The 70,701-nt window shown below is 39.7% G+C and overlaps 4 protein-coding genes and 2 non-coding genes across 7 annotated transcripts in view; 4 read left to right on the forward strand and 2 right to left on the reverse strand.

Moving 5' to 3' along the window:
* Positions 1–11,976: 11,976 nt before the first annotated feature.
* NDUFS1 (NADH:ubiquinone oxidoreductase core subunit S1) lies at positions 11,977–27,535 on the reverse strand. Its single transcript, XM_059820199.1, has 19 exons — positions 27,353–27,535; positions 26,522–26,589; positions 26,194–26,285; positions 24,643–24,750; positions 23,390–23,466; positions 23,216–23,297; positions 22,983–23,113; positions 22,059–22,244; positions 21,457–21,591; positions 20,936–21,050; positions 19,806–19,951; positions 19,060–19,188; positions 17,117–17,246; positions 16,727–16,887; positions 15,007–15,161; positions 14,242–14,417; positions 13,355–13,489; positions 13,080–13,152; positions 11,977–12,763 (listed from the first exon to the last, which is right to left on the reverse strand). The coding sequence occupies exons 2-19, from the start codon at positions 26,583–26,585 to the stop codon at positions 12,672–12,674; spliced, it is 2,187 nt and encodes a 728-aa protein (XP_059676182.1). The 5' UTR covers positions 26,586–26,589; positions 27,353–27,535; the 3' UTR covers positions 11,977–12,671.
* Positions 27,536–28,005: 470 nt separating this feature from the next.
* Positions 28,006–32,036, forward strand: EEF1B2 (eukaryotic translation elongation factor 1 beta 2). The gene is made up of 6 exons (XM_059820473.1): positions 28,006–28,133; positions 28,528–28,650; positions 30,028–30,151; positions 30,534–30,600; positions 31,205–31,330; positions 31,844–32,036. Exons 1-6 carry the CDS (start codon positions 28,054–28,056, stop codon positions 31,996–31,998), a joined length of 675 nt encoding a protein of 224 aa, XP_059676456.1. The 5' UTR covers positions 28,006–28,053; the 3' UTR covers positions 31,999–32,036.
* LOC132317450 (small nucleolar RNA SNORD51) lies at positions 30,382–30,461 on the forward strand. Its single transcript, XR_009484084.1, has one exon. It is a non-coding gene; the product is annotated as a small nucleolar RNA SNORD51 (small nucleolar RNA).
* On the forward strand, positions 30,890–31,023 carry LOC132317453 (small nucleolar RNA SNORA41). The gene has a single exon (XR_009484087.1). It is a non-coding gene; the product is annotated as a small nucleolar RNA SNORA41 (small nucleolar RNA).
* A 5,255-nt stretch (positions 32,037–37,291) lies between the features above and the next one.
* On the reverse strand, positions 37,292–49,700 carry CMKLR2 (chemerin chemokine-like receptor 2). Of its 2 annotated transcripts, none has more exons than XM_059820378.1 (2): positions 49,540–49,700; positions 37,292–38,429 (listed from the first exon to the last, which is right to left on the reverse strand). In XM_059820378.1, the coding sequence occupies exon 2, from the start codon at positions 38,411–38,413 to the stop codon at positions 37,361–37,363; it is 1,053 nt and encodes a 350-aa protein (XP_059676361.1). In that variant the 5' UTR covers positions 38,414–38,429; positions 49,540–49,700; the 3' UTR covers positions 37,292–37,360. The 2 variants fall into 2 exon arrangements, with proteins under 2 accessions (XP_059676361.1, XP_059676360.1); XM_059820377.1 differs by lacking the exon at positions 49,540–49,700 and adding an exon at positions 44,848–44,975.
* A 15,976-nt stretch (positions 49,701–65,676) lies between these two features.
* The window catches only part of ZDBF2 (zinc finger DBF-type containing 2), a 12,535-nt gene continuing 7,510 nt past the window's right edge, over positions 65,677–70,701 (forward strand). The window contains exons 1-5 of the mRNA XM_059820571.1: positions 65,677–65,761; positions 66,400–66,448; positions 66,982–67,033; positions 67,622–67,727; positions 68,666–68,793. Of these exons, the coding sequence (XP_059676554.1) occupies positions 65,738–65,761; positions 66,400–66,448; positions 66,982–67,033; positions 67,622–67,727; positions 68,666–68,793 (359 nt within the window). The 5' untranslated portion in view covers positions 65,677–65,737. The remainder of the gene's footprint in view (positions 65,762–66,399; positions 66,449–66,981; positions 67,034–67,621; positions 67,728–68,665; positions 68,794–70,701) is intronic.

Raw genomic sequence — 70,701 nt, forward strand, 5'->3', positions numbered from 1 at the left:
ATGAGGTTAAACAAAATACCTTAGTCTTATTTTTAGTCTCAATGCTGCAAAGACAAACAAGCTTATTTTCACACAATACAGTAATAGCATTCTTGCTTCAGTGGGGATACTCAATAAATAAAATAAAGCAGTAGAGCTCCTCACAGAGCAGCCTTTTAGCAGTTATAAGCTATCAAAGTTTCAATATGGTATTACAATAAATTTGTACCTCCTGAGGATTTACCGTACTGTGAGAACATAGTACATGCAACTCCGTAGGACCAGGCCCTATGTACAAATTCATTCACTCATCATAAAAATATTGAAATATCAAAATAACTCCCACTAAGTAAATTTCAGGTTGCTTTCTGTAGATAATTTAGCTTTACAATTAATAAAACTTGTCCGATGTACGTATATATTACAAACAAATCACATAAACGGCTGAAGATGGCTGCGAAAATGTCACCAGGTTGTAAGTGACGGCTTCGTACAAAACACAAGCGCTCCGGTTCATCAATCAGCAGTGGTACCTGGTGGCTACGGCCTTAGCATGAAACACTGCCGCTACAGGGGTGCCCATAAGAGAGGGCTCTCAACTACAGGGGAACGACACGTTGCCCTGAATTTGCCAATTTTCTTTTTAAGTCTACCAATCCTCAAAAATTGAGAACAGCCTTAAAATAAACCTTCATCGTATGTTGTTAAGTAACAAAGTTAGAACTAACTATAGATCTACGTATTTTAATCAGATGGCATAATATAAGGCTTTAAGGTAAGCATTAAAGTCATTTCCAAAATTCATTTGAGGTTACCTGTAGAAAGCCATTAGCATTTTGAGCTAAAAGACATATTAAGGAACATTTGACCAAACTAGACACCTCCCGCATTAGAAACCAGAGCTATTTCACCTGTGCGGGGTGAAGCACGTTGGTGGGTTTTCCACTGGACTCACTTCACAACTACCAGACGTTCTTTTCCCTGAAAAAAAGGATCCTTTCACTTTCAGTCCTGGGGGATAGCGGCACCTCTCAGGCACCCCCCGCCCCAAGACCCCGGCCCGCAGGGACAGCGAGGGCCCCCCGGCAGGAACACGACAGGGGGGCCAGGGCCTAACTCCAGACAGGGCCCTGGCTGCGTGGGGGCCGCTGAGGAGATGCCTGCCCCCGGCTGCGGGCCCAGCTGGCTGGTGCCCCTGTCCCGCTCATGCCAACTGGTCCTGGGACAGCGGGGGTGCCTGGGGGACCCCAGCCCGGACCCTGGTGGGGTGGGGGTGAGGTGGCTGCCAGCCCCAGCACACGGCGGGGCGCGAAGGCGAGGCAGTCCCTCGCTCCTGTCCCTCGCTCCCAGCTTTGGGGGCCGGTCCGGGGCCCCCATGTGCCGGCAGCTTACGGGGCAGGGGGCACTCTCACGGCCTCCCCACACGCCCAAAACCGCCCCCCCCACTCCCAAAAAGTTGTGAGGCGAATCACCCCGCCGCCGGCCCCGTGGAGGGGGGACGCGGGCGGGGAGGAAGCGGGGGACGGAACGGGTTGGGGGGGCCGCGGCCGCGTTTCGGGGCGCCCCCGCCCTGCCAGCCCCGTCCCCACGTCCGCGAGCGCGGGGCGGGCGGCGGTGGCGAAGGGGGGAAAGCACCCTAAAAACGCCGCGAAACTTTCCAGGCCGCGGCCGGCGCGGCCCCGTACGCCCCGCGGGACCGGCACCGCCTCCGCCGCGGCGGCCCCGGACCGGGCTGGGGGAGGGGGCGCCCCCCCCCCCCCGGCCGCCTCCACCGCGTCTCATTAAAAGTCATTTCGGCAAATTAATGCCGCCCCCAGCCCCCCGTCCTGTGGCCCCCCTCGCCCCGCAGCCCTACGGGGGGGGGGATGGGGGGGTGGGGAGCGGCCCCGGCCGAGGCGCCCCCGCCGCCTCCCCCGAGCCGCTAAGCTCCGGCGGCGGCGGGGCTCGGCCCGCTTTGGGCCCGGGGCCCGGCGCGGGGGGCCCGGCGGGGCGGGGAGCGGAGCTGCCGGGCCGCGCCGCGCTGAGGCCTAGCGCCCCCCCGCCCCCGTTCTTCCTCGCCGCCCTTCACCTCCCGGGCAAAGGCGCCGCGGCGCCGCGCCCCGACCCTCCCGCTGGGCCCTGGCCACCGTCTCACCCCCCTTCGGCACTCCTCTCGGCGCCCGAAAGCCTCAAAACCCACCTCGGGTCCCCTCACCCCCCGCTGCGGCCTACACCGCCCCGGCCGATCCCCGGCCTCACGTAGCCCGCCTCCCCGCCCGCCCTGCACCCTCCGCACCGCCTGCCGCGCTACGCGAGCCCGGGGATGCAGGCCGGGCCTGGCTTACCTTTCCAGCTGCTTTTTTTTTCTCCTCTCTCTCCTCTCCCCCCTTTCCCTCTGTTGGGCTGACAGATCAGAGTTTCCTCCCCAGCAGAGGGACTGGGAATGGGCTCGGGCTCTGTGCTGAGGAGCTGCTGCCCCCCTGGCTCTGAGAAGATCCTGCTTTTTGTGGGGAGGAAGCTTTGGGGGCTCTTTATTATTTTAAAACTACAAAGTGCTCAGAGGGTAGGTGATTATTAAGGGGAATCCCTGAATATATTCTCCAGCAAAGAAGGCAGGGCTGCTGGGGCTGCTCAAGAAGAGAGCCAGCAGCCTCCTACAGCACCACTACAGGCACTGAGAGGACATAACATCAGAGAGCAGCTCCTCTGCCCTCCAAAACAACAACTTTCCTACCATCTTGGAGGTAGTAGAGAGGGAGAGAGGGAGGGGGGAAAAAGTACAGAAGGTTTTTATAAAGTGTCAATTTGGGGGAGGGAGCCAAATGGCCAAAACCAAATTTTTTATCATATTTGTGACTTTTTATTTTAAATAAAAATAAAATACAAAGGCATGTGGCTGAAGAAATAATTTTTTTTATAACCTGTTAAGATCAGCTTTCTGGAAAAAAAATTAAAAGGAGGTACAGTAAAAAATATATTTTTAGTATCTTTGTTTTTCTTTAAAAATTAAAAATTAGTATTTTTTTTTCCTGTAATTTGTAAAGTTGATAACTTTTGTCGTTGTGTGATAGTTCTAAAAATTAATGTGTGATTGTGAAAGTTAGTGTAACTTTTTTTTGGTACTTGTACTCTCAGTAGAACAGCTGAGATTGGTGTGGGATAGTTTGGCAAAGCTGTATCATTACATCTTTCTCTCTCTCAAGGCATTGTAAATAAAACTGAATGTACAGGTAGGAAAAAACAGAATTTTTTTTTTTTTTTTTTTTTTTCTTCCCTAGAGTAGGCCACGTAAAGAAGCTCTGGGGGATTTAATACAAGTGCATGGAACCTGTGATATATATCTGAGAAATTTTGCTAATCTTGTCATAAATTTAGCATTGTCTGCCCTTCAGGATGGGATACGAGAAAATAAAGCTCATAGCAAGAAATTTGGAGGCAATAGTTGAGTTTTGTTATTAATGTTTTCAAAGCACTTTGCAGCCTTCTAAAATCTGGTTTGGTTCTTTTGAGTTACTGTTTTGATTTGGGGGCTTTGTTCCTGACATTTATGAACACTGTTATTCCTGACTTCTTCTTTACAGAGTTGAGAAATACTATTAACTTATACTACAATATCTTGTAATATAAAATTGTCATTTTTTTTCTTTGTTGCAGATGTTTTTATTAGATTGTAAAAATTATATTAAATGCTGTCAAAACAATGTGCGATGCTACTGTGTATCTATAGGTGAAGACACTGATCACTGTATTCAACAGACCTCTGATAATGTTTCTTGCAATAGGATTATGCACAGCCCTGTTCAGAGATGAGCTGCAAAGATGCCTTTTTATTTGTCCTGAAGGAAGAGGAAATAATTAGGAAACTAATGAACTATACATAAAAAAATGTATTTAATTTTTTTCCATTGTAAAAATTATTCAGGTGGTATAGGCTAATTGAACTGCAGTCAGACTAAGGTTGTATGAATGAAGGTATTGAATTACTTAGTATGTTATCAACCTTTCCCTCTCCTCTGTCAAATCTGAAATACGTTGTTTTAGCTCAGTTACTGTAATCTTTAAAAAAAAATATATTCCTGAATTTAGATACATTCCCTTTTCAAAACATACCTTGTGAGTTTGCCTAGCTAGTGTAGTGAGCATAGTTTGTGTGTTTATAGTGGGGTTTTCATTTAGATAAATTAGTTTGAATTAAAGTATAATTAAAAGTCAGCTGGTCTTTGTGTCAAACTGTGTATTTTTTGTTCAGTGGGAATTTTTTTAAATTATGCTTAGTCTACCTAGCATATTTTAATAATCCAGAGTGTTGCATTCTATGGAGTTATTGCATAGGAGGTGTTTTTCTGTATCAGATTATTAATCCATTAAATGCATTATTCTGCTCTGATACTAGAAAAACAAAAAAATAATCAAGTATGTTGCTCCTATGTTGTATTTTAAAAGACTTTGTGTAGAAGTAATGCGATAATAAGGGTACTTCATAATCTTACCAGTCATTATTGTGTGCTTTGGAGCATGAAGTATAATGATTCTTTTTGTAAGATATTTAAACAAAAAATACTTTCATATTCTATATCTGGCATTCATTACAGGGATGACAGGGATTACAAATGTTGGTCATATATGGGATGATTAAAAAAACACCCTTTGAAATATTACAAGTAAGTTATCTCAATGGATTCAGAAATTCAACAAATGCAGCGTAAACTAATATTTCCTTTTCTTTTATTCTGAATAAATAAAGGACCATATTCTCAGACCCCAGTTTTGCAAGTGCTTGCAGGCCTGATAAATAATTCAGAAGTGTTTGAAGAATCACTTAATACTTAACTTGCATAAAACTCTTACCAAGTCAGTAGGGTTTTGCTAGAGTACCAAATTCAAGCTTACGCACAAAGTGATTTCTTGTATCTAGCATTATGTTAAACAAGAGAATTGCTACTTTTAACTGTAATTCAGTAGTTCAGTATAATTCAACTATAATTCAAGTTAGTTCTCTTTATTGCACTATTAAGACATTTTTAGTGTGTTAGGAAGAGAGGCATACGGTGAATAAGTGGTGTATACTCAGTCTTTCTGTGGTGCTCTTGAGAATATCTGTACAGCGCACTGAGGGTTATCTTAGTATTTTTTTTAAATGGGATGCAGATGATACCACATGTTAGAGAAATGGCTATGAAAGTACTTGAGAACCTAAACACAGAAACAATATTAAACCCTTTCTTTGGCTTATGTGCTTGACTTCGTAGATACTGACTTTAATCGGATTACTTGCATGCCTAAATTTAAACATGCATCATAGTAGCATTACACATTTTGGTGTCACCCTGAGATCTATTTGATGTGTGTTAATTGCAAAGCCAGAAGCTTAATGCTCAGGGAAAGGAGAAACGTTTTGAATCAAGTTTGGAATAGGAAAAACTGAAATGGGATATTTTTAGTGTCTTGTATAAAAAAAAAAATTGAATCTTTTTAAGGAGGACAAAGTAAAGAGGAAAAATTTGCTAGATCTTAGTTCAATGGATTATCGTGTAATCATTCAACAGAGAAGTTAAAATCTGTACGTTATGGATGGAGGAATTTATTTAACAAAACTTTCGTTTATTTTCCTGAGAGGACTAAAAGGATTTGCTTTTCAGTAACTTACTTAAAATAAAATTTGCAATTTTTAGTGTTTTGCTCACAATAGAATGTTACACAGTAACACCGTAAAAGAGCAAAGTCTGCTAGCTTTAGTAATGCGGAGTTAAAAGAAGATTTTAAAAAAGATTTATTTATCTTTATGGACAAGACTGTTCTCTTAAGTTGGGAGATGCATCATTTTGATAGAGTAGAGCAGTGCTCTGAAATTATGTTGGAGAACAAATCGGACTCTGACGCTCCAGTGCAAGAATGGTGTGTAAACCCAAGGCAAGAAACATCCCCTGTACAACATGAAGAATTGTATTCTGGAAATTCCATTTCTTCATTGCAGAATAGGTCAGTCTGCTTTGACTTTAAAGTGGCTGCATCTCTGGACCAACCGCTCCAGCCAGTAAACTTATTGTATGCTTGAGCACAGAGTGGTCAAAGAACATTAATGTTCTCTAAATCACTAGTTTCTGGCTAATGAGGCATACTTTGCTGATGTGTCTCACTGGTATTAATAGTGAGACAGAGGGCAGTGACATAGTGAATAAGCTTTGTGAGTCTAATAAAAGTAATGGAATAGATGCTTTAGGTTGTATACCAGTTACTGGAGGAGGCTGCATCAAGAAATGAACCTTGACTCTCTCCCAAGGTCATACGCACACCCAGCGCAGACCTCAGGAATTTCTGGAGCGTGACTTAGACTCTGTGCCTGTGGTGAAGAGTCTGGGGTTTTCAGCAAATACTGTTACGATGTCAGCATCTTGGTATTATTCCTTTCAAGACACACACATTCTGAGGCGACAGTTCCAACATCTTCAAATGCTTGTGAAAGGGATCAGCTATTTATTTAAAATGCAGGTGAATATTCTAAAGGAGAGGAACAACTCTAAGTGTGTAGGTGTTCATTAGAGACTTTCATATATAGAGCCACATTTGTATAGAAGATCTTGTCTTTAGGCATTTAAACACGGAAAATGGTGACAAATTAAATAAACCCAAAATTATGATTAGACACATTCTTCTAAGGAATGTCTTGAGCAGCAGTTCTATGTGGTATTGGTTTATTTAATTGTTGTAAGCTCTGGGGTCAAGCTATCCATTAAAGCCCAGCATAATAGTATTACTGAAAAATGCTTATTCTTATTTTTCAGTAATTCTTTAACATGGAAGTTTCATTGCAGGGGTGGTCTCTGGCATATCTGAATTTCAGTTATCCTGTCTGCTGCAGTAGTATGTATTTGATAACCGGCATGCTTTTTGCCACTTTTCCAAACATTGAAGGAGGAGTCCCTACACTAAAAACATTGTCTACAGTCTAAGGATTTTTCTCAGGCAAATACACCCAAGTTACAGCATAAATTCAGTTTCTTCATTCGGTTGCTAAACCTCTTCAAACCCATGTTTTAGTGCACTCCCACATGGCAGATAGCACAGCTGAAAGTACAGGAGAAGCCATATGTAGAACAGAGTAACTCTGCTTTACTTCATTTGAAGTCATAAATGCTAGCAAAGCAACACGAAGTACAGATGACTGGCCTTGTTTTCCTGAGTCTTAGGGGCTTCATTAAAGCTTATTGGAGCAATGGGAATTTTGCTGTGGATTTCAGTAGGAGTATAGTTGCAGAAGTATTTAACCAATTGGGAGCAGACGTATGCTAGCTATTGCATGATAATATAATTAATTGATAGTGAACTGTACTGAAAATAGTAATTAACTAAGTCTTAACTAATCTGTTCTTTATTATCAATGTGTATTTTAATCTGCATTAAATAAATGGTATTGTCTTCCTAAAGCTCAGCAAAGACAAAATAGTAAGACTATTAATTGTGGGAAGGCTGTCCAGAGTACCTGATGGGCATCTGTGGAGACTTCTTTAAGTAGAAGACAAATGAATGGAATAAACTGTCCCAGTAGAATGCTCTAATACAGTCCCATTTTACGGGGAAGCCCACTGTTAGTTCAAAGTATACTACTGTATTTCTACTACCTGCTTCTGTCTATTGATATTTCATTAACTGTAATTGTAGCAGTTAAGAAGCAACACACTTTATCATCAGCCCTTCTTTCTGCTGTTAGTTCAGTTATTCATTTACATTCCGGTTAGAGTGGGTCTTGGTCATCACTGCAAATTGGAAAGATGAGAATTCCCACTCTGGACCAAATCAGCGATCTCTTAGTCTTCTGAGAGTAGCCAGAATAAGATGCTTCAAACAAAGGTGGGGAATATCCTGTGATGGGTAATTCAGAAATGAAAAGCATGCAGGACAGGATTTTTCAAAAATAGTTGGGAGTTGAGGTAACATCAAAGCATGGGGCTTAATTAGTGTCTAGGGTCATGAGATCCCAGCAGATTTTGAAAGTTATTTGTTACACATGAAGCTTTTTGCTCTGTGTTTCTTTTTGATGCATGGTTCTCATCTCTGATCCGTTTCAAACATAGACAAGTGTACAGAAGGTGACAAGATGAAATAAAATTTTTTCTTTGAAATATTAGTTAAGTATATTCAAAATTCAGTATTAGCATCAGCATGAGGAGATGTCTCTACCAGCTATTATGTCTCACTGTGCAAAGAGGCCTCTCAATCTCAGTAGGCTTCTCAGCATTAGGCACTGTGAATGGATGCTTGCATGTAGCCAGAGGAAAACATCTATTAGCAGTGCTTAGTGTGGCAGACTTTGCTGATTATGGAGTCACTCACAGAGAGTTTGAATTGCAAGGTTTTATATACGTCGTTTATGACTGTGCCATTCCTCTGTTGTGCTCAGCTGTGGAGAGTTGGGGATACTCAGGTGCCTTGGGACACATTGCTGACATCACTCCATCAGCTAATATGTGTTACTGTAAAGTGTCTTTTGGATAAAACCTTACACAACAGAGAGGAACATGACTTGTATAAGCCCCCCCCCCACAGTAAAGGATTCAGTGTCTGTTTCTGAACAAAGTTTTCCTTGTGACTTTCTGTAAACTTCAGTGTTTCATTCCCAAAGGTACCTGCGCCCATTTGACATTTTATGAATAATAAAAAAATAATTTGTTAATATCTATTAATAAATTAATAGGGTTGTTTGGGGTTTTTTTTACATAGGAATTTAAAAACTGGTTCTTGAGCAAGGCAACTTCTCAGGTAACTCAGGGAAAACGTACCCCATAAAATGTGTTCTTCTACTCCTGATAAAAAGGTTACTTCAGTTGTCAGTGAAGTCCCTAACTTTTAGGTGCTCTCCATAATTCCCTGCTTACTTATTGCTAATTTTTTTCCATTATGGTAGTCACAATTAAGTCCTCTTCTATCCATTTGCTTGTTAGCACTTCTTCTGTTCATGTCCTGTCAATGCCTTGAAAGAGTCAGTCTTTCAACTCTTAATCACTGAAGGTGATTTCATCTAATTGCATATTTGAAGGACAACAAAACAAGTCATTATTAAGAGACTGTCTTGTTTTGGGAAAGGATGTTTTGGCTTAGCCATTGTTTGGAGTATTTTATGAGGAGCAGGTGTGTGGGGACAGGGACAGAGATGGAGTTTTGTTACCTTTTCTCTTTAGATTAAGGCTGATGCCAGGCTGCCACTCTGCTTTTTCTTTAGCTGCTTTTCTGTCGGCTTCAACAGTAATATATAGCACATTCCCCTACCAAGCAGATTAGCAGCCACTGTCTTGCTCGCATCTAGCAGCCTCAGAAGAGGCATTGATCCCAAATCTTTTACTTCCTGGGGAAATGCTACAAACACTTTCTTTTCTGTCTTGAGCTACGCTTCAAAATGCATTAGAGTCAGTTACAACTATTTTTATGAATGGCCTAGTTTTGTTGGCTGTTTCAGTGTCTTGCTGAGAACATACCTCAGTTTGACTTGACTTTTCATTTGGGACCACATTGTCTGATTTCTTTTTATTGAAGAAGCTCACTAAATTGCCCAGGATTTAAAGCAGTCTCCCTCTGAAACTGTGGGGATGTACCCATGGGATGCTGGTGCTTCCAGGAAGGTGGCTATTGAACAGGGCTTTAAAAAATTGTTTTAAAATCACAGCTTTAGACTTAGATGCTTAAATCTGCCTGCAGTATTTTGACAAAGTTTGTTTCTCTTTAATCTGACTGCTGGTGTTAACCTGGCCTAAACTTGCCTGAAAATGTAAGTGCTTAGTAGGGTTTTACCTTGAATTAACACACCTTTTTCCTTCTCCACACCCCACAACCTTCTGCTGAAGACAAGACTATATTAAACCTTGCCTTCATCTAAGCCATGTTTAGGGTTAATTGCTTGCATGTAAGAGCTATGTCTACATAGTGCTGTATTGAGAGAAGAGGATACTTAATGACTAAACCCATTCATCTCTCTCACAGACACATAGCTGTTTTTTCTTGTGCCATCTGTGCAGGCAGGAGTGTACAGAAAGAAATGAGATGGTTACTGGACCATAACTGCAATGCAACCAGTGAGAAATTCTGCCAGTTGGCCACCAGGTGGTAGGGCTGCATTTGGGGAATTAAATCTCCTTCGGTTCTGGTCTTAGCTTTAAAATAAAGTACAGTAAACTCCCTGCACATCCCAACGTAGTCTGGATAAATGCACTCACTAACATTGCATTTGGAGGTTAGCTGCATTAGCAGAACTGACCATTCAGGCAATGTATCACCTAGCTACTAAGCCCTTACTTTATTTAACAGTCAAGAACAGTACTTTGAGCAGGTTCATCTCCCATCATCCCAGCTCTTCATTGCCACCTTCTTGTAATGCTCTGCTTTAATCTGAGGCTGCAGCTTCGGAACCAGCAAGTAGTAGCACGAACTATTAACTTTTTTTTTTAAATAAACAGAACTAAGTTGCATGAATAGCCCTGTTTCTGTAGATTTCTGTTCCAATACTTTGCCCCGGCTACGTGACCTCCATTCCTTTGCACACTCCTACTACCCTTTTATCGCTAGCTGGGTGAAAGTCCACCTGTGCACTGACTGTCCAGCCACCAGAACAAACAGAAGAGATAAGGGAAGGGCTACACTGTTAACTCAGTTGATAAGAATGCTAATTTAGATTTCTCTTTACTATCTAGTTTGCAACAGTCAAATTTGTAGAGACCCTTGTTGCTATTATCAAGTTTGGCTGAAATGTTCTATGCTCAGTGACTAGTTAGGTGGGGAAGCAGTTAGAAGCAGGACAGACAGCACCACATGTACTTCTTACCCTTTTTGACCTTCAAGATAAGGGCAGGACAGTTTTTGAATAGAAATAAGGATCTTCTGTACACACTAACTGAAGGATGCAGAGTTTTCAAAAAAACAAAAAGTAACGTGTGCCACAGCTCCCAGAGTTAAATAATGCTATAACATTTCAGGAAAAAAAAAAATTGGCTAAAGTTTTTGAACCTTTATAAATTCTGAAGTGCAGAAGTGATAACCGACTTGTTGCACAGCTGAAATTATTCCTCTGTCTTTGTACAACATGGATTTTCAGGAAAAAAACCCAAGGCTTTCATCCTAGAAACCTGAGAACCAAATGTTTTGGTGAATATAGGATTTCAGCTACACACTTTCTTCTTAAACCTACCATCTGTGAGAAGAGCCAACTGCCTTGCTTTTAGCATATGTTCTCACACACATTCTTTTGCTATGTCCCTGCTATAAACCCCTCTTCCTCCTAAAGAAGTAATGTTCCACAAGGACAACATGAAGGTTTTATGCTGTACTTGGTCACACATGTGGACATACACACTATGGGGTCCTGTGAACTGCCACATTAAAAATAGACTACAGTATTTCTAGATGTCTCATTAACGTGCATAGCAGTATCTTTGAATAAAGTGAATAGTTGTCTTTATTTTGTACCACCAAGAGAACTGACTCTGTTAGTAACTGGCAGATGGCAGGCTGAGTCAAACCATGTCCAACATTTAAGACTCAGTCAGCTAGTGTAAGGACACTGGGCTAATCCAGGATAACCAGGAAGTTTTCTTCCTGGGCAGAAGGAAAACAATTTTTAAAAAATTACTTGCTTGTTACTGAAAAAATTTCAAGCATGGAAGAAAAAAGGAACTTTATAAAGCTAAGGCTTCTACAAGCAGCACTCTCATGCACTCAGTATTATTCTACGCTGAAAAACATAGCTTTTCCTCATGCAAAATTAACAGGTTTGGGTTTTTTAAAGTAAGATTGGAAGTGATGCCTTTATGATACTGTTCCCATTTGCACGATTCCTGGAAGCATTACTCTAAACCTTATTACCCTAGTAGCCTGTTGAAGAGGAACCTATCCTTCTTCCAAACTTACATTAACCAACGTAATAAAGAGAGTCACTGTTGTGAAGTCATTCTAAAGCTTGAAAAAACACCAACCAAAAAACACAACACACAACCCGTTTCCCCAGTTTGCTATAAAAAGATCAGTGCACAGAGGAACTGAGATCTTTTCTATATTTTAACTGGTGTAGCTATAGGCCTTTATCTTTTTGCTAAGTTTTTAAAGCAGTTCAGTATGAGGAAACTGTGTAAAAATTACTTTTCTTTTTCACGACATCAAAATTATTTTTATTTCCTCCATGAGTAGCTTCTCAACTGAAACTAAATGGAGAAACATACAAATATCTAGAGCAGTGGCAGGTCTGAACACTGACATAAACCAGGTATGTTTGACTCAAAAGAGGGACAACTTGCTCTGAAAGTGCATTACAAAAATAGCATGTTCACACTCTCACCAGTGCTTAAACTTAAGATACCTTGATACTCTGGAAGAAGGTTACAATCTAGCCGTGAATACTTGTTCCTAGCAAATCAAGACTTACTGAGTCTGACTTGCTTACTGAGTTCTTTTCATGCAAGAAGCGTGAGCTATATGAATTACATAGGTAATGGATTGTTTGGTGTTATAATTTATTTGTATACAGTCATCATGTGCTCTGCCTCCGGGTACAGTAAGTTGAGTGCTGCATGTTCTCTCAGACACAACAACAGTCCTATAATATTATGGGACTATTTGAACTGCTGGAAAGAAAAATACAACCACCTAGCAAGTAGATTTTGAAAAAAAATATCAGCCACAGTGGTTAACTGCAACAAATACTTGGATGGAGGTGGTAGGAGTCTGATTAGTCTTTAGCAGCTGGCTGGCTCTTCTACTGCATGAGCACCTTCAACAACAGCTTTCACACATTTGGCCATTGTCTGGGATGCTCTACTGATTGAATCTGAAAAGAAAAAATCCAAACACATCAGTGTGGTCAAACTGTTCATTTTCAAAATTATACACAGACACAATATAAAAGAGATTTAGTACAGGACTGCATACAAAGGAGATAAAGAAAATTGCTTAGTAGAAAATATAGTCCAATAGTTTATGCTTTATGCAAATTCCAAGTCATTTTACTGGAAATTTTGTTTCTTCAAAAGACTCAAATCCTATATATTTTAGTGGAAAACTTTAAATGCCTCATAAGAATCCTACTGTAAAGCTAAGTAAAATGTTTTGCTGATTTCAGAATGGAAAGGCCATACTATACATACCTGTCATATAAAAGTCTTTTATTGTAAGCTGAGGTGGAACAAGAGGATCGGCAAGAAGCTGTTGCTTCACTAACTGTGGCAGGAAAAAAAAAAAAAAAAAAAATCTCAGCCTTACGATAGGAACTCGTTACCAAAGCATTTGTTTAGTGAATTCTGCATTCGGTGAAGGTCAAAGAATGTTTGTAGTACTACATATGAAGCAGGCCCATTTCTTTAAAAGGCATCAAGCTATGTAACAGCACTAAATCATGCCCAGATGCTTCAGTTTTGGTTACCTTTGACAATTCATTTGCCTGGTTGAAGTAGTTAGCTTCTTCCACATCATCATATCGAACCAGATTAGGAGATACTTCTTCTAAACGCTTCCGTATTTGATCAAGGTTCTCGTAAGGCAAGGTCATACCAGCCAACTAAGAGATTCACAGAAATAAATGCCATCACGTCTAGGGATTTAATACACAGTGGTTTACATTACCAATCCATTAACATACCTAAAGTAAAATCAGGAAAAATCTACACTCCTGAAAACACAGGCAGTTATAATGTACAAACTGAAGCAAAGTCACAGTATTCTCTTGGACTTCTGATGCCTACAGTTAAGACTTCCCCATGTTAAAGAACTAGGCTGTCTCATTTGCTATACAAAGGAAAAAAAGAAAAGACAAGAAGTACTTTTCTCCTTCCATACAGATGTCACTTGTACTTTCCCTAGCTTACCACCAAATGTGATAAAAGTTGATGCAATTATCAATGCATCTTGTTCCCAGTGATAGTAAGCACATATTTGACCTTATCTAATGATACCAGATCCTGTCCTCAGAGTTCATGCTGTTTTCTGTCTAAAAAGCAAGAAACTGCATCCTCCCACCAGTTTCCTCTAAAGCACTTCATGAAGATCAGCAGAATTTGCAGACAAAGCTTCACCCATTATGCATTCCAATAGCGTACAGCAGCTACAGTATCAGTGTTATCCTCAAAAGGGAAACAATATGATTTAACTCCCAGAATTAACAAAGGATTCGATACAAAACATTACTTCTTAAGACTACAGTCATGTATTTCCCTGAAAATTTACCTCTTTTTTAGAAACGCTTTTCAATATAAAAGGAATGTAACCTCTCAGTATACTTCTATCAGAAGCAATTTGTAACAGCAACAGTACCTCAGAGACAGCTCTAATAATTCTCCAGTCTTCCCTTGCCATCCCAGGAGGTGTTACTGCTACTCTTGTCTGCTGGGCCCTACCCTCAGTATTCACGTATGTGGCTGCCTTCTCTGTATAGGCTGCTCCTGGGAGAATAACATCAGCCATGGGAGCTCCCACATCCCCGTGATGTCCTAAATACATGGAAAGAGGAAACAGTATACAACCACATAAGACGTTTTAAAGTCAAAATAAAAAGAAATGCTTTACTAACACAATACAGAATTTCTGTGTTCTCAGAAAAAAAGGTTTCTAGGGTTTGCTTAACCAGTAATATAAAGCCTATTAGGCTGATTGCTCTGAGGTCTTACTTGCCTAATACTTTGGGGAGAATGAAAGGACTACAAGCAGTAGTAAATGGTAGTTCAGTCTCTATAGTGACTCAGCTTTGAGGGGTTCCTGGAACAAGGATGCTTAGTGATAAGACCACGTTTTGGTATGACAGAACAGCTGGGAACTGATGCTGTTTTGTCTGCCAGGTTTGAAGCGATGCTCCAGAACACCTAACTGGTTTATATTCCCTTATTACTCATCAACAGTTTCTCATTTTTACCTAATAAATACGTAACCAGTATCTCAGTTATGTGTTGGAAGTTCTATTTCTTAACAGAAAATAAAGGCTAGAATTTATCAAAGAGTCAGATATGTTTGTAAGAATATGCCACTGTTTAGGCTTTCTCTCCAGCTATTAGCAACATTTCTTAATTTACATCTACTAATTACCTTGATAGATGATAAAACAGTCCTTTGGCAAATCCTGACGTGTTATACAACCCGAATCTGCTCCTAAGAGATACAATACTTTGGGAGGATTTTTCCTAATGGCCTCCACGCCCGGTTTGAAACCCAGATCCAAAGCAGCTACCTGGCTTGCAACCCTGGAGGAACAAACATATAACTTTAAGCTATTTCAGAATTCTCCCTCTCCCAGCAAAACAGACCTAACTTCTTTTTTTTTGACTAAATATTTAGGAGGGACATAAGAGGTCTCTAACAGTAATAGGACAAAAATGAAGCATAAAGGCAGCTGAAAATTTTGACAGAGTATTTGACAGAACATCACGTTGGTTTTGCATTTTGACAAACTAATGCCATTTGAAGTTTTCATGGGGAATTTCACCTTATCTAAGGTGGGATAGCAAAATAAAGGCAGATATTGCAGGTCAGGGCCTAGTGGCAGGCAGCTCACTTGTCATCTGGAACATCAAGGTTCACATTTCAGCTATGAATTGAACTCAACAGGCCTTTAATTTAGGGCACTCACATGGGAGATGAAAGACTAGCTACTGGACCTTCTCTACTCTGAAGCATCTAAGACTTAAGAGCACTATTTCATCACCATTCATTTATTTACACATAAAAATACTTTGATTAATTCATTATTTTAATTCTCATTTTCTGGCACTCTTTCTTTTCCAAAGAAAGAGTTTTGCATAATCACATGCCAGACTTACAATTATATTTAAAATAAAAAAGATTCTCTCTGTACAGATCTTTCAATGTTACTCATGTTTGTCTGAGACATATAGGTTCCAATAAGTTGCTTTTCACACTTAAGGTAGAGAGGATGGTGCACCAAAAGCATGAAAGTCAATAATATGAAAGATTGCCAAACCACATGTAAAAAAGGTATCAAGAGTGTTCTTTAACTCATCAGTGTTTTGGTATTAAATGTTTCAGTTTCAACAGCAGGATTTTATATTCAAGTTCCCCTCAGAAGACCAAGCCCTGCTCTTGCTACACTAGTTTTACATCAATGAAGCTGCTTTTGGCAGAAGGACTTTGTTGAGTCTCTGAATCTGAGCGCCACTGCATTTGCTGAAATAATTTTTCCTTTACAGAGGCTGTCAATTTCACAGATGGAGTTTTAGAAAGAGAGTGGGGAAGGACTGTCCCAAGAGAAGCTTGCCTATTTAAAGAAATAATATCCCAGTAAACTGAATAACTAAGATCAAAAGCCCTAAAATGTAAAGCTTTGAAGCTTTTCTATTAACTATTCAGTTAAAAAACTGCATAGTAAAAGGAGTATTATAAGAAACCATATTATTTAAATACTCTGGCCATTTTGTTTGTTTTTCTCCCCCTAGATAAAAAGCAATCATTTAGCAAGTAACACTAGTCTGCTATGCATTCCACTGAGCGCTGTGGTATGTTATGAAGCTCTCTTGTATTCTATACCTCTAAATTTAAAGTTTAAATTCTACATTTAAATATAACAGTTTAATAAAATCTCATGGAGAGCCTGAAAAGTTTGCCAGATCAAGGAACCCATTTTTATTAAAAAGTTTCTGCTGGTTTGTACTGCTATTTTTCATATTCATTACAGGTTCTAACCTGATAAGCCGCCTGTGCATACACAAAGAAATCTGCACACATACATTGTGGTAACTTGTGCAGACACAGTGTGAATGATAGTGGCTCCCAGAAAAGCTTTAAAGCAAACCTGTGAAGGATGTTCATGACTTTCCAATCAGAACCAACACCGCTCTTTGTCCTGGCATTTTGTGCAATGGTGGAAACAGCAGCATGGATAGCTGCTCCGTCACGGCGCTGCAGTGCTGCACTACCTACCACCACCATTGGCTTTTTGGCCTGATCGAGCACCTGTGCAAGTAAAAAAGAAAAAAAAAAAAAATCAAGACATTAATTCCAAGGTTCTGAAGAAAATTCATACTTGGTGCACACTGATCATTACCTCATCTCTGCATTTGATTAAAAGCAAATAACCGCATATACAACATAGTACTTCTCTTCAAGTCTATCTCTATGGGGAATTCAGATTATTATTCAATACATCTGAAATTTAACAGTCACACTCCTAAGTTGTGTGTACCTTGGAGAATGCATGTTTTCCAGAAGCAATGTCCTGGAGTATCTGTGGGGACTCTCCTAGATGATCATATGTGTAGGTTAAATTCACAGGAGAGCCAACAAGGGCCACTTGCAAGTCATTGTGAAGCCAGCTGAAAACATAACAAACATTTTATAAAAATCAAAGAAATACACAGTTTTACTCAACCAATGCCACTAATCATAATTTTAGCAATAACCTGAAATAGGATGCAAATTCTTTCAAAGGAATTTAAACAGCATTATTTTGGTAACATGCAGTTTAGCATTATTCTGACTGTTAGACAAGCTTAAGTTTTTTTTAGAAGGACTATTTCTGTACATACATTCTGGGACCAGCGCAGCAACACACCTTACATGAGAAGTTCGTAACTCTCTCCTCCCCTCAAACTTTTGCCAATTCAGTGGGAAAAAAGGTTGCACAAAATGAAGTGCTGCAACTTTAAACCATCTTTTCCAGTGTTAGGCAAAAACAAACAAAACAAAAAACTCCCACACCTACAGCTACTACAAAGTTTATTTAGCTTGACTTAACTCTTAGTTACTTCGGATTTGAAGTTAAAGTCATTTGTAGGAGGAAAGAATTTCTTGACTTCTTGAAATAGTGTGGCCAGCAGGACTAGGGAAGTGATTGTCCCCCTGCACTGGTGAGGCCGTACCTCAAATAATGTGTTCAGTTTTGGGCCCCTCACTACGATAAAGACATTGAGGTGCTGGAGCATATCTGAAGAAGAGGAACAAAGCTGGTGAAGGTTCTAGAGCACAAGTCTTATGAGGAGCGGCTGAGGGAACTGGGGTTGTTTAGTCTGGAGCAGGCTGAGGGGACACCTTATCGCTCTCTACAACTACCTGAATAGAGGTTGTAGCAAGGTAGTCGTCCATCTCTTTTCTCAAGTAACAAGTGATAGGACAAGAAGAAGTGGCCTCAAGTTGTGCCAGGGGAGGTTTAGATTGGATATGACGAAAAATTTCTTCACTGTAAGTGTTAAGCAGCATTGGAACAGGCTGCTCAGGGAACTGGTTGAGTCACCATCCCTGGACGTATTTAAAAGGTGTGTAGATGTGGCACTTAGGGACGTGGTTTAGTGGTGGACTTGGCAGTGGTAGGTTAACGGTTGGACTAGGTGATCTTAAGGGTCTTTTCCAACCTAAATTCTATGATTCTATGATTCTATGAATCTGAAAGTGCTCACAGTTTTAGAAATCCACTTATTTCTTAGATAAACAGAGAAAAATGTACCTGGTTGGAAGGTTTTCCTTTTTTGCAGCTTCTCATAGCACAGACTTATAAAAATATATGAATTGTTCATAAATGTCATTGCATTTTTTCTTTTCAAAATTATAAGGCCACTATTATTTAAAATTATATATTTTGGAAGATCCCAGCATTAGGAAGGACAGGGCTTTTATAAACCTCAGTCGTCTCCTGATGATATATCTTGTTGAAATTGAACTAGCTATATTCAAACATTTGGGAAAGCCGCATTACTTGCCAAAGAAAATTTTAGACTTGAATGACTGCTTCTGAAATCAACAAGTCTGATTTGTTGTAACAACAATACAAAAAGCAGCAAACTGATGCTAAAACCAATTCTTCAAACAATTCTTCAAGGAATATGCTTTAACAAACTTCTGTAAGTCAGAAAATCTGAGGTGTCTGTGTAATATAACAAACGAATAACTGTCTGAGTATATGAACTTATGTAAAATGTCAAAGTGAGAATGAACAAAACACAGCTATACACTACAGGGAGAAGAGACCCCCTTTTTCTACACATATATCACCATTCCCTTTACTAAAAGGTGAACTAAATCCACTGAGTCTGTCTAGATGAACACTCTCAACTTACTGCCTGCGGCTCCACCTGAACATTGTCTCAAATCCAGATGGATGTGCATGCTTATTCACCACCAAGGAATACAAACCTCTTTCGAATTCTAGCATTAAAAAGCGGTGCCTCAAAGCGTGGATTGGTGCCAACCAGAAGCAGGACATCTGCCTCCTCCACTCCGGCAATCTTGGTGTTAAGCAGGTAGTTAGAGCGTAAATCTGTACTGTAGCAAAAAGATTTAAGAAAGAAAGAGGATGACAATTCAGTAAAAGGAAGGAATGAAGATGTGGTAAAGATCCTAGATGCTCAAAATATTTTTTCATCTCAGGAGGAGAAAGGGAAAGAAGAGATTTCTCAATCCGAATTACTAACCGAAATAAAAAGTAAGAGCTTCTCTCTTTCATGAGTATCAGAGACAGCAAAACATTAAACGAATTACAACGTGGATATTTCCTACATTTACAGTTATTGTCAGGTTTCACAAACTTCATCTGCTATTACACAGTTCACAAGATCATAATTGTACTATAGTTTTCACAACACAAATAGAAACAGACTAAATGATCCAACTTACAACAGAGTGTAACTGGTTTTTGGTAGACTACTGTTAAACTCCAGCAGCCTCAACACACAGTAAAATGTGCAACCCTTGCTGTAGTAGAGACTATGTATCAACTCACAATCCATAAATACCCTCTATAAATGAATATTGTAAATTCAAACAAAACCTGTTAATGCATCAGCAATTGCTATCCTTGGTCATTTCAGAATCTTAGTGAGATGATTTGCAGACTGTAAAGTTTAGTAACATACTAATTACAGTATTGCCTGAACTCTTACCCAGCTCCGGCAGTAGGGAAGACCTCTTCAGTGCAGAGCGTATCACAATTTACTCTATTCAGTAAGTCTTTCAGAGCTATTAGCGCTTCTGCATCCACCAGTCCTCCTACAATTGCTGCTACTTCCTTACCTTTGACAGCCTGTAGCTGAAGAGAAAGTATAAGCATAAGCAAAGAAACTATTGAAATAAATTCCCATTTGGCCCAGGTAAATGTTTGTTACATTAGGATGTGCCAAAGCCAGCAGGGCAACCCCTGGAGTAGCACAAACTGATCAGCAGTGTCTGACTTCTGCAAGGCAGCAACTCCAGCTCCTTCAGAACCCATAATAAGCAAAGAACAGCTCTCTGTATTCTGTGCAAGTCTCTCCCACTTGAGTTATTGCTCCGATGTGGCTAATTCTCATCTGATGTGGTGAGGAGAGGAAGATTGGTGAATGCTTTTATTTTAATGAAGCTATAGTGCAGATAGAACACAAACTTCCATAACAAAAGCTCAGGTAGTAAACTCAACTCAAAGGTATTATCTGAGAAGCAATAGCTTTCGTAACAAACCCTGCTACTGTACCACGAGCAAAAACATCCTTGAGGAAAGTTCAAATACAGTTATTCAATTCTACTTTGTCCCACATAAAATTTTTAATCAAAATCCAGTGCAGTCATGCAGCACTTCATTTGAGCAGCAGAATCAATCACCACACAGAGAAAGCACTGAGGCAAGCACAATTCAGATATAAGTAATGCAGAATTAATGGCTTTGATGGCAAAAGTGGTGATAGCACAGTTTACATAAATTTAAAGAAGTCTTCAGATAGATCAGAGTAATTCAGGAAAGTTGCTGCCTCCTAGATTTCTGAAGAAACAGTTTAGCTTCTTACTTAAATAAAAGTAATTTCTCTCCCAATGCCCCAAATGAAATCATGATAAGACTAAGTTCTTCAGATGGTCTAATCCATGAAACAGGAAATAATATTCAAAAGAAGAAATTTAAGTAGAAATACAATGGATTAGATGTCAGATGCTCCCCTCTAACCTTAAAGAAAAAAGCTCTTTCCTATATGACTGTTTTCACTATAATACGTCCAGCATTAGAAATTAATTTTACGCTACATATATTGAAAATTGTTCTTACCACACCAGCAACACGAGTTAATACATCCTCCCATGAGGCATAAACAAATAGTCCTTTCTCATTTTTGATCATTGGCTGAGTAAGTCTCTGACGCTTCAGACCATCGTAAGCAAACCTAGGCGAACACCACTAATATTATCAAAGAGCAAAGACAAAAATAATTGTGTAAACTAATTATTTTCTAAGACTGACTTTTCTAACAGCTTGCAATGATTAGACAAGAGAAGCACAAGAAATATTTCCCCTGAAAGTTTAACTTTTCTTTCTCAAAAACAAGCAAAAAAATCTGTGATACAAATAAAAAAGTTACTGTAAAAGCTACAAAAAAGAAAACATTAGAAAACTCAGTAACTTCAATTATAGTATTAAAAACATGTTTTACCAATTATTCTTCACTATAGCTTTACAATATTAACAGTGGAATCCAGAAGTCAGTGCTACTGTCCACATCTCTCGTTCTGCAAAGTGTGCCTTTAACGTGTGCATAAATGTGCATGTGGGTACAAACACCTCCTACACACCTTGTTTTGTCAGATATCCATTCCTCGTTGATATCTTCATGCAGCCTTGGCAAAATCCTCATCACTTCTCCAGTCCTTGTGCTCACGACAATGTTGCTTCCAACTGCATCAAGAACATCAATTGACTCAACCTTCCTGTTTAGAAGAACAAATAAGCCATTTGCAGTTTTCTATATACAAGCTGCAACAGACTGCCTAATAACAACAACAAAAAAAAGTGCTGTAGGTTTAGCTTTAGATATACATGTAAGAGCTTAGTTTCACAAGACATTTTAAATAATATCCTCAACAATAACAGGTAATGAATTTGAATTTTCCTTTATATACTTTTTTTTTTACTGAGCAATCAGCACAACCTGCAAGTCCAAAACATTTTACAGTAAAAATGAGGGAAGAATAGCCTACAAACTATAACATTCTTCCTTTTCTTGAATGAGCTGCAAGTCAATAACAGAATTTGTGTTAGACTCAGTCTATGGAAAAGCCTACAACAAAACCACAGAGAATAAAAATCAGAGAAAACCCTTGGGATCATATTCTAAGATAAAGTGTATGACAGAAACAGAGAAAGCTGCATCTTCAGTATGAGTTAAGATACATACCTTGTCTCCCATGGGCGTGCAGTAAAGGCATATGGCTTGGAGGTAAGAGCACCAACTGGGCAGATGTCAATAATATTTCCTGATAACTCAGACATGAACATTTTTTCAACGTAAGTACCAACTTGCATATCATTTCCTCTTCCGGTTGTTCCCAAGTCATCTACCCCTGCAACCTCACTAGCAAACCTAGTAGATGCAAAAGAATGAAAAATAAATCTGGAATGTACAACAGCAACATAGCACATTTTTCAACCCTTATCTCATTTTCTTAAGATAAAACATTAGCCTTAGTTCATACACCTGAAAGAAGAAAACAACTGTTTAGATACATTAGTTAGTGCCATCACATGCAGGACTATACATCTGCAAAATTTCATTCAGACGGGGCTACAAAAAACTAAGTGGGGTTAAATCAAAAACCAGAGCAGTTCAGTGCTCACTGAATTTCACAGTCTGAGTCCAAGATTAGTCCTAACTAACAAGGTCTTTCTAGAACTAGGCGGGTACTTTGTATTCTTTTCCATCTGGCTCAAGTTAGCTGGTACTGAATCTCAAGACTACAGAACAGCATAAATACAGCTACCAGAGGCTGTCAAGAACAAACAAATCTTGCAACTGTGGCTGAGGAAGGCACTTAATGTTTTAAAATCCATTCTGGCACTAACACCATGGGACCAGTTCTGCCCTGTAGAATTCTGATTCCACTTTCATGTTTTGGCCATCTCTCTCTATTTCCTGCATGACAGCTGTCTGGTAGTGCTGGGAAACTAGCTATCAGTCCCTACCAGAAATAAAATTCTTAAGTACAGTCAGAAAAGAAGTAAGAAAAATTGACTACCTCACATGGTGTTTCTTTCACAAGTAACAAACTGATATAAATATGCCTGCTCAGTAGTCTCTCCAGTGAAAAATAAAGGACATTACCTGATACATCGAGTGCACTGTATACACCGAGTCATGATTGTTTTGACTAATGGGCCAATGTTCTTGTCCTCCACAGCACGTTTTCCCTCTCTAAATCTACTCCTATCACTGCCAAACATCATCGATTGATCCTAGAACAGAAAACAGACGTATCCAGGCTGCAGGAAAGCACAATTTCACCTAAAACAAGAGTATTAATACACAAGTCTACACAATTTAATTGGATGTTGTACCTGTAGATCACATTCTCCACCCTGATCACAGATAGGACAGTCCAGTGGGTGATTTGCCAGCAAGAACTCCATTACACCCTCTCTGTTGGGTTCAGGAATCAAAGTTAGCGTCAACTTTACATCATTTAGCAGATAGTACAACTAATCAGCTATAGGAGGCTAAAAGAAAGGTACCTCGCTTTCCTGGACTTCTCAGAGTTTGTCAGTATGTTCCAGCCCTTCATAACTGGCATGGCACAAGCAGCAACTGGCTACAATCATCATAAAAAGCAAGCATGAACACAACATATTTCTTCTCAACATGGGCACAAACCCCAACTTCCTCCTCCCCCTAAATTCTTACATAGGCATCTGTTATTAATTTAACATGTTATAGAAATAAAAAGGTATCTGCAAGGAAAAAAAAAAAAAGGAAGAAAATCTAACCAATAAAGTCACTAGAAGCCACATTTATTAATAATCTGCTATATAAAAGGTTAATTAGTTATGATTTATTTAAAGTTGAGAATTTTACACTTTTGGGTTCCAATTCAAGTAGTTAATAGCAAGAAGAAAGTCAGCTGTATCAGATAGAAGGCAAATCAGAGATTCAGCAGAGATCTGAAAAACCTCTAGAACTGAAGTTCAGAGTATGCATCATTTATTAGACATTTATTTGAACAAAGCCTATACAAAGAGTCTTGAAATAAATTTTTTTACAAGATTACTGCAAGATTAACAAAAACTTCTGCTCAGAAAATGAATCCCTCCTACTTTTCAATTACGTCACGAGATAGACAATTATGACTTCCATCTTTAGCGACAACCCAGCATTTCCAGAGACGCAAAGCTCAAACTATGGAAGTCAAGTTGAGGTGAGCTAAAGAGTTTTATATGCGAATATAAATTTGTAATCCAAGACTGAACTCCACAAGAATGCCTCAACTATCTGCATAGATTTCTTAATACTGCTGAAGACAGCCTTCAATCCTGAAGTCAATAATTATTTTACAATAGATATCAAAAGTACATAATGCATTAAAATATAAACTAATGAGTAACCACAATCTCTACTTAGCTAGAACAAACCTACAGACACTAATGCTACAGCTGAATTCACACAGTATCTGAAGTTTACTATTTGTGTAATATCAGCTGAAAATGTGCGGTTGAAGCCTGAATTACAGAAAATAAAAATATATCTGACTGAAAATGCACAGCTATCAAATGCTCACATCCAGGAGCAAGATAATCTGTAAGAGCCTGAGAACTGACTTTGATCCATAGGCAATCACTGCGGTCCAGTGGCAAGAAGGGAAAAACCTGCTTCGAGCAGCTGAATGACAACAATTTGTGTGCTAATGATAGAACAAACAATTATTTACAAGATTTAAACTAGGCCCTAAGCACAGCAGAAAACTCTAACTCCTATGAAACATACACAATACCTTGGGAGCTTTCTCTATTTCCACAAGACACATCCTACAGTTTCCAGCAACAGAGAGACGATCATGGTAACAAAAACGAGGTATCTGAATTCCAGCCTTCTCACAGGCCTGTAAAAAACAAGAAACAAAGGAAAAATAAATTATAGTTAGACCTTTCAGTTCCACCTCATAAACATTATTCAGTTTTTCAAAGAATAACAGTTAGTGTTCAGGAATACAGTGCATTCAACCTTTCATCTTAAGAAGTGACAATGAATAAAAAATAGTGATCAAGCAGCAACATGTCAGGTTATCAATTACAAATATATTTTTTCCAAAATTTGTAACTGATTGAGAAAATGAGCACTAACCTCTCTTTCATTCTTTCCTCCAAGAATAGAGTGAATTCTCTCTAACAGATAGGACACTAGCAATAAAAATAACTTTTTAAAGAAAGCATGCACTATTTACAGAAAAGTGCATGAATGAGAAAAATTTGAAAAATATAAAGGAAACAATGGACATAATGACTTCTGATAAGTCAACAACACAGATACTCTCTACAAAGGTACTGGAGCATAGCCAATCTTCAACTTCAGTAGAACCCCAAACTCAGAAACATTCTTCCATGACACGTCTGAAGAAAAGATAGGAGGACAGAGATGACAGATTTCCAGACAACAGATGAAGATGGCCTTTACCGCATAAAATCCCCATGGCTGATGGGATCTATGCTAAAGTGCTAGCTATGCCTACCAGAAGAAACACCACTGAATTCAATAAGAAAGAACTAACAAGATCTAATTTTTCGGATAATTTCTACAAAAAATTATCACATGTAAGCAAAACCAAAAGGCTAATAAAAAAATAGCATTTCAGAAAATATTACATTAGACTCCTGCTAGGGGTATGCTAATGCCTAAATAAATTAGTAACTTGTATCCAAAGAATGAGGGATATATTTTGAAATAAACACTATGTACTTTAATATTCTAACTCACTATACCACACCCCCATTTAATGGCTTCTTAAAAAGAAGTTAGACTGGAAAAAGATCTACTTGAAATTTTGGCCTGAAATGCTGAGTTCAGACTGGGAGATCCAGGTTCCATTTCTTCCCACACCGAGAAGAATAAAATCAGCAAAGGATCAGCATTCTGAATCATAAGAACTAATAATCAAAAGGAGACGATCCCTCATTTACTTGAGACACCACTTCAATAAGATACAAAATTAACAGGTTCTGAAAGACTACCAGGTCACGTAGTGTTCAGAGCTAGAAGTTCAATGAGAATTTATCAAAGTCCGTTACTGCATTGCATAAATTTTTGCAGTTGGGATTCAAGCTGCGTACATCTTTCAGGCAATCATGGCAGATGCTGCTTTTTCAAACACTGAACTCCCCAAATTACTTCTGCCATGTGAAATTGCATCACAGCCAGTGAAAACACCCCCGAAGAATTGCAAGAAACAGTGCAAAGGGATTTTTTTTTGCTCTATAGAATAGAACATGCTGCCAAGAAATGAGGAGATGGGGAGCCCGAGAAAAATTCAGCATGCCACTCCCCACACCTGAAGTACTGTGGTTCCTGGGTTCACCAATACAGGATGACCATCCACAAACACCTCTATTTGGTTGCTGGCTGCTGTTGCAGTTGTACGTCCTGAGAGACGTGGAAAAAGAAAGTAAAAACTTTCAGTTAGTGCTAGATGCAAACCGTCAGACCCTGCGCTCCTTATCTTACATTTATACAATACTGATACAATTCCAGTTCTATGAACAGCACAACACAGAATTCCAGAGCTGCAAATGACGTACGCGTACATGCCCTTCAATAAGCCAATTACACATACATCAATTTTATCACCACACACAGACACATGACCTAGAGACGCTTACCACGCACTTTGGAGGACTGGGCGACCCCAGCTAGGGTCCTGCGGACAGCAGGTAGTCGAAGCATGGCGCTTTGGTAAGACAGAAAACAACACTAAGTTTTTATCAGTACAAATGTTTGCTGACAGTTTTTAAACAGGCAGAGTAAAATCGTCTATACCCGTTGCAAAAAAGCACGTACGCACCTGTATGTGCAGAGTTATAAGAGAATAAGAAGTTACTTTCTTAAACTGCAAGGTGAGGTTCTCTTTTTATAGCTATCTATACTTCACATATACGTATGTCACCTTACGTTACAAATGGTGCAAGTCAGATGATAACAGCTGGCAGCCTAGCTCAAGCCACTGACTCTGCAAGAGCTGCCAGGAGCAGGGACGAAGGAAGAGCAGCCATCGAGAACGGGTGGCACCTTCACTGCAGCCGGCTGCTGCTTACAAACAAACGCAAAGGTGCGCAACAAGCGCTCCGCCGCCGTCCCGAGCCGCGGCTGCGCCCGGGAACCACCGGGCCCTCCGCCCGCAGCGGGCCAACGCGCGGAGCGCCCGCCCGCCCCGTCCCCCCGGGCCCCGCTCCCCGCACGGACCGCGCCGAGGCCCTGCCAGGCGGCGCGGCTCGGCGGCGGGCCCGACGTCCCCGTCCCCGGGGCCGAGGGCAGGGCCGGCGGCAGCACTGCCCGGCGCGGGGGTCACCTTGGAGGCGCCTCCGCCGCTGCCCGCCGGGCAGCCCCCGGCCCGCCACCGAGCCCGTCAAGGGCACCGGGAGCGGCGACGGGAGGAGGGCGCCCGTAACGGCGCCGCCGCAGCCCGCCGTCCCCGCCGCGGCGTCCGCCGTTACCTGGCGCGGGACTGGCGGCGGAGGCGCCTCGGCCTTCCCCGCCGATGCACGGGCTGCCCTCCGCCTCGGCCTCTATGGCGGCGGCCTCGGGCCTTTCCGCCGCTCCCCGGAGCCTCCTTCGGCAATCTTCGGAGCGGGCAGCCTCAGCGACGGCTGTCGCTTTCTGACGTGCGCGTTCGTGCGCGTTCGGCAATCCTCGGAACTAACCGCTTCGGGTATTTCCGCTAGATTATGGACGAACGATGGAGCTCGGCAATTTCCGCTGTCCTCCCAGCGCCTTCTCGGCCACCGTCAGACACGCCACCCTCGGCAATTTCCGTCTCCTCCTGCTTCTGTCTTCGTCCAACTCCGGCAAGTTCCGCTGGTGCCTGCGCAGCGGGGAGGGCGGGGCGGGCAGGACAAGGAACGTTACAATGCCCTTATAACACTGAAAAGCTTCCTGGGCTTTATCGTTAACTTCACATTTATTACTCCGATCCTTCCCCGCACCTCTCATGTCCCGTCCGCTGCACGCTCTGCGCTGGAGCAGCCACCCCGTGAGGAACTACTTCGCGGTTCATTCTTGCGGAGGGATATATGTGCGTGCAAACTCGCGGAGGGATCGGCTCTATATAAAGGCGGCGCAGGGGTCGGTGGGCCTCTTTGCGCGGCGGTCGGTCTCGGGCTGTGGGCGGGAGCGTGTGTGCCGCGCCGCTGCCGTCATGGGCTTCGGGGACCTTAAGTCCGCCGCTGGCCTGCGGGTCCTCAATGATTTCCTGGCTGACAGGAGCTATATCGAGGGGTGAGAGGCGGCTGGGGGGAGCGCTGGGGCTCGGGGGAGGCGAGCCTGGCCAGGCCGCGGCGAGGCCCGGCGGGGGGGCGGGGGGCCGTGCCGGCGCGGGGGGGGCCTTGAGGCGCGCGTGTGTTGCAATCCCCGGCAGCTGCTGCCGCAAGGCCGCTATGGGAGGCGCAGCGCCGGGGCTGGCCGAGCTCCTGGGCCGCTACAGCGCGCCCGCGGTGCCGAGCCGGCCTGGCTTCTCGCACTTCCTGCGGTGCTCGCCGCTGGGCCTAGCAGCAGCGTGGCGGGCGCACCGAGCTGCTGCTGCGGCGCGGTCGTCTGTGTGCTCAGCGGCTGCTGCTTCACGTCTTCCTGCGTGCACCGAGGAAGGGGGTTAACTTCGGCTTGTTCTCCGCAGGTACGTCCCTTCTCAGGCTGATATAGCAGTCTTTGAAGCAATCGCTGCCCCACCTCCTGCAGACTTGTTTCATGCTCTTCGGTGGTACAATCATATTAAGTCGTACGAAAAGCAAAAGGCAAGGTATGGTTAAACTGCAAAGCTGGAATGTATGTGCGAACTGGCCTACAAAGTGTTGCGTTTGTTTTCTCGAGTTTGCACAAAACAGTGTTTTTCAGTGGTACCATGGGGCTTTTTGGGTTGCTGCTGGAACGGGAACAGCTCTAGAAGCAGAGCAGACTTCTGTCAGTACATTACACTTTTCCCTTAGAATTTAGGCAACCTGATTCTGTCTCTGTTCAGTTGCTGACGTTTCTGCAGCAAGCTTGTAAGACTTCAGTTTTGTTGCTGCCGTTTACACAGATAACTAAGCTGAAAGCTGGAAGTTACTTGCCAGCAGTCGACCCCATAAAAGCAATGCCAAAACTAATTAGAAAGTATTATAGGAGTCTTTAAAGCTAAATATACAGATTTTAAATAGGGAGTTCAGGTTTTTAGTCCTGGAAGATAAAATCAATGATTTGCAATGCAGAAGCACGTATAAAAAAGGGGTAATACGAAAGCAAATGTTTATGTTTTTTCTTTTTTAGTGATTTTAGTGTTCATGAAAGGTGCTGTATTGACATCCATGGAGACTGCAGGCCTCTCTAAAAAGGTACAGCATAGGTAGTGTCAGTATTGCTACACTGCCTCCTCTGTGTGCCTCAGTCCTGTTTGGAGGGAACTCTTGTAAAGTTGGGTGGCTCAGTCACCAGTCCATTTCTGAAGCTATGATAATGCTAAAGGGGACTGAGATTATAAAGTTGCTTCACAAGAGTCCACTCTGTGGAAACTACTTCTAGTTCCTGAAAACTAAAGCTAGTTTTATGACTCTTCTAACAGCAGGTCACAGTAACAATAGAAATACAAGCTTATTCTAAGACTACAGAACGATATGAGCTACAGGAGAAGATTTACTTCAGGGGGTTCTGGTCCCTCATGTGCTGTTGAGAGCTGGCTTTCGGAGTAAAGCATTCACTAACACTTCCAAGGTCACAGGATCAGTTACATGGCAACAACGTGTTTGCTGTCACTGTTAGTTTTTAAACATGAACAGATTTTTAGGGAAGTATGAACAAGAGGTTGATAACTCTTCGTACACAGAATATAACACAGGTAAATAATTCCAATAAGAAAGCTTTTTCTAGCCATATACCTAGGTGGAGCAGCAGTGTTGGGCAGGATTATGTCAGCTTAGATGACCAATCTTTAAATATGGGATTTGCTGTAGTCTCAACTAGCATGTCAGCAGCACCGAGGATTGTCTTTGGGGATGTTCTGTTTTCAAGCAGCAGAATTAGATATTTATTTTTTAGCACAGTATTTTTACTATGAATGCACTTGTATGTAGTTTCATTGGCAAATTGGCAGTATTCGTATTGACATTTGAGTGGGTTCCTAATATCTGCTGTTTTCTTTCAGCTTGCCAGGAGTAAAGAAGGCTTTGGGGAAATATGGTCCTGCTGATGTTGAGGACACAACAGGTGCAACCACAGATAGCAAAGATGATGATGACATTGATCTTTTTGGATCTGATGATGAGGAGGTACTTGTGACCTTTTTGTATTATATTTGGGTTTTTTAGAAATACCCAGGTATTGCAGATTTTTGCCTTAACTAGTGTTAAGTTACTTAAATTTGTGACCTTGGTACCAGATGCTACTCAGAATTCTCAAATTCAGCTGTCTTTGCAGAACAGAAAAGCTTGGAAGGTTAAAAACTCAGAGTTAGAAAGGAATGTGTTGCAATGGGGTGAATGGCCTACTTTAACTTTGACTGGTTACATGATGAATAAAACAAAAAATCACCATCTTTCGGCTGACAGTTGTGATGATTTGTTTTTGCCTGAGTAGATGCCAGTCAATTTGGTAATGCTTTAAAGATGCAGGGTTTTAGTGCTTTTCTGTAACTTTAGATTTCTCTTTCAGGAAAGTGAAGAAGCAAAGAAACTGAGGGAAGAACGTCTGGCCCAATATGAATCAAAGAAGTCCAAAAGTATGTTTACCAAGAACTTATTAATCTTTTATGCTCAGGTTAATTTTCATGCTTTTGAACAGGATGGCTAGAAACACTAATTAACTGTAATAGATAAACTTGACTGGAGTGAGATGGGAGTAATTGGCTTCACTTGAATTGCTGGTGAGCTTAGCCTTTCCCATAGCAAATGGGAACCTTAACATAGTTTTTGTCCTGCTTAGTGCACTCTTGTTTGTCTTACCCAGAGGCTGAGCTTTCTATATATAAAAAAAAAAAATTTAGAGGAAAGGCTGCAATATGTAAGTCCCTCCACAGCTACTGGCCTGGAACTGTTCAGAACTGTAGCAGTTGCAGTATTCCCTCTGTGGAAGATAAACTGTTACACAGCGTTAAGCTCCTTCTCAGATCCTCTGAAAAGGACTTCCTATGTAACAAACAATGTTAGCTGCTTATTCTATGTTTTCTTCTGAGACACATGTTCATACAAGAGGCCTGTCACACTATGTGAGGAGGTTCTTGTTGATGAAATTGGAAAAGCTGTTCTTGTAAAGCTAGTTTGGAAGTATATTGATGAGGTTTTTTGATAATTTCCTAGCTTTTAATGGTGATTTTCTTCCCCCAGAGCCAGCTGTTGTTGCCAAATCATCAATCTTGCTTGATGTGAAGCCTTGGGATGATGAGACAGACATGGCCAAACTAGAGGAGTGTGTTCGAAGCATTCAAGCAGATGGCTTGGTCTGGGGATCCTGTAAGTAGGAGAAAACTTCAAAGCCAGGAGAGGGGAGATGGTGCAGTCTCTTAAGATAGTGTATGAATAGGTAGACTTATGGTCACTGCTGATCTCTGAAAATGTGGGTAGCTAAAACAGTGTGGGAATTACAACACTACAGTACTTCAGTGTCTTGAAATAGTCAAAAAGGTGTACTAGTGCAGCAGCCAGGTCAAGATTCAAACACAGGTTTTAAAAGCTTTAAAACTTTGGCTCTGCTATTCTGCATCTCCTTGTACAGTTCCTGATGCAGTAAGCAAACACCTGTACACCCACATCACTGGGTGTGAGGGGGAAACCCCAAAACCAAACCCTTTTTGACCACCTTATAATGAATGATGTGTTGTTGGTTAGGCAGTCTATAATACAGAACAAATGATGGGTTTTATGTATTCATGTAGACTGCTTTGACCAATTTAATCTTAGATTTGCATTTTTAAGGGATTCCACCAATCAAGGAGAACTAAATGCTTTTTTCTGTTTTTTTTCCAGCCAAGCTAGTACCTGTTGGCTATGGTATCAAAAAGCTTCAGATCCAGTGTGTTGTTGAAGATGATAAAGTTGGAACAGATATGCTGGAAGAGAGAATAACAGCTTTTGAAGATTATGTACAATCAATGGATGTAGCTGCTTTCAATAAGATTTAAGTCTTGATGTATCTAGAATAAATGTAATAGCAAAAATCGGGCTGTGTCTGGTTAATTCAAAATCGTGGTGTAATCAAACTCATAAATGTAAAATCTGGTTGATGGGTAAGGTAGAAGCTAAAACTGAATTTTAAGGATGCTCTAACACCCTGCTGTAGTACCCAAGAGCTTGAGCAGAGGAAATAGAAAATTTACATTTACTGTCAATCCAGATCTGACATTTACACAGCTTTAAAAATGTGAAATACCCTTTGCTCCATTTCGGGGGGAAGTCGCATCTTTGGAAATTTTCTGTAATTCCTCTGGAAGGCGGGATGGCTTTAAGGGAAAAGCACAGGGCTCAGGACAAAGTGCAGATAACTTTTTTAGCAGTTAAACAGTAGTATAAATTTCTTTTGTTCAATAAGGGTGATGACTAACCAAATACACTGTGGCTTTTGTGGAAGGCTAAAACTCTTGTAGAATAATCTTGTTGAAAGCTTCACTGAGGGAGCGGAGATGAAGGTAAGTTAGAAGCAACTGCAGTGCACTGAAAAGGACAAGGCGGCATGTAATGTTAACAGTTTTTATCTGACCTGAGACTGCCCTGGCGTCTTCTCATCTGTTGTGGGGACTTGGAGATGCTTTCCTGAGGCATTAAAACATCTGCTGTGAAATTACTTCGACTGTCACATCTTTTTCCAGGGCTGCTTAATTAGTACAGCGAACAATGGTGTTGATAAAAGCTCCTCCTTTCGTACTCCAAGGTCCTTGCGCGTCCTTCAGCAGCCCGGGCAGGCCTGGGTCCCTGGGAGGTGCCGCGGGCTCCGGGCGGCTAGGGGGCAGCACGCGCCTTCCGCGGGGGCCCTTCAGGGCCTCCTCTGTCCCCGCCCCCGGCGTGGCAGCGTGAGGATGAACGGGGTGCAGAGACCACGGGCTACAGCTAATGCAGGTGGGAAACTTACGTAATAAACTTGAAGCATGCTCCAGGCTAAAAACAACAACAAAAAAGTGTTCAATTAAAATGCAAAGATAAAGTTGCATAATTAACACCAGTTTGAGCTGCTTACTTGGCTCCGGAGTGGTTTCTAGATTGATTTTTTTTTTTTTTTTTGACATTTTTCTGAAGATTGAAGAACCTATCAGAATGAAATTGTATTCCAAAAACTATCCTTAGGAATGATACAAACATAAAAGCTGTCAAAGTTGTAAAGCTGCTAGACAAATTCATGTTTCTAGGCTTTCTGTGGGACTGAGAGAATATACTGTGCCCATGAAATGGAAACCGTTTATGTGCCACGTTGGTCACTCTGAGATGAAGATGCTCAGTGCCAAGGCCTGACAGCAGCAGCTAAAATAACTCTTGTTCTTTTTTCACAGAGCATCTGTGTGTGGTTATCTGGCACAGCAGGTCCTGTTTCTCTTTGTTTAAAGGTCTGCCAACTTCAGATTATGTAAGAGCTTTGTTTTATAATTTGTCTCAGGGAAAAAAAAAATCTGCCTGCCAGAGGTTTAAAGCATGATTAAAGAATTGAAAGTAAGTATAATTACAGGCTTCATTCCCACCTTCCATAAACTTAACTCCTAAAGGACTAGCTTCATCCTGTGTGTAATTAATGCACTGTACCCTTTCTGTGGCAATTCTCTAGCTGTTGCTTCTGCTAAATCATGTAGCTTAGTTTTAGCAATTCTGTCATGGCGCTGTTAAAAGCAAGAAATTAGCAAATGCCACATCAGAACAAAAAATGAAATATTCTGCCACAAAAATGTAATTTTTATTATCCTTGGCCATCAGTGTTTCTGACCTCCTGCTCAACATGCTGCCCTCCTTTAAACTCTTTCCTTGACCTTGAACTTAAAGCTTGAAGTGGATAAAATGGTTTGCTTTATAGGCTGTAACTTTGCTAAAACACAGCACTATGAGCCATCCATCTGACCTGCCAGACTGGATTTTTGTGTGTGTGTTTCATTTATGCTAAGCATGCGTGTACAAACTCTTCAGTTGTTGTGATATCTCTTGTGGGTTATTTTTTTCCACCGGTGTTAGAAGGAAACTTGTTGCACAGGAACAAAACAAAAAAAGCTACAGAGCAGTCTCCCCAGTTACAAAACAGATAGGCATGTAGGTAAGAGAATTCCACATATACCTACAATAGGGGGTTTTGTGTAGTATTTGGGTATGTGCTGGTATACTGTTGTGTCATTGTGCCTGTGAAAAATCAGCATCTTTCTTAGAGTAAATGAGACACTTCTATCCCAAGTGCACCCCATCACTGAAAGATCAGCAGAAACTTCCATAACTTAAATATGTGATGTATAGGAATACTGGGAAAACAGTTTCAACAAAAGTTTTGGTTACAAACTAACCTGCGTAACAACCTTCAGAAGTACAAACTGTTCAAGAAGCAGATAAGAGTAAGTAACCAAAACCTGTCCATTATGGAATGTGTCAATAGCTATTATTCTTGAATGAAAGGTTGATCATAGAGCTATTTCCTATGAAGTGTTTTTCTATAGCATCCTTTAGCATGATAAGATAGATCCCATTCATCTGGCTTTTTTCCATTGTGATGGGTTGAATGAGCATTCCTCAGTCCAAGCAGCGTAGAACTGTTGGTATTGTTTTGGACACTCTTTGGAAAACTTAAAGTGTTATCTGTCTTGTTTAGGTATCTTCCATTACTCTTGCAGAAATGATTTGGAGATAATTCTGTAACTGATCTCTGTGTGAATGAGGTAGTAGTTGCATTGCAAAATTGTTAATCCACTTAATTCCATAGAGCAGGGCTGACTTTGGCCTTATTCAATTCTATTCTGTATTTCTGTTGTCTACTTCAGGAGAAGTACCAGAAGCTTTCTGGTAATTTATGCAAGACAGAATATATGTGTTTCCCCATTTGAAAATCAATCTCTTTACTGTATATAGCAATATGTGTGCTCACATAGCCAACATGTAAGAAGAAAGCTGACATAAACCTTAATTCCTGTAGTAGAAAGGGTGAGGGCTTGCTTTCATCTTCCAAAAACTTTGGCAAGGAGCCATTCTAAGAATGGACAGTCACTGTGTTACAGAACATCTTGAAAAATAATTGTTAAAAGCAAGTAAGAACATCTTGGGAAGAATGTAAAGAAGATACTTCATAACAACTGCACCTGGTATTTAGACATATTAGAGATAAAGACTGTCTTCACTAACTCTCTGCTAACAAGCAATAACGATTAACACAAGGGCAAATCTTAGAAAAATAGAATGGACTGCCAAAATAGTGCCCTAGAGTTAACTTGTCTCATTATAATCTCATTATAATGCTAAAGAACACACCTAGCTAGAAAAGCCCCCAACCCAGTTAAGCCCCCTACTCTCTGAGCATGCATAGTGAATTAAAGGAGAACTATAACTTTAAGATGAAGTAAGAAAAATACTAACCCATAGTTAATTAAGGGGTAGAACCAGTAGGTGTAACTTTGTTAATTGTTTAAATACCTGTCATGATTTTAACCTGGTGTGCACGTTAGGAGGAGAAATCCCCCATGCACCCAGCGCTGCAGTAAACCAATGTCAACTTTCTAAACTATCATTTGGTTTGGAGAGTTTTCTTGGTTACAATTTCTGGTAACAACTGCATATTGCTGCTGAGAAAAGCAAATGAACACACTCTTTGGAAACAACAAAATTTTATTATTTCACTTGGAGTACAGTCAGGAGAGTAGTACTAATACATCATTCTTAGAAAGATGCCAGGCAACATGTGAAGAAAAACTGCAAAATGTTTGATTTAGGCACATTCCACAGCACAGTGCCAAAGTATCATGATGAGTCACTATGTACCAGGCAGCAAATGACTCAAAGGAAGAGTACTGCTTACCAACTTTCCAGCCCAAAGTGAAATACATTGAAATTCCACTGATCCTGCCTGACTCTCCCAAACTCTGAAACCAGAGCCCAAAGAAAGTTACAGACTGCAGTCAGACTGTTTCTATTTGTTCAGCTACCAATACTGGATGTACTTATGCATGCATATATATTATACAAAAGCAAATATATTTACATATAAGGCCTCATTTACAGTATAAATGCTACTTATGTGTGTTGGCAGGCCATAGAAACTAGGTAGAATATCTGAAAGGCAGTTTTATTCTATATACCTAGGCCAATAACAAGAATAAATGGCTCAAATTTACCCAAAGCTTTATGCTTTTACTTTTAGTGGAGTTTTATCCCACATTCAACTTTTTAATTAAGTGGTATTGCATCAGAAATTGGTCCACTCCACTTAGCATATATGTTTGCATTAGTGCATGTGTGATTCTACAGCAAGCAACAAGTTGGAACAGAATACAGCATAACTGGGACTACTTCATCTTTCTTATGGGAGGGGACTCCGTTTCCTGGATGTACTGTCTTGCTTCGCATTTGGCAAAGTTATCCAAATTTGGCTGCAGACTTGTAACAGAATGTTATTGAATTCACTCTGCCCATTTTTAGAAGATTGCCATTAAGGCAAACAAAATGTTATATTATTTCTTTACCTTGACAGAGCAATAAAGAGTAACCAATAGTTGTAAACCTCTTTAAGCCTGAAAGTTTAAACACAGAAAAAAGAACAAGTGTGGCAGGAGGCCTTTAATCTCAGCTTCCGTAAGAAACATTTTCACTAATTCTTTGCACATTTGAAAGGAGCCTAATACCTGTATGAAACACCTGCTCAGTATTTTGCACCCAACTGGTGCTAAAAGCAGAAGAATAAGTGACCAGAAAACACAGGATCGCCTGTCTTAGTTTTGAGTATAAGAAAAAGAGCCCTGGGAGAAAACAGATTTTATTTCCATATTTTTCTTTTTTGTCAAGAGAAGGCAGTAATTCAGTGTTCTCTGTCTTGGGATTCTTCTCCAACTGCACCGACAGCTTCGCTTAGCTGGGATGCAGCTAGGTGATTCCTGTTTAAGGCAATACTAGACAATCAGGAGACCCATGACCCATTGATATATGGCCACGACCTCTTGGATGAGAATGCCTAGATCAAGAGTGTTATCAGTGGTGGCAAGGAGGAATATTTTTATTATGTGCTCTTTTGATATCAATGAGGTATGGAACCACAACAAAACAAGAGGACTACAACAACATTCCTGATCAAAAACCCAGCTGGAGCAATTCCACTTAAGCTGACAACTTTCAGTTCAGGATCTGTGTGCATTGCAAGTACACCACACCCAAACGATGTGTCCTTTAAAAACCTTTCAAGGAAAGCAGCATGTGCAATTAAGCCAGCTGTTTACATAAAACTGTACATGCAAAAATGCACATCTGACTAGCAGATGTGAAGTCAAGAACACCTCCAAATCTCCTGTCAGCTATTTTGGAGAGGGGTGGTGACAAGAGCAGTCACTGAGCAGTTTCACAGTAGTGCACAGGCGCGTGGGTGTTGTCCGAGCTCCACAGTTGCTCACTGACAGTTCCCGAGCGGCTCACCTCCCACAGTGCCAATTTTAGCACCTCAGAGACTGTTGTCTTGACCTGGGCCTGGAACTTTTTGCTAATCAGAACGTAGAGGATTGGATTGAGGCAACTGTTGATGAAACCAAGGCCAGTGGAAAGGGGAATGCCATCCTGCAGTAAGTCATGCAAATTCTCATCGTGGTGAGCAGACAGCTCCACAATGCTGAATATGTGATATGGTGTCCAGCAAACAAAAAAAGCTACAACTACAGCAATGATGGTCCAAAAAAGTCTGCTGGAAGTCAATACAGTTCTCCTCTTCACTTTGACAATCAGCAATGAGTAGCAAATGACCATGGTCACTAGAGGAAAGAGGTAACCAAATGCAAGCCTCACCCAAATGAGAATGTGATGTGTCAGCAAAATAAGTTCTCTGTCATGGACATGGAAGTTGTTGTAGCAAATGGTCACATTGTTGAGAATTGTAGCTGTGTCTCTAAAGTATAAGGCAGGGCCACCAATAACTGCAGCTGACATCCAAATGATCCCACTAAGAATGAGGGTGTTCCTTACAGTCCGATACTTGTAGGAAAAGACTGGGTGGACAAGGCGGATGTAGCGGTCAAGGCTGATGAATGTCAGGAAGAAAACACTGGCAAACATATTAAGTAGTGCAATGAACGAGTTCATTTTGCAGAGCCACTTCCCAAAAGGCCAGTGGAAGCCCATTGCCACATATGTAATATAGAGGGGCAGAAAGAGAACAAAAATGAAATCTGCAATGGCCAGATTGAGGAACCAGAGTGTGGAAACAGATTTATCCCACTTAAAGCCCATAAACCAGATGACGATGGCATTACCTGGCACTCCCAGCAGAAATGCCACACTGTAAAAGGAAAGGGAAATCATATGGGCAATGCTGAGGGAGGACTGGGGTGATTCATCTTCCTCAGACAGGTCATAGAAATAAGAGTAGTTCTCGAAATCTTCAAATGTCATGTTGCACAGTTGCTTTCTGAGGAAGAAAAGAAATGGAACAGTCAAAGGAGAAATGTTTTACAGCATTGCAAATAATAACTTGCAATTCCTTTAAGTTCTTGGTCATAAAAAAACCCCAAAACATTGAGTTAGTTTCACATATCTATCACTTTTTAGCTGTCAGTTGCTAGCACAAAGCTTGTGCAGTATTTTGGTCACAGGCATTTCAAGAAATGCTCAAATCAAGACAACACTTGAAATCTTCAGGAGCTGTTTTCCTTGCATTTATTTCTTAACAGAGAGCACTGAGCACAGTATCACTCATGAATTTCTGGGAGACCAGCTGCGAAGTTTTACCAAAGTGTGATTTTTCTATTCTTTTCTAGTTGGGTTTCATATTTTACTGCTCTGTTCCTACTTGAAGCAAGTTTTATGGATTATATTTGTCAGAAATCAGAGAAGCGCCAGGCATCTGTGTAGGCAAAAAAGTGCAGTTAAAATGCCAGGAAGCCCTTTTTTATAAAATTACCAGTCACACACAACCCCCCCTCAAATTATAGTTAAAAATCATAGACAGTGATTTCTCCAGCAAGTGAAAGTTCATGCGTTTATACATCCATCATGTATCTTTGTACCAAGGAATGCTGATTTTCAGACACATTCAACATATTAGATTTCCTTAATGCAGCAAAGGATGTAGAAAAGGAAAGCTGAGAAACAGGTAATAGATGAAAGAAAATAAAGCTTCCCAGGAGAATAAGACACATGGCAAGAGCTATAGATGAAAATATGTATGTGTCTTTTTTTCTTTTATTTTATTTTTTAAGACAGAATGACAGTCTGTTTTCTTCTGTTGCAAAAGCTTCTGGAACTTACAAGTACAACATGATTTTTCACATAGGAATTTTCTTCTAAAACTGGAAAGGAAGAGTGTGGGAGGAAGAGAAAGCAGGGGGGGAAAGGAAAATATAAACCAAAAGAAAAATCAGAAAAAAATAAATGAATGGGAAAACAGATAGCAAAAAGAGTTTGAACTGGTAAAAGCACTCAGAAGTTATGTATTCATTCCACAGCACAGACAAAGCTGCAGCACAGCACAGATGGCCACAATCTGACAAAAGTATCTGCCACGGTCAAAACAAATATTCTGCAAAATTCTGTTATCATTTAAAGTTATAGTGTCTGCCTGGACTCAGCTGCACTAAAAACCTGTCCCTGAGAGCAGGATACGTCCAGCCTGTTAGCTGTACTATGGATGAGCTCACCGGTACACTTCTGAGCACCAGCTCTGTTCAGAAACTGAAATTCAACCCACATTTTGGAACCCAGCTCTGCATTCCTGTAATTCCATTAATTTTAGCATGCTAAGGACAAGAGGAGCAGGGTCTCCAGAGTACATTGCCTGCAGAACCATATCTGCAAGCTTGTATTCATGTACATACCTTTCCTCCAAAAAAGTAGTTTGCTTATTTTGAAAGGATTACTCCCACAAGTGAAGCTACGCATGTGTACACACATCAGCAGGATTAGATTTCTCATTTGCTGATGGATATACAAGGTAAAATAAAAAGTTGTGTAATTTTATATCTCTTGATAAAAAAAATATGTAATAGGAGACAATACAGCCTGTCCTGTCAAGAGGCTATGATAACATTTGCCCTTTGAAATTTACACCAGGCTGAAGGAATGTTATTTGGTTTGCTGTCCTGATAAAATTATACTTATTGGGCTGCATTTATGTAATTACATGCCCCTTGGGGGTAGATTCTGTATCAAATACCAGTACCACCCATCTGAGTCATTTTTTCGAATAGCTTAACATCTGCTGAGAAATAGTATAAACAAGAAGCAGTATCACTAACATCTGGAACATCATTACATTCGGACAGTTTCAGAGGACAGTCAGGTAAATAACTGGATTTTTAAGTGTCTTTGCCTATATACAGAACTATACCTTCAAATCTAATTTCTGCAATTAAACAAAAAAAATCCTATTTTTCAGACTCTTGCTGATTAACATCCTGTATTCCAGTCACTAATCAATTTTGCTTTTAGGTTTCTTAAGGGCTAGCACAATGCAACAATACTTGGATTCAAACATTTCCTCTGTATATGTGTAATCCCCAAACCTTTTTTTTTTTTGGCTAAAAAAACATGTAACAATAACAAACATTTGCCTACTGCCCAACAATGTTAATTTTGTATTTAGAATTTCAAAGATGATGTCTAGCAGGAGAAAGAAAACATACCTAAATAAATACCAAATATTTACCAAGCCTCCTGTAGTTTAAAACTCCTCCACTAAAAGACCACACCTCTAGAATGCAATTAGTTTTCCAAGCTTGTATTTTTCCTTACCTCTAACTCCTAGTCTTCCAATGCAGTAACTCTTTAGCAGTGGGAGCAAAAAAGCAGGAGGAACATTGCTTACCATTGCTCCCAGTGCACAGATGCTGAAACTAGACTCTATGGCTAGAGCTCAGCAAAGACTGACAATTACATTTGCAAAGCCCAGAAACTTTTACCTCTGACAGCCACATATATGAAGCACTTCTGTAACAGGACTCAGTGTTAAGCCCTGCTCTGAAAAAGATAAGCAGTACGTGATTTTCAGTGGAGCTATGCTGGTTTACATCAACAAGGAGCCAGATTTTTTCTTCTGGGATAACCATTAACCATCATTCAACAGGGATGCTTCTTTGTGTTCTTGAAACACACATAGTCCCAAATGCATGAGTTTTGGTTTTATTTATTAATAAACTTTCAGAGGCAGAACAGTCTTGCAGTTCAAGTCTAGGTCTTGAAAGTGAAGAAATCTAATTCTATTCCTTATTCTGTCACTGATTTCCTGTATAAAATTTGACAAATGGCCTAATTTCCAGGCTGGAAGGACTCTCATGAACCTGTCTGCAAAGAGAGGCTCAGAAGAGAAAACAAGACTTTTTACCAGCAGTTTCTGCTTGGCTTTCAGGCCAGCTGCTAGAAAGGGTAAGGGAGGTTTGGTGCAGTTCACTGGCTCAGTCCCTGCTGGTCCAAGATTGCAAAAAGGAGCCAGAGGGAGGAAAATATTTTTCAATAAACAGGAAAGTGTGGTTAGAAGCCTCGCAATAGGACTTGGGGGTAGACCCAGGTTACAGAACAGTGTTGTACTGCATATGGATGAATATAACCAAGTTTAGACTTCATCCTGTCTTTTTTTTTTTTAATAGTACAGAGCCTGTGTAAAGTGTACGCTCAGCAGTTGTTTGACTGGAGTCTGTTCCTGTTTGCTGAGGTCACAAGCAGCTCTGAAAACTGAGCCTCCTTGATTCAATTGCTTAGTTATGAATATAGTCGCTTAATTTTAAGCAAATAGGTTTCAGAATGCTTGACCAGGAGGTTTCATTTCCTGTCCCCTTCTGTAAAACAGAAGTTAATTACTAAACAACTTCGCAGGAATATCACAGGCTGGTGCATGGTGCTAGTGCCTTTCAGATTCTGGGACAGACAACAGAATTACCAAGAAATACAGATTGTTAGGAAATATTTATAAAATACAAAGCCACAGAACTACTGGGAAGAGACTTCACCATGTGCTACATGAACTGGCTTTCTCTGAATTTCAGCAGGGAATTACAGAATCGGATCTCAATTGACATATTCACAGCTTTTTACTACAAGCACCTAGAGTTCGTTTTCTCTGTCACCATTATGGTATTTCATGAAGTTGAGCCATAATGACAACTTAAGACAAATGATTGTATCTGCTTAAAATAAAACAGCTTTTGTCACACTAAGAATGGTTATGACATGGGACTAGTACTTGGGACTCTACTCATGGCTAAGCCACATGCATCCTGTTTGACCAGGGCAAGTCGTTTGACCTCTCCACGCCTCACCCCTGAGGTCAGTGGAAAGGCTTTGGAATGAAATTACATTGGGTTTTCAGTCTAAAATAGGAGAAAACAAACAAACAAAACGGTTGCAATTTCACTCACTTCACTTGATGCAAAGTCTTCCTGGGGGTTCAAAGTTCTCTGGGCACCACACAAGTTAGGGTCCAATTTAATTACACTGGTAGTTTATGCCACGTGTTTGAGCTACAGCCCACACAACCTCTCTCACATTTGGTCCTCATTACTTTCGAAATTTACAGAGAGGTCCAAGGGAAGAGCTTATTCACTGTCTATGTTAGTTAAAAGTTAACACAAATATTTTAGCAGTAGTCCCTATCTATTTATTCAGTGTGATAAACAGTGCTCAGAGCCTCTGGCCAGCTAAATTGATTTCAGAAGTCACAATAGTGGGTCCTGACTTAATAGGAAAATTATGGCTTGTGGAGTTGGCTGTCTCAATAGTTAACTTCATAGAGGGAATGTATTACACAAACCCTCCTTTTAATGTCTTTATGAATAATTCTGAGCATAGCACATTCCACGTGTATAATCTATAGCTAAAGGCAAGCTTAACTGATTGATTCACTTCACCTAAACCCTGCTTGTCATACTGTGTCTCAGCAAGTTTGTCCGGATATTGAATTCACTTGAGAGCCCTCAAAAAAATTTCTTGGAACTTTTGAGGTGTTAAATTTTGAATTTGTCTAGCTTCAAAAACATAAACATGAAATTCACCCAGTAGTTTATCTGTAAAGTTCAAAACACAGAAGGCTGAGCAAGTCTGTTGGAGGTATATACCTATTTCTGGCAAGTATTTTACAAAGACATGAGAAAAGATCCTAAAACTCACAAGGAACACTGATGAGATTACAAACCATCATAGACTCATATTTCTTCCTCAAAAGAACAAAGCCAAGATGACTACTTGCATCCATGTAGAAACATTTCTACAGCAGGAAGTGCCCGATACATGCATACTACAAAATTAAATCATAGCTATGCTATAATTTAAGCCTAAAGCTGGCCCTGCAGACAAAGCTACTAGGAAATGAGCATTTTAAGCTAGTATACACAAAAGCAGAATCAAGGCTTGTGTGTATGTTTAATCTTTCAGAGACACATACACAAACACCTATCTCTTGACTATCATTTTAATGGTCATTGGACATATGGTAATAAAATGACTTTGTAAGCCATCCTGAATTCAACAACTAGAATGGGTCATAATAGATATTATGTGTGACTGGAAACCTTTTCAAGCCATGATATAGATGCATTTGTTCCAGCAGACAAGACAAGAATATAAATAACCACCACTCTCCATTACATCTCTCAGTGAAGCAATGTTAGAAATGTATACGCAATGTACTAGCTAGACATGTCCTAAAATTTATGCCAAAAACAACTTTCTTTGAGCAAGGCCAAACATGACCTTATTAGTCATAACACACCACTTCATCTGTGGTATTGAAGTCATTTGACCAGATAATAGCCTCATAACATTTTACACAAAGTGAGTGTTACAGTGGAATTAAACCCTTAACAGAGCAGACTCAGTTAATATTGGTAAAACAATTATTTCAGACCAGCACTTTTGCCGCCACAGAAATGTTAAACAAAGGGAAAACCCAACTTCATATCTAAGTAATGCTGCTGTAATAGGAAAAGTATCTACAGTAAGTCTGGCCTGAATATAGCCAATCATCCAGACAACTGCTGCAATTGAACAGCACACCATTTCCACAATCAGGTAACTCATAAATGTCTGCAACCAGCAACTGTGTATCATCAAAAGTGATTTACTTTCATGCTGATCCAAAGCACCAAGACTTGCATCCCCAAAGAAGACAAAGAAACTCAGATGTCCTCAGGATATGCACTGGCAGGGGGGCGCACTTGGTGACTGTGTAGTTAGTGCTTGCTCCTGCTCTTATTCCCTTCCATCAATACAGCTAAAAGTAGAAATATCTTTTTTAATACTCCTTTTGAACATAAGGAGTTGCCATAACCACTGCAAGTCTACCATGTGACCACAAACATATTACAGCAGAGTCAAGAAAACAACAGATGATATCTGTGAAACACTTAAAGTGGCCTCACTGGGGGGGGGGGGGGGGGGGGGGGGGGGCGGGGGGTGGTGGTGGTGAGAAAGACCCAAGCATTCTTACAAGTAGGTAAAAATAGAAGTTTAGGTAAACAGTGCCACTTGAGATTTAAAATACAGTCTTACACTGCATGTGTCAGCACTGCCGAAGTATTTACATAGCCAGTCATAAGACCTCAGTATTCACAACTCTTAGTGAAAGTGGACTCAATTGAGAAGTATCATCAGCCTGGTTTACAGATGAGAAGGCTGAGAACGTACAGGAAGTCTCTGATCAAACCAGGTGCTAAACCTAGAGTCCCTGCTTAGTGGTTCAACCACAGTCCTATCCTCCTTTCTTAAATGTAACACTGTTCCCTCACTCGTGATGGAGTGGAGAAACCACAGCTTCACCTCCGGGAGACCTTCCCTTTCCTGAAGGGAGGCTCTCCCCTGTGCCATCGTGCCCACCGTGTTGCAGGGAGCCAGCACCTAACCTGGGCAGACCTTGCAGATTCTGGTCTGTTTTCTCTATGCTGAAGAGAAAAGGAACCTGGATCTCCACCATTTGCTTGTCATATACATTAATGTGTCTCCACAGGCCCAGGACATACCTAAGAGCCATTAAGCACACCTCTCAGGTGACAAAGCCCAGCAGGTACATCATATATCGTATTGGCTGTATCCTCAGCATGTAAGATATGCACACGAATCAAGTATTGTTCCAGGAAAATTTCACATGTTTTCTATTCCTCCATAAACGCCAGCAGTATTTTCTTTGGCTATAAGCCACCATAATAACTAGAGTAACGGAGATATCCAATCTAAAATTTTTAAATTGCTTCAGCTTCACAGTGGCTAGATTGGTAAGATAATAAACACTTGTATTTCTAATCAAGCATGGTTTTTTATGTTTCTCATGCAAAAATTATATGGAATTTTTACTTCACAACTGTTTCATATATTTGTGATGAAAGAAGATTTTTGACTAGCTTTCATATAATCATTACATGATCATGCAGCTCTGAGCATGTTTATTGAATGGTTGTACTCCTTCAGCAAACACATGATTTAACCACAACTCCCTCCTAACAGGAAGTAGCAAAGTGAGAGCAGAGAATAGAGTGAATGCAGAGATTTCTTTCAGACTATCAACTGTTGTCTCAGCAGACTGATTAAGGCCAATTAAACATATGTTAGACAACAGCCATTCTAAAGTTACTGCAGGGTAACAACAGGTCATTACGGAAAAAATAAAATAACACTCTCCAGCAAGATGCAAAATCTCTATTGAATAACAGATTAAAATAGTTTACAATCTGTTACACTTACAGTCCTTTTAACAAGAAGAGTTAAGAGCTAACCCCAGAGAAAATTAGCAACACAACTCATTCCTCAAATATGCCTTCTTATGTCCTATTCTATTTCGCATATTAATTTCACAGTCACTTCTAACAGTATGCTTGGTTATGTACTGCCCTCTAAATTGATCTCTGTTCTTCTAGGTTTATTCTACTGCTCATTAAATCTACATCGCAGTTTCTTCCAGCATGATTGCAATATTACTATGTTTATATTACTCTTGACACTTACTCTTGCATGGCTATATCAGAACATCCAATTCCAAAATAGTGATAGTATATAACCAAAACATTCCAGCTGATAACATACTTTATTCTGTCCTCACAGTTAATACACTAGGATCACTGTGTCCAGTACATCAAGGGTATCTGCTTCTGTATCAGTGTTCTTCTAATATTCCTCCTCATACAAAGCTAATTCTTTTATTTACTTGAAGTTCAAGTCTAAAATAAACACTGCCTGTACTCCTGCAAAACTGAAAAATTCATATTAATAGAATTTCAGGAGGGCTGGATATTTATCTGTCTCCCTAATATGGCATTGGGAACACTCCCTAGCACTGATAAGAATAGATTGCGCTGATGATTAAGGTGTTAAACTAGGAGCTTGGAAATACTGGTTTTACAGGCTTCCATATTACCTTGCAAATCACTTCTATGGCATGTTGAACTTTACCCCACCAGATATGTTACAACACCCTCAGTTAAAAGTTTAGGACCTCAGCAACATGTTACTCAGTTTTCTTAAATGGACAATAGTTCTTAACATTTTCAAAACATCTCATTAAAATGATGTAGAGCTGAGCTCATTAAAAGAGGATCACTAGAAAGAAGAAATGGGAGTGTAGAAAGTGATATTACATTGACGGTACAGGACTTACTACTCACCACTTTCTCTCTTTCATCTAGAAGGCTTCAAAAGAGAATAAAACTTCTGTGCCAGGCTCACACTTGCTGAAAGAGGTAAGTATTTTATGTTGGGAAAGTACCCAAAGGCCCTAGCCTTTGAGATCAAAGCCTCACTGGATCTAGGCACTATAAGCACATAATGAGAGACAACTCCTTCCTTGTTTATAATTAAACAGAAAAAACAGACACAAGAAGAGTAGGGAAGGGAACAGAAGTATCTCACCCAAAGTCAAGCAGTAGATTCAAAGGCAGCGTTGGCAGCAGAATTCAGGCCTTGCCGAAAGAACGGAGAGGCAAATATCTTTTGTGGATAAAGGGAAAAGGTGCTGGTTCTTCATACTTGTGCCTTGTGATTCTTGAAATACATCTTTCAAGAAGTATCAAAAAGGGACAAGAGAGCCTGGGCTGGGAAAGAGAAGTAGGAGAAGGCTGCAAACTCTTTGCTAGCTAACGTCCCTGGCAAGGACTGAAGATTTCTAGAGTGCTGGCCTTTGCAGATAACCCTTGCAAACAAACTTTACTTGTAGCAGTAAGTTTTGTTAGTTTCCCTTTGAGCCCACTAATGAAAAAGTATTGTTTCTGCAGCAGGACTGTTCAGTTCATCTAAAGAATTGTAATGCAGTAAAATGGTGGGCCAGGCGTAAGGGAGCTACAAGAAGCCAGCAAAAATTCTCTCTGGAAAAGAGCAGCCATGGGCTGGTACAGGGCTTTTTTGTCTCCAGGCCCTCGACCTCTGGAACGTATTGAAGATACAAAGAGCACAAAATTAGCTGAGCTCCCTTGGAAGTACTATATGCTTCTTTTGAGGACACATAATTTTTCTTTTTGCCTCAGGAGCCTCAAGCACACTGCAAAAGTAGCAGCAAGCGTGGGAGAGTTGATCTGTGCATGATGGCATCTTCCCTTCGAAAACCAAGTGTCTCTTGGACACCGCCCACCCCAATCACAGCAACCCCTTCTTCTGGTAACAGGCCATGAGAAACTGTTCCTCGCACTCAGCTCTCTTTTGCAAAGCCAGCAACAACAGAGCCCTGCACTGTTATGAAACTGCTAGCTTCAGACTGAATGAACACAAATCAAACCATTATCAGAAATAATGAGTGAAAATTAGCCAGACAACCAGCCACGACAGTAAGAGAAACAGCTGAACTGTTTGTGCATTCCGTAAGATAATATGAATAAATAAGCAAATAACAAGGCCATTCAACAGACTACCATCCTCTGCAAAACTAGCTGCTTAGTACTCGGAATAGCAGAGTTATTAATAAAAAACTAATATCTAAGACCAGATCGCAAACTTAAAGCGGCTTTTAAAAAACATAAGAAGAAAATTCTTTAATGCAACTGGCTTTTTTAGGAAACAGGTAAGTTTTCCTCTTGAATCAATCTATCAGAAATAAACACAAATCTAACAGCATTTCAGAAGTTGCTCATTAGGTTATCAGTAGAGAAGGAAATTCTTAACATGAAAAGGAAGAATTTATAATATATAGTACATACAAATTGCATTACTGTCATCAACAGTTTTCCTCTGGCCCCACTGGTGCAGTAAAAAACTGTGGTCAGATCCTGCCTAGGAATCTTTATATAGAGTTTCCCTGACTTATGATCCCTCTCCACAAAGGCAGTTAGAGAATCCAAACCATAAATTCATTCTCCAAAGTCAAATAACTTCCACTATGCCACACTCAGAGATTCTAAGTGCAATAAAAGTGCACTCTAATATCACTCATAGCACATATAAAATCCCTAGGATTAAAGTAAACTTGGTAGGACCGCTATCCTGTCTGCCTGGCATAAGTGGTTGACAATGTTTTAAATTCCAGCAGAAGCTGCAGTGACATTAAACAAAAGTAAATTGGGTTATCAAAATATTTGCATTTCATAGTTCAGCTGAGGCAAAACAATAATATGATGCTACTGAAAGTAAGCTCTCATAAGCAAGTTAATCCTGAACTAGTTTCTACAAACCTGATCTGACAAATTCCTTTATCCTGATGTACCCTCACTCACTCTCTTCTCCTTAGCTATGAATTATTAAACATTTAAAATTATTCAGTAATGCAATTTTATTCAGCTAGAAAGAAAATATGTTTTAATTCATAGACAATCTATACATCTTCTGTAAATCTACAAAAACAGGTCTGGGATATTTTTTGGCTTTGCAAGATCAAATTTAGAAAGGCTACAGGTGACAACAACATGGTTATCACTAAGTCTAAATAAGAGGTGGAATCCAGCCCTGTCTCATTGCATGGTAATATAAGAGGCTTCAAATCTTCTTGTCACTTCCTAGCAAACATGCTCCCATGCACTTGATCACAGCTAGATCCACATCCTACCTTATTCCATGATGGTTAGGGAAAACACACACATCTTCCAGCTCAGATCACAGAAGCCCTTTTTAATTCTTCATGACTGCAATTCTTCAGAATTATTTTGTTAATCTGCTACTTAAGTTGAAATGATTTCTAGTTTCTGTTCTAGAATCTATTCAGAACTGCTGTACTTATTTCTAATAACACTGGGAATTGCTATAGATATAGGAGACATACTATCCCTAAGCAAATGAAACAAATTAAAACCAACACACAAGGTGGGGGGGGAGGGGGGGGGGAGAGAGATTTAAGTCAAGGTCACTTACCATTCTCTGACAGGATAAAAGACTCCTTGAAATGTGATAAACACATTCAAAAGTCATTAAAAATTAAATTCACACATACTTTCATATCTTTTCTTGCTGCAGGGGTGGTTCAAAATAATCTTTGAAATAAATATCCCATTCTTTCTTCCAAGAAGCTCTTTTAGCCAGTATATGCTACACTACAGGATTTGCTTGCAGGTGTTGTAGCTGTAGAAACACATTATTTAGAAGGGAGGGAGAGAAAGATTTAAAATATAACAGAGAGATTGACCTACCTTGTTCAGTTCTTTGGAATGAAACACACTGGAAATCAGGGATGTGAGCTCTGTAGCAGAAGGAAGAATGAAGTGATTTGCAGAGTTCCGAGTGACTTCAGTGTGATTCCAGATGCTTCACTTGGCTACTGCCTTCGTTCTAATAAAGCTGCAGAATGATATAATGCCGTGTTTGTTTTCAGCTGAGGAAGTTGTTTCCAACTTCCCTTGGTTTTCTAGACCCAGTTTTGAAATATTGCCTTTCTGTATAATCCCAGTATTTCACCAAAAATAAATGTCAGACATGTGAATGAATCATTTTGGTCAGTGTCCAAGCAAGCAACAGATGTGGTGGCTGATGAATGGAAAGGGACCTTACAGTTGTAGGCTGCTTTTTGTTATGCAGAGAAGAGGTTCAACAGTATTTCTTTGTAAGCACTCTGGTTTACAGAAAATAATGTTGAATGAGCAGAAAGATGCTTTACAAGTCACACTAAAAGCATAATTTTCTAACTGTACGGTGAGATATATTAATTTTGTATTTATGATTGGTATAATCATCTCCTTTTGTATGTAAGAGAGAAGCGAGCTCCTCAAAACATCACTAATCGGCGTCTCTTGTCAGTCAGTGCAACACTGGTCAGAAATTTGAACTGGGTTTTGGGAGACTTGGCTTGATTCCCTGTTCTGTAAACAGCCTGCTGAGTTTTTGTGGCCGGGCATCATGATCTCCATGTAGCTTAGTTTCTCAGTCAGTAAAATGGGAATATTATTCCACTAGTATCTATATACCATAGCTTCACCTGACTGTGATGGTACTGCACTCATAATACCATTTTAAATCAGCTGAGCATTTGTCAGGCTACCCTTACCGAAAATCGAATCTTCTAGTGGAAGCAATAATCTAACAGTGGTATTCTTCCAGCATTAATGCAAAACATGTAAAATGTTCAACACTGATTGAATCTAGTCAATTCCAAATTTTCCATATATCAACTGTACCGATTCCAGTGAAAATTATAAAGAAAGAAAAAACCAACCAACCAAAAAAAACACAGAAGAGGTAAGTGCTTAGTGAGAAGCAGCAAAACTGAAATTTCAGCATCTGGTTAGCCAGGCTATCAGTTTTAAGCATCTCTCTTATGGTCCACATATCACAGATTCTCCTAACAGGAACCAAAAACTCCTTCCAGCAAAACCACCCTTCTTTGTCTTTCCTCCATGACAGCTCATCCTGTTCTGCCAATATAACTTAAAATGCTGATAGCTTGTATGTGAGGGGAAAAACCTAAGAATGAAAGGAGAATGGAGATTATGCTATGGTGGGACACAGAGTCCCTGGACCAGGAGCAAAAGACAGAGAGGCATGATTCCCATGAATATATGGCATAGGAGACAAACGGGGGTTGCCTAAGGAAAGAGTATGGGACGACTCAAGGAACTCATGATTTGCCACCTCACTTGTTTATTTCTTGCATTTTAAGGACTTCCTGTTTTCTCTAGGTAACTGATTGGTGAACCTTCACTGACAAAAGCTCTTTTAATAGTAGTTCTCTTCTTTTGTAAATATTGGGATAGGGTAAATACAGGCACCATTTAACAGCAGATCTGCTCAGGGTTTTTTTTGCTTGTAATGGCACATGAGTCTGTGTGTCTCTAGGTACTTTGCCAAATCCAGTTATTGTAAGGCAGTTAATTCAAGGGCTTGCTCAGTACTATTTCAGTAGGTCAAAGGAGGAAATTACTGGGTAGATAACCCTCACCCATGATCTACAGTAAAAGAAAAAAACCTCAGCAAGCAAAGTAGAATCACCCATTTGCCAAATGCTCTTCACTTTCTAGGTATACGGAGAATTCTGGAGAATGCAATGGACTCTAGCGGTTTTGGGGTAGTGAGGAATTGTCCTTAAGGGGGTGTTTCCTTCACCATAAACTAAAGTAGACTTGGGACTACTCTACCATATACTGAAGATGACAGTTCAGCTCCTTCATCCTTCAGAAGCAAGGGAGGATTAAACCTCACACAGCAATTTTCCTCACCCTTCCTATCAATGTACCAAATATGAAATCACAACTGCTAAGGTATTTTGTGGAGACAAGCTTTCATAGAAAATGAGTTCTTTTTTCAAGAACAGCAGATCACTGCATTTAAAAGAATCTTTCTACCAGTCTGGTCTACCTACATTTGCTCCTTTTCAATTGAAAGGGACTTTCACTCTGATGAGCAATTACCAAATTTGCACAGTATGACCAGCATATGTAATGTATCTGGGAGAAAAAAGAACAGAATTTTACAGACAAAATTGCATTTAATCTGGAAGGATTTTGTTCTGCTTGTTTTCAGTTCAGAGCTAAATACAGCATTTTATTCTTCTACAGTTTTGATTAACCACAGTGAGAACCTTAAGTCCCTGAAGAATGTAAGCTTGGGCCCTAAACCTTTCCCTGCTTTAGTTCCTTCTATGCTCAGACACAGTAAAACTGGAATGGTGAGTCCCAAATTACATGACTTTTTAATATATACTTCCATGCAACTCATTAACATAATTTTGAGCATGATCTTTTCAGGTAATTTTGTGAAAGTTATATGCTTCGAAGAAAATCAATTAAAAAAAAAAAAAGGTACCTTGTTTCCTTTCACGTCTTCTCCTTCTTCTACGTGAAAGATGTATTTTATTTTGCCATGTCATCCGTGCTTTTTCAACAGGGTAAGTTAATGAAATCTTGGGGGTTTTACTCTACATTAAGTATGGCAATATGTCAGAGCTATACTGAAGAGGGACATGCATTCATGAACATACAGTGCATGTGGGACTTGCAGAGCAGAGAAATACTACTTTATACCTGACAGAAAAGGAACATAGGAGAGCATTTTCATATAAATAATAGATATTTGCAGTGAATAAACTAGGTCTACTGAAAAGCAAATTAGTTTTAAAAGCACTTCTGATTGTTTTTTTTTTCCAAACCCTATAAAACAAAGCAAAGGCAGAGGATGTATGGAAAAAAAAGATATAGGGGAAAAGCCTTCAGAAATACTTTACCAGTATTAACCAAAGCACAAATTACAAACCAATAAACAAAAACAAAGTAGCTTTAATTTACCTGGATTACCAACAATTGCCCAATAGTTCTGATAATTATTTCCCACTGCTGGGACCACCGGATATTATCAAGCTGCCTATTAGTATGTGCAGATAATCTCAGCACTAACAAACACCCTAGACTAAATTCAATGTGCACTAATTCAATTAAGTTGTACCAACCATGAATTTGCAAACTAGATCAAACAAAAGATATTTAGTTTTTCTCAGGGTTAATTTAAGCTGAACAGCACAAGAAAGAAATTACTTACCTTTTGAGGATTCAGCTATTTACATTTCTGTTCTTTTTTTAAAAAAATAAATTGATCTTCACTGTTCCTTTGTCCTCACTGTTTGAATTAACACCTCATCGATTAAAATCCACTCTGGAAAGACAGCGTTTAACTACCTGACAAATCAGGAAAAGGGTAATTTCCTCCCTTCCTGTGAAACTAATGACTATTCACGCCTATCCTTTTGGTAAAGCTGTAATGTTTACTTGTGGCTTAACTGCCCACTGTATACCTTACTCAGCAACTATGACAAAATTCTCCAGCAACACATTCAAAACAAACCACCTGACGAAGGGAGGTTTGGCTCATTTAGGCAGGTCCACATCCTCTTTCTATGCTGATATTAAAAATCTGAAGATTTTCATGTATAATGTGTTGAAGAAATTCAGTAATTCTGCAGAAGGCAAAATCCTTTATCTAACTATTACTTCAGTTAGTTCAAAAGACACAAGCGTATAAATGAATTGCTGTATGTGTATATATATGTATATACATAAAAGTTTGAGCAGGATTTTTAGAAGCAGCACTTCATGTAACTCCTGCAAACAAAGTGAGCAGGGTGTTACATTCTATGAAATCATAAATATTGGAGAATAATTTACAAGGAAGGGAAAGAAAAATATACATTTTTTATTATGAAGAATGATACCTGGAAAAAAATACTATTAGAAATAGCCTTTTTTCCATAGTTTGCTTTTATACTTGCAGTTTTCTCATTTTCCACAAATAAGTAGGAATTATTTTCTACATAACCTTCAGACAACAGCTATTCAAATTTTGTATTCATATGACAATAAAGTAAGAGATTGTACCTGCCACTCAGATAACACTTGAAATCCACGGAATTTTCAGAGGGTGTCTTAACAACAAACCTGCTGATATGTCATTGTGTGCTAAAGATTATAATCATTGAGTAGCTAAATAGCTAACTTAACAACACTATTTTTCTATTTTAGCCAAAGTGCTGTCTCCTCCCATATAAAGGAATGCCAGTGTTTGGAAAAATAATTTCAGAGAGAACTACAGAGATACAGAAACAAAAATAAGGCTACGCAAACTATAGTTATTTCACAATCTTTAGTACTGCTATAGGGATTAACCAACTTGCACTTTTTCACGTCACATAAATTACCAGGAACTACAGAGTCACTTAGAGGTCTTAGGAAAGAAACCCTCAAAAGGCAAGTCAGAATTTACTGTTATGCACCTAATTTACAACATATGGATTGAGTCAGATGTCTCAAAAACTGCCCAAAGCCTCACCAGCCTAGGTTCACAGAAACCCAAAGCACAGAGATGAACCTGAGCCACACCTCTTCAGGATTTTAGCTGCCTCCATCCACTCAGGATCCAAGTCACCAGCATAGCTGCCTACACCTATTCTTTCAAAGAACTGAAATCTTATTTTCCATTTAAAGTATAAACTTTGGAGATTCAGTCATCCATCGTTTATGTAATAGGTCTTTCGCTTAAAACCCCAAATCCACAGTTCAAATAGGATTATATTATGGTGTTACATACAATGACCCAAGAGGTATTTAAGTTTCATGTTCTGCATTCATCTATTCAGAATTCAAAGGTAAGTCGTTGAAGCTTGTCATGAACAACATAAACCAACAAAACAAGCAGATCTGCAGGGAGGAGATGATTACAAGTTCCAGTCACTCACTACTCTGCAGGTAGACTATTGCTCTCAGCTACTGTGATCACTGTGACAGATAATGGTCTTAAACACTACAAACTGCAAACAGGAAAAGGCATTCTAACCCCCTGCAAAAGACAGAGCAAAGCTGAGGGTCAATACAAAATTAAGGATGGCTCCCTGAAAATAGATGCTAGTAGGCAGGGTGCCTATACAGGACTCATGGGTGATCAAGCAAGGTCGTTGCTTTGCAGCGTTACTACTCAAAATCTAAACTAAGACAAACACCTATGCACACGTGGAATCGTGGAGCCTGTTGGTTACTCGTTATAGTACTGACCAGCTGTTGACATTCCTTAGGATTTATGGAGATGCAAAGGCTTTAAATTGGACAGTAGCTCCTTGCAATGGAGAACGATTCCTGAACATGAGTGCAAAGCTGGTGCAAATCAAATCCAAATCAAACTCAGTCAACTATGGATGTTCTGAGAAGCTGTGGTGAGTGGTTTCAGCACATATTTGTTTGTATTTTTAAAGCTGCTTTTTATAGTCAGCTACATTTGTCAGATTGTTTTTCTGCTTAGTGGATGTGAACACATTTTGTGAAAGGTGCCAGGTGACCTTGATTCCATGGGGATTTAAGATATTTATCCATAGAAATGAATGTGAGACAGGGAGAACCAATGTAAGTTTCTGCCTACTGCTCTGCATTTGTCCTCTCCTCTGATCACTCTTAGGGGAGAGAACATAGTTCTGCTCCTAAACCATACCCAGCCCTCAGCCTCTCTGAGATGGGAGCTGATAAATCCCAATAAACCTGCTGCTTGTGATATAGGCAAAGCAAATTATTAGAAGCTCTGAAAAACACTTTGCTAGTTAAGGGCTCAATCTATAAAGTCAATGTTAACTCTCCCATTGCCTTCAGTGAAAACAAAGCTAGCACGATCTCTAATAAATTCACACAGTGGGCTCAGGAAAGGAAGCATAGAAAATCACTCTAAGCAGAGAGGCAGCTAACCCCCCCCCCCCAATATTTATTTATCCACTCTAGTTCTACTCCTTAAGCTGTATCAAGACACACAATGGTTAATTTTAAATCCTTCTTACTTTGCAATTAATTTTTTTTTTTTTTTAGAAAGAGCATGTGCTCCAAGTTCAGCAGTTAGCATGAACTTGAATATGGAATTTACATGAATGTAGAGACCAGAATTGCAGCATTTTCTGTAAAAGTTATTTAAGCAGCTACAAGACAAGTAGGCTACCTTCTAGGGCAGGGCAAACCGAGCTTGTGGAGAAGGGAACAGCTACTTCTCCATTTCAAGATGAGAAAATAGGCAAAGGAGAATTACACTAATTGTATGTAGCTTGGGTGCAAACCGGAAACTGAACTCTGATTACTTCAGTATTAGAAACATAGAACATCCAACAATGTGAAAGAGACTTCTGGTTTTACTGATGGACCAGAAAAGAGAGAGACTCAACTCTGATCCAAAGAACTACTGCAGTTCCAGTAATAGTCTGTGAAATGCTGAAGAAACACATATCAAATAAAAGGCTTTTTGTTCAAAAGTTCTTTTTCTCTTTTCAAATTTTTCCATGAAAAAGTCTCTCTATTTTCAAACTATGAGAGAAAGAGGTTTCTTTCAAAGGCTGCTGTTTTTGCTTATCAGCCTAAAATTAATTAATTCCTAGCCTAAAATTAAGTTTTGTCCTTGGAAAAAACCAGAACTTTTCTTGTTTAACTTTATGATTTTTTCCTGAATAGGATAAAGAAATCTTTCTTTAAATTATTTCCAGGGTAAAGCAACGTAGAGAGTCTGCTTGCTCTCGGATGTAAGAAAATATCTTATGTGGTTTATAGTGGCAACATTAAAAAAAAATTAACATGATTTAGAACAGCCAGTGCAGAGGAAAATAATGCTTACTTAACTACCTTGGGAATACATTTTGACCTCACCTTAAATTGACTGCAGAACATCCAGTGACTCAACATAATAGTGTATATGTATTTGGAACTCCCTAACTCCTGTAAATTATACTACAGACAAGGAAGCTGCAGAGGTATTTTACATTCAGGATCATCTCACATTCCTCTGTATCTATTTAAAACCAGAACAATTCCATTGAAATTGATGGCTATAAACATTTAATTCAGAATATTCCGAGGGGTCAAGGCAGGTTCTCAACTTCTGGGAGCTTGAAAATTCTCAAAAAACAGAATTAATCACCCTCCAAGAAGCTTTGAGAAAACTACCTCTTTGTATCAGAAATACATTATTCCCTGCTTGAGTAATGGGAATTAATACTTCCTTTTGCAAAAATGCCTTGGAGTTGCTACTATGATAGAATGTGAGGTAGGCTAGAAGGGAGTAATAGTAATCTACTATACTTACTTAAAATATTTCAATACTCTCACAGTAGCATCTGATTAAAAAAATCCACATTCATTTTGTACCTTATCTATAACAATAAAAAGAAGGATGGTTTAAAACATGCAGATGAGAATAATTCTGTTCTGAGTGTATTTCAGTCATGTTATCTGACTGTGGTTAATACAAGAACCTATCGGTCTTTCTCTTCCCTTCATAGCTGAAGGCTCTTGGGTTGTAGAGCTCCATTCAGCGTGGGGAAATGGAATCATTTTACAACTTTCCACTGCATTTTCCAGCATGTACCTGTCAGAAATAATCGTCTACTTCCAAGTAATTCGGTAACGAACACTTATACTTGAAAACTTTGCCAATTCTCAAGGGTCAATCTGACTATATCAATCAGACAATTTTAAAATCAGTGTTATTTTTGAAAATAAATATGAAACAATGGCAAATAGAATTGAGACATTCTAAGGGACTGTTATTTTTGAAGCTAAAAAAAGTTCCATGCACAACATGAAGGTCAAAGAACATCCTGCAATTCATGAGCAGTCACCTACAGGCAACCCCAACCTACTTCCTGACCTAGTCCTTTTCTTTGTGTCACTTTCCTAAAAAAACAGGCATAGTTATTTCAGAGAGATGAACTGACTGAACAATCATTGACAGAAATGACTGTGAATGTAACAGTAAACTATTCATCACTTTATGATGAAGGACGTTCTCTGAAAGCAGAACGCTCTTTCAGGTTACAAACGGGAAAAAGGATCTGCAGACGAGTTTCCCCTTTGCTTTAACTCAAGCGAATTTTACTGTGCTCCACAAGAGGTCTGTCTGGACACCACGACCACATTTTCTCCATGTTGTCTTAGGTGCAGTGTGGTTAGTCTCGGCCCAGTAATGAAAAATTTCATGCAATGTTAGGCCCATGGCATACAAACTTCTCAACTGCTGATTTAATGTCTTTGCATTTTCTTTTAGATCAGAAAGTCCTAAAAACATGTTAATTTAAGCTAATGGACAGATTCAAAACAGTTGCAGCAGTGCTAGGGTATGGATGTGAAATGTAATGTAAGAACATTAGTAGCCCATCATGCAGAAACTTTCTGAAAACACTGAATTTGGATAAATTTTGTAGCCATATGGTTTAAAGTGACACATTTAGAATCGCCTCATCAGCTGTTCCTTCTGGGTGACCTGCCAGCAAACAAACAGTGACAGCAGCTGCAACAGCAATAATAAAATGCTCTGGGATCAGCGTGAGTATCTCAGAATTTTGCTCAGCACTACTACGATAAAAATCTCTGTATTCTCCAAAGTGCATGTATACAGAAATATATTATTGAGAGCAATTTTAGTGCAAAGAAAGAAGTGTAAAACCCACAAACCCTGAAAACATAAGCCCATCAAAGCAGCAGCACGGCCTTCAAATAATAGTAAAAAAAAAAAAAGACTTAGGGAGGATTTGCTTCTAATAAGATAAGCAAAAAGATTAAAACTGCAAAGTACTTCAAGTAACCTTTTAAAAATTGAAGACCTGATTACATGAAAGTAAAATAGTATTTTTCGGAGAAAATTCTTGTTCCATGCATTTCAAAAATGCTTTTTATAACCCTCTCAGTTTTAAAAAGTATTTTAAATGTCTTCCTTGGTCACTATCCAATCATGTTTCAATTATAACACAATTGCTAAGCTTTTCAGTTGTTTAAATGATTAAGCAATTAAAATGATAATTTAAGTTGCAATTTTTTAATCTTAAGAAGGTAGTTCTGGCAAGAGAATGAAAAATAGAACAAACTTTAGATTATCCCTTAAGTTTGCGGGTTAAGCTAATATCCCATATATTGAGTATGTTTTTATTGTTAACTCAGGTAAAGCTCTTATTATAAAATTTACAAAACCTTGAGTACAACACAAAAAAAAAACCAGCTTAGTTTCAGGTAATGAGAAAGTGAACAGAATGCCCATAGTAAGTTTGCGTTCTTGTAAGATAGGACTCTTTTTAAAAAAAAAAAAAAAAAAAAGGTTTTACTTTTTGGTTTGAACTTAATTCCATATCAAAGTAAATAAAAGATCATTATTATTAAAAAAATTTATTTTTTTTCATTTAAAAATGAGAAAAATGCTTATAATAGAGAAAATAAATGTGTAATAGCAATCTGCCAACCCCAGCAAACAGTCTAAGTAAAGCAGACCGAAGAAAACAGGAAGCTCTGTTTTGAGAAAAGATTATCCTTGCCTTTTACACAGATGAGGAATTATTTTCTTTTACTTTGAAAACCCGTATTATTAAATAAAACTGAATTGATATTAAAGGGAAAAAATTGAAATACCATAGAAGATCAGATCATTGCTCCATTTAGTCTGATATCGGACAGTGGCCAGCATCAGATTGTTCAGAGAAAGACAACAAAATTCTTTCTAGAGGAGTTTACACTTCTTAGGAATTAAAGGTTTTAATGTAGTGCCAGGCGTTATGGAACATCCATTCTGCTATAAAGTTGAAAAGATCCTCCTTTCCCAAGCTCACTCAGAATGTGAAGCGCTCTAAAATCTACACGTGTACTCAGACTGTCTTGAAATTTGCAGTGGTTGTTAGAATCCAGGCTAGATCTAGCTATCCATCTTTGTGGACATTTGGCAAAAGTACTCTCTGCTTGACTCAAACCCCAGCCCTCAACTGCTGTCAGTCAGTCATCGCTTTCCTCAAATCCTGTGAAGAATTTTACCAAAACAACAATTTAAGGATAAATTAGGCTTTTAAAATTAGAATGTACAAAGCACATATGCAACAAACTAAAAACCTAAGCAAGAGTTTCCTGCTAGCTAGTTTTACCAACCTTGATTTTCTTCTGTCACATTCTCTCTTTACAATCTGAACCCAACTGTTGGAAGAAATTTGAGACTTTTTTAGGAAGATAGCTGTTGTTCATTTGTCAATTTTTCTTAACGTTCTTCATAGGTATAACCTTGACATATATTTGGCTAACGGAAGTGGAAAAACATAGCAAATCAAAGCAAAAGTAGAAAGGAAAGCAGTGAAAAGTGTATGGGACAGTTTATGGAAATTGAATAGATGAGTATACATGCCAGCAAAGAGAAAAAAGTCTGATGCTTAGACCAGGAGAGAGAAGAATTTTTAAAAGGGGAAAGGAAGTTTGTCAGCCCTGGTCAGTGTTCATGCAGATATGTGAGGAATAGGTTCCTAGGGGGCAAGAGGAAACTGTGGGAAAGGGGTATCTCTCAGTACCTTACCTGAGCTTGAATCAAGGTGCAACCTCAAGTTCATAAATACAGGAAGAGTTGAACGCCAAGAAATACTTGGCAACACAAGCCTAAGTTCTGCTATCTTTGAGTGACAGTCCAAAAGATAGAATATTACATTCTCTCCTTGCAAAAATATTCAGGAACATTCCAAGGACAAGTTATATTGCATTATAAGACAGACTCTATAGCCTTCTATTTGCTAAGAAGGTCTTCTGTTTTAACATGAGCCATTCTGGAAAAGAAACTTCAGTACCTCAGCTATGTAACTGAGCTTACTTTGTTTCAACAAGTTCTGAAGGGTTAGCTGAGCCACAGTAACTCACTAAGCCTGCTATAAACCATCATAAAGGTAAACTATTTTAGCCTAAGATCACATGTTTCAAGGTGTGTTTGCCACATGCTTAAACAATGCAGCTCTGCTGACATGCAATAATCTAGGCATGTGCCTGAGCTTTCACCCATCTAAATCTTCTCCACAGAAATACAGCATCTGCAAAATTTTTTGACTGCTTCTTACAGATCTTCACTCCTACCCGTAAGATTCCTTCTAAAACTAGGTTTTCACTTGTCCAACACTGAATTCAAAAATCCTTTCCATGTTACCAAAGTGATTGCCTCCCCCACATATACTTGTATTGAAATCTTATGTCTGCCAAGATGCCTCAACTAGGCCATCATCTTATTCAGTTATCTCCAGCAAAATAGATGTAGCTAAAATGAGCATAGAATGATTTGGGGATCATGTCAGCCTTAAAAGGCAGAAAGATTATGCTATACATAACTAAACAACTAAAAGCATTCTCCCCCTTTTGTTTTTTTTTGAGTTCCAGTTTTGCCAAGTTCTGTATTATACTAGGCAACAAAATATCACCAGGCAACTTTAGTTTTGTATTAAATACTTATTTTTTGGCAATAAAAACGTGTTCATATCTATGCATCTATCAAAAGAATTCAACAGTAGCTAAGCTAGTCCCCTCCTAAAGAAAAGCCTTCTCCTGCTGTTCTGCCATTTGAGGTTTGTGTTCAATTCCTTGTTCAGCGTGGGCGGACGTTTCTAAGCTATGGTTTCATAATCGCACAACAGCATCTTTTTACAGCAGCCTCTGTTTAAATTTTCGGTATTATGGTGTGTTCAAGATTTTTTTTTTGCCCCCATTGCACAATCCAAGCCTGTATCGGCACCTGTCTTCACACATAAGGGTGTTGATTACTTTTGTGCCTGCCCAGGTTGCTTAAAAAATCCTGCTGCTTCAGCATAATGAGAGAAATACGCAATAGCTGGTTTCCCACGGAAGATTAGGTAAACGTTAAAAAACCCAACAATTTAAAACAAAAGAGAACCTGAACTAGCGTCACATTCTTAAACCCGTTTCTGAGAAAGACAAGCAGATCTAGCATTAACTCAATCAGAAAGTCGAACTAAGACCTTTCACTTTCCGATAAAATCTACCTAAACAAGGTACAATAGCAAAAAATAGCAAGATATTTTTAATGACAGAAAATGAAAAAAGTAGAAACCCTATAGCCCGCTCTCAAGCATGAGAAATAATGTGTTTTGAAGGAGAAAATAATTATCACAGTTGTTGAAATAAAACTTATCAAAGACGCGACCTCCCGAACCAGGAAAACCCCGACGGGAGCTGCGAAAAAGACGCAAACCCCCGGTTTGTTGGCGCAGGTTTCAGCGCCTTGGCTGGAGAAACCACGGCTTTTCGGGCTCCGTTCAAGCCACGTTAGCACAGCCGCAGGGAAGGAAAGCGCCCGGGCCGGTAGGGCGGCAGGCTGCGCCGGGCGCTGCCCCGCTTTACTCAGGCAGCCGCCACTAGAGACAGCTGCCATGCTCAGGGCCGAGGGCGCCGGCAGCAGGGAAACGGCGGCGCAGGGGCGGGAGGCTCCCGCCGGGCCGCCGGTACGCCTCCCCCGGCGGCACGGGCCCGCCTCCCGCAGCGCAGGCGTGGCTGGCCCCGCACAGGGGCGCGCAGGAGCCCGAGCGGGCGGAGAGAGACGCTGAAGGGAAAGTGGTGCCCGACACCGGGCAGAGAGCGGCGGCGCAGCCCCTCAGGCCCCGGCGGGAAACAGCAGCTCCCTCCTTTCCCCCCTACAGCGCAGCCCATGCTCCGCCCCCGCCGCGCCAACCCGACCCGACCCGGAGCAGGAAGCAGGGGATGGCGTCCCTTGACCCCGCTGTGGCACGGAAGAGCTCACGGGGAAGTGATGGAGGTGAGACGACGCCGGGGAGGGAGCCGGGCGGCTGTAGCAGCGGGAATGCGCGCCGCCGTGCCGGGCGGGGGGAAGGGGGCCGGCTGGGAGCGGGAGGGGCCGTTAGGGGTGGAGGGGCGGGGTCCGCGCGCTGCTCAGCGAACCTTCTGCGCGCGCGCGGGCGTTAAGGCGTGTGGGTGGTCGCCGCGCCCCCTCCGCGGCGGGGAACCCTTTCAGAAGGGGCGGGCGCCTCGGCTGCGCGGCGGAGCTCCCCCAACACAGAGCGGGCTCTTGCCCCTCTCAGCTAGCGGCGGGCCCTGCGAGCTGCCTGCGGCTCCGCCCGGGGCGGCGGCTGGGCGGTGAGACGGGGCGAGGGGGGAACCGCGGGCGCGCCGCTCGGCGTGGTCGTGGCGCAGCAGGGAGGGGACCCGGACCCGGACCCCGAGCCCGAGCCGTGGCTCTGTGGCAAAAGCAGTTCCTGAAATAAGTTACCGCCTCCCTGTTTGTGCTAATGCTGTTGGAAGACAGATAACTTCGTTCAAGGGAGGGTTTTTCCCCTTGTTTTCCCTCTGTCTACCCAGCGCAGACCTCCTCAGGTGAAGGGCGGTAGAGGTTTTCGTGAGGTGTTTTGGAGGAGCAGTTTTGATGGGCCTTTTTGCCCCTTCTTATTTATATTTTACGTGTTGCAGTGCAGAGGTGATGCTGTCTGGAGAGTTTCTTTGATGCCTTTGACACTTTTATATACTCTCGGGATGCACCACTGGTTTTCTTTTATGTGTACATTTCATGCCTTTTGGTTGCCTCTTTATGGATTTTTCGTGTTAAATGGGATTGTCTGAGGCTTCTGGTCCTTTGGCTGCTGTGTGCAGAGTAATTCAATAAAACTAAAAGGAAGCATTGGTGTTGGAGACAGCTAAAGTAGCCTGGTTGGAAAGTGACCAAATCAAACATTTCTGTACGTAGTCAGTTGTTTTAACGTTTGTTACAGTTTACGGAATTTTTCAGTGATAAAATGTTTATGTTAAAGCTTGTACAGATATAGTTTACTTTTCTTAATCTAACAGTTCAAGATATTTACAGTTGGAAGTATCTTAACTGAGCTAGAATTTTACAGGCTTTGCATGGACATCTGGAAAATCCTTTGTGGTTTATAGTGGTAGTTTGTGTTTTCATAAAGTGAGGATTGCAGTTATGTTGCCAAAATCTGAAAAGTCTAAATGAGGCATCTACATAGCAGATTTCTTTTACATTACTAGCCTGTGATTTGAGTTTGACTTCAGATGGTAAGCAAGCTGTATATAGTTTGAGTTCGGATTTTTTCTTTGTCCTGTACACTGGTGTTCTCATAAAACATTGAGAGAAACAGAATAGGTTTTTCTCTCTTGTCAGCTTTGTACATAAGTATCTCTGAAAGATCTTCCTCTGATGTTTTTCTGCCAGTTACTAAGTGATAGCAAGGCTTTTACAAGTTTTACCTAATATGCCCTTCCTCCAGTGCAAAAATGTGGTCCATTGAATCTCCTTGAACTGTAGAAAGATGATGAGGAGATCCAGGCTGCAGTAGTTCAGTGCAGATATTTTCGTAGTCCTGTGCTGTTTAAAGTTACTGCACTCCTAGCTCAGTTTAAATGTGCATGAGTCTGGGTCTCGAACCTAGGGGTGTAACTTACAGAATTGTACTTGCAGATGAGTGAACTCTCAGTAGCGCACCACCATTGAAATTATTCCTTGAAATAAGGAAGTAACGAGTGGTTGTAGTAGTTATCCTCCAACGTATCGCAGTTGCCGCTGCCTGGCGTCTCCGAGATGAAACTAGGTATTTGTATATTGAGGTGCTTTAATCTAGTTTTGGGGCAGTGGGTGGGGATGAGGGGTTGTGGTGCCCCTGCTGACTGACTGCCCTGTCAATGGGGTAGCCTCCTGTGGTTGCTACGCTCTTACTGCGCTCCACATTTGTAGCTTTATCTTAAGAATATATACATATAGTTAAACCTTAGAAAATCAGTAAGTTGACTTGGAGCACGTGCAACAAGTTATTTTCCATAAAGCATCACTCATGAAAGATAGTCTTGTGGGTTTTTCCTTCACTTTTTTTTTTTGATCCCAGCTGTGTGCAGGACACTGAACTGGGTGACTGAGATCAGTTATCTATCAAGAAGGCTTTTCTCAGTTGCCTGATGAGAAGGTTTATAGGAACAGCTGGGTTGGTTTTTGGTTTTAATATTATTACATTAATTGATACACTATGGGAAGGAGAACGAGTCTGGTGTTTTGGTTGGGTGTTTTGTTGGTTTTGGGGTTTTTGTTGTGTTATTTTTTTTGAGTTGAGAGATTAAGATATTCCTTCTGACCGTAACTGCTATAACAGCCCTGCTATTTTATAATGAGCAGTGCATAGTTGGGGAAAAAGCAAAACAAGTTTAAAGAAAACAAAAAGCAAACCACACATCTCTCAAGCCTGATGGAATGTAGCTTTGTATAGGAGCATCTTTTCTACATATGTGAGAACAGGAAAGGAGAAGAGAAGGAATGATGCTTGTAAAAACGGTTTATAAAGGATAAAAAGTAAAAGTGCTTGATTTGAAACTTTGTCATCCCACAATTATGTAAATGGTAAGCTAAGAGCAGATCTAAGAATTGCTAAGTCCTGAGTTTTAAGACAGGATGTGGTACTTTCACTGTGACACTGGTGACAATGATTGTGCAAATTATTGTGGCCTTTCTGTTTTCCTGTCTGTAATGCTAATGATAATACTTCATTGACTATATAATGATTAATTTAGAAAACGCTTGGAACACCCAACCTACAGTGAATTTTCCAGTTAATGTATTATTGCAATATCTAACTAGTTTATGTAACATAAGCAAAATAAAACATTGTTTTTCTGAGCAGGTTGCTGAACGATGCTCAGAATAGATTCATTTCAATTTGGTTAATATTGAGGAATTTGTTTTCTGTTATTGTAGAAGTATACTTAATTTAATGAGTGCTAGCATCCAAAATGACAATAATGTGTAATACATAGGGACTATGAGGAAGAAAGAAGGAACAAAGTTATTCCAGAAGGAACGGCTAACATTTATGTAGGAAAGACTGTCAAAGCAACTTCCATAATAAAAAAGAAGGATGTACTGCAGACTTCAAGAAGAGATTTATTCATTTTATTGACTGACATGTTTGCAAAGTGGTACAGAAAAATTTACATGCCTCAGGGCATGGAAAACATGCATTATTAACTCTATTTTAAAAGGCTCTTTAACTTCATTGTTGCCAGATGGGATGAGAAAAGATAAGTGTCCTGCACTGCAAATGGCCTCCTGTTCGACATTTATTGTTTGCTAGTCTGGAGTCAGCATTGGTGGATGAAGAAGGTTGGTGACTCTAAGGTTTGTACTAGAAAGCTGATTTTATGCTTGCATTCCATAATGTAAAAAGACTGTGTGAAACTTGGAAGCCCTTTGTGTTTGCGCACTCTAAAGCACGTAACTGCATGTTGCTGCAGTCATATTTTAACTAAAAATTGTGGGATTCAATATTGATTTGCAGGCCTTTTGAGTAATAAGGGTTACTTTTTCAGCCTGGATAATTATTTTGTGTGGTCTAGGTCTTGTATGGTTTTTATTTGAACACGTCTTTCATCTTTACAATAAAGGCAACTTAGAAAATCCAGTAATTAAATGAATTTGACAAGGTTATTGCTTAATAACCTAGCAGAGTCTAAGCTGTATTCATAAGTATGGTATTTGACTTCATTAATTAGATCAGAAATAAGCCCCTTCTATCAAAGCTAACATGCATTGTTAAATATAATATTAGGGTAACCTAGTAAAGTAGAAATTTATTCTTACAACGCAGCTTCATTTAAGTCAAGTCTTAAACAGTCTTAGCTTAAAGTCTTAGCTGAAACAATATAGTGCTTCTGAACAGCTTGGAGCTTGGACTGAAGGCTGAACTTGAGAATGGGCTTTACTGTGTTTTGGGGTTTTTTTTTTAAATTCTCAGTTATTTTATGTTTTACTTACAGATGTTTGACAGAATCAAACCATCTGATGAAGCTTCTGCTTCAGCACAAGGTGAGAAGTTTAAAGTAGCTATTTTTGCTGCAGTTATTCTTTTTTTTTTAATATAGTAATTAACAGTAGGAGCATTAGTTCACCTTGTAGATTCAATTGTGTACTTTGATTTCCTAAATTTCATTACGGAACTTAGATGGAAGAAGTGATTTTGAAATCATCCACAGAGTTTCCACGTAGATTGAATTTTCTTGTCCTGTAATAAGCTTTTTAAGACATGCTACCTTTTATCTCAGTGATCACAGATGTACCAGTATAAATGTAGATTGCCTAGTCTTGATCCCAGACAAATCAGTAACAAAATTCCCAGTCACCTCAGAGAGTAAAGCTTATTTTATGAAGCTCTTAGAATAACTTTGAGGACAAAAGGATTTCTCTCTACTTGCTTTCTTGAATTTACTAAACCTTTTATCTTCCTTTAAAATAGTGGCTTTGACAAATGCAATGTAAGAGAAGTAACCAATCGCAGGTAAAACTCTATTCCATCTCTTTGATAGTCTGTTTTGTTGTTTGTTTTTGTTTGTTTTCTATAGGAATCGAACGACGTGGTGTTGAAGGCTCTCTACGACAGGACAGCAATAGCAGGTAAGTTAGGTCATGATCTAGCTGGCATCTAGCTTACTGCTTACACAAAGTAAAACAGGAAGGATCTGTTTTTCAACCTTATCTCTTGTGTAATGGATGGCAGTGATGTAATATAGATAAAGTGTATGAGTGAGGTCCTTTTATCTTGTACCCACATGCTATTAAAAACTGTGGGGAAAGCACATTGTAGTGCCCAAAACCAATGTGTAGGTGTCAAGATTTTTTTCTTTGGTCTATTTTTTTTAATTTCAAAATACTAAAAAACAGAAGAATGAAAAGATGACTCTGCCTTTTTCTGGAGAGACAGTTCTGTTCAGATTTCAGCCAACTGAAATTAGCATTTGTGTTAGCTGTGCCTTCAACTTGTTATCTCTTGTTCTGCATTTAAGAAAAATTTTCTTTTAGTGAAATTTACTTGGGAATACCTTAAAATATGTAGTCCTACTTGCCATTACAATTCTGAAATAGAAACATTTGTCTTGCAAGTTTGTTCCAGCTCTGTAGTAAGATTGATATTTAGAATTTCTATGTTAAGAGCATGAATTAAACAACCCAACATGTCTTGGTAATATTTCTTGCTTCTTTCAGTTTACACACAAGAAGGCAAGAACATCCCCAGCCTGGAGTATCCACTGTGCAAAATAGACAGGGATACTGCAACTGTTGCCATGTACACTACAGTAATCTGGAACAGGTGAGAAGGCTTCTGCATAATTCAGCAACAGATAGCAAGGACTACCAAAAGGCTTTATCAGCTTATAAAATACAAGTCTCTACACTGAACAATGAATGAAAAATAATCAATTTGTGAATTGCACAATGTATGCACTGAGAATATGATACTCTTCTTATCTGTTAGCTGTTAAAAAGATGCTGGTGGAGTGGCATGGCTACTGCGGTCTGCTTTTCTGAAGTGGCACACTGCTGTGCATTGCATCCATTAGGTTTATTTGTGCGGCTTTAATCTTGATATCGGTGTATATTGTAAAGTATTAGGGTTAATATGTTAGATATCAAGGCTGAAGACATGTGATCAACTATTTTCTTTTCTGTTCTTTAACTCTGTCAGTCTCCTGTCTTTTAGACTTCTTTAATTAGAAAGTAGAAGCCTATTTAATCTTCTATGCTTATGAAAATTCTCCTTAATTCGAGTGAATTGTAGTATGTTTACTCATATGAAGTTCAAGAGTATTTTAATAATCGTTTATAGATATGTTTAGAGTATTTGTTCTAGTATGTTTACTCATATGAAGTTCAAGAGTATTTTAATAATCGTTTATAGATACATTTAGAATATTTGTTCTAGTTACAAGAGACTTGTGACCAGCTGTGAGATTTGTGAGAGTATTTGTACTAGTTAAAGAGATTTGTGAGCAGCTGTCAGAGCTGCTAATTTAGGTTTCAGCTCGGAAAGATGTTTCAATACATTTTTAGTGTTATTTGAGACTCCCTAAGTGTGCTTAAAAATCTCATCGAATCAAGACCTTAAAGTAGAAAAGGCTGAAGATTTTTCTTTTTATTTAAATATTTTCATAGCAACAGTGTAATGTTTAACCTAGGAAGTAATTTTTAGGAACGGACCAGTGTGTTAATAGTATTACTAAACAAGTCATCTGTTTTATCTTTCACCAGCATGTTTTCAGCTCCCAGCACAGACATTTTACCACTTACTGTAGGAATCGAATGGGTACCAGTAGCTTGATGGAGCGTTTCCTGCAAGATGTTTTACAGCATCATCCCCACAGATACCATGACAACAGGTATAATACAGCTGGCTTTTTTTTTAACGTGTTGGTAGAATGCATGTATTACAAGTTCTTACTTCTGTTCCATTACTGAGCAGTAAATATTGCCCATTTGAGGTGAAACTTCCACACTGATGACAGTTTAGAAAGGAATATATTTATATAAACATTGTCCAAGTATATTGCCTCTCTGTTGTCTCTGCACTTTTAAACTTTGTTTCACTACTTAAAGATTTGATACAACGCTATTGATAGAAATTAAATGTGAGGAGCTGAAAAAAGAAGGAATATGTGGGTCAGCGGGTATAATGGCAGACTGTACAGTCTGACATGCCTTTACAAATTCTTATAGTTTGGGCTTTTTGTATATATTATTACAATTCTTATAATTCTGAGCTTTACATATACATTTAGCACTATGTTGTGTGGTACGTTTTGAAAGTTCGTAATTTTGGTTTGTGGATAATGTCAGGTGAATATTTGTATGTTTATTTTTTCATTATCCTTGCAGTTCACACATTCAGTTAATACTTAAATGAATTACATTGGCCAATTCATTAATGTTCAGATTTTGAAAAGTGTTCTCTTTATTTATCATGTGCATATTTAAGAGCAGTAAGAGGGTCAGTGCATAAGTTCTTCTCTGTCGATGAAGGAAAATCAATTAAATCTCATTCCTCATTTGTTAAGTTCTGCAAAGCAGACAAAAATCCCAGTCTGAACCCAGTACAGTGTATCTTGATATACAATTCTGCTATAGATCTGACAAACAAGTAGAAGCATATTTTGTCTGAAGGCGGTCATACTGATATTATCAGGGATGTGACAGAACAAGCTAATAGGCATGTCTATGACAAATTAGCCCAGGACATGTACACACCACTACAAATAAATAAATTAATCCTTCCATCTTAAATGAATAAATTTAATCCTTTTACCTTAAGAACATCCACAATTTTTTGCCACAGAGAAAATATAGGATTCACTTTAAGGCAACACCCAAAGCCCTCTCTTGAGGTGTCATTAATTATTCCTTTGGTGAATGAAACCTACTAACTAGGAAAAACAAGCTACCCGTGTTCCACTAAGTTATTGAAAGAAGGAATGGAATGAGAAAAAATAATGTACAAAATCTAGATGAAGTTGGAGGGAGAAGGGGGAGGACTAATGCCAAATCTAGACAGAGTTTGGAGGAAGAAAAGCAAAGATGGAAAAGAAAGTATGAATAGATTTATGTTGCAATCCTGCTCTGAAAAATGACTGAAAAAAAAAGTCACATTCTTAACTGACATCTGAGGTAAGAGTTGGATTTTTTTCTTTCTTAAATAAAAACACTTGCAATGATACACAGTTTCGCTCAGTTCTTAAATACCTGTTTTTACTATTTAGCTGAATTCACAGAAGGGGTCTTAAGAGTATTGTTTAAAAGGATTATAGAAATATTTGTGAGACTTGATTTGTTTTGCCAAACGGGTATACTTACTACTAATGTGGAAAAAGGAAAAAAATTAATCGGAGCTTTGCCTTATACTGAATTTCAAAGCATATTGGTGTTCAGCCCCTCCCCCCAGTAAAAATACCCATAATCCAACAAATCATTCCTTCCTCCAAACTCTTGCTGTAGAAGTTTTTTACATAAAGAAATAATATGGAGCGTTTAAGAGTGTAAATCACTCTGCTTTTGGGTAATTTGTAGCAAAACTGTCTATAGTTTCTAACCGTATAGCACTGTAGTTCTATTCCCTCCACCCCAGAGATATTTGCTTGTAAGTAATTTTTGAAAATTGGATATAGGTTGTTAAGTGGGCTAGAAGCACAGGAATTTGCTATAGTTTATCCATACCAAAATCCATTTAGTCCTATATTCAGTCTTCCAGCAGTATCTAGATGCCAGGTGTTTCACACAAAGGTGGAATAACTCTG

The sequence above is a fragment of the Gavia stellata genome, chromosome 8 (assembly GCF_030936135.1).
Source record: "Gavia stellata isolate bGavSte3 chromosome 8, bGavSte3.hap2, whole genome shotgun sequence".
NCBI lineage: Eukaryota > Metazoa > Chordata > Aves > Gaviiformes > Gaviidae > Gavia > Gavia stellata.

What these genes read in the sequence shown, in the direction of transcription:
- NDUFS1 (XM_059820199.1), bottom strand. Translation starts at nt 26,585, where the DNA reads ATGCTTCGACTACCTGCTGTCCGCAGGACCCTAGCTGGGGTCGCCCAG. An exon ending in GAGAAGTCCAGGAAAGCGAG is followed by an intron (nt 23,298 to 23,389) that starts GTACCTTTCTTT and finishes TGAACCCAACAG; the next exon opens with AGAGGGTGTAATGGAGTTCT. An exon ending in TTCCCTACTGCCGGAGCTGG is followed by an intron (nt 19,189 to 19,805) that starts GTAAGAGTTCAG and finishes TTTTTGCTACAG; the next exon opens with TACAGATTTACGCTCTAACT.
- EEF1B2 (XM_059820473.1), top strand. Translation starts at nt 28,054, where the DNA reads ATGGGCTTCGGGGACCTTAAGTCCGCCGCTGGCCTGCGGGTCCTCAAT. An exon ending in TACGAAAAGCAAAAGGCAAG is followed by an intron (nt 28,651 to 30,027) that starts GTATGGTTAAAC and finishes GTTTTCTTTCAG; the next exon opens with CTTGCCAGGAGTAAAGAAGG. An exon ending in TGAATCAAAGAAGTCCAAAA is followed by an intron (nt 30,601 to 31,204) that starts GTATGTTTACCA and finishes TTCTTCCCCCAG; the next exon opens with AGCCAGCTGTTGTTGCCAAA.
- CMKLR2 (XM_059820377.1), bottom strand. Translation starts at nt 44,975, where the DNA reads ATGGCTCTTAGGTATGTCCTGGGCCTGTGGAGACACATTAATGTATAT. An exon ending in AATCTGCAAGGTCTGCCCAG is followed by an intron (nt 38,430 to 44,847) that starts GTTAGGTGCTGG and finishes TTTCTTCCTCAG; the next exon opens with AAAGCAACTGTGCAACATGA.